The sequence below is a fragment of the Chlorocebus sabaeus genome, chromosome 6, assembly GCF_047675955.1.
Source record: "Chlorocebus sabaeus isolate Y175 chromosome 6, mChlSab1.0.hap1, whole genome shotgun sequence".
NCBI classification, from domain to species: Eukaryota; Metazoa; Chordata; class Mammalia; order Primates; family Cercopithecidae; genus Chlorocebus; species Chlorocebus sabaeus.
In genome coordinates, this window is record NC_132909.1 from 29,064,323 (window position 1) to 29,134,601 (window position 70,279).

A 70,279-nucleotide genomic window follows, 5' to 3' on the forward strand; every position below is an offset into this window, starting at 1 on the left:
GGCTGCATAGCATAGGAAAAGCAAGAGGTGGCCAGACAGGAGGTGCAGAGGAGGGCAACCCCAGAGCCAGGCGTGGGCTCGGTGCAGACTGGAGTTGCTTCAATCATTGCATCCAGGACTATTTCCAGTTCCAAGGAGGGCCTCCAGGAAGCCGCTAAGCGTGCAGTTAATCCTCAGGTCTCTTTGCCCATCGGGCGAGAAGAAAGTTTTGGCTGCTCGGGAAGGTCTGTATCCAGGAGAAAGGGCGCTGACCACACAGGCAAGAGGGCCCCGTTCTGGGAGATGGTACCTTTTTCACTGCCCGTGGGTAGCTTGGGCCTGGGCAGCAAACCTGGGGCTTGTGGCCAGGGGCTGAGCTTGGGACCGCTCAGGCTGGTGGGAGTGCTGAGGTCTCCCCACGCTGTCGGGGGAGCCTGAGGGAGATGCTTTCCCTGGCCTCCCAAACTCCAGTACAGAGAGCCACATGCAGAGACTGGGGGTGCCGTTGGGAAGCGGTGCTCCACACCTCGTTCCAGCCTGGGTGCCTGCTGTGCTCAGGACCTGCAGACCCTTACAGGAGGGTGGCTGGGGACCTTGTCAGAGGGCCTGGCGTGTGATCCTGGGAGCCGGGGCCTTAGAGGCTGACATGGATACAGTGACAGGGGCACAGTCTTTGGTATAAAGGTGGAGGACACTGGAATGTCCCAAGCCAGGAGGCTGGAAGAGAGAGTGAGGTGGATTAGCCTGGGGAGGAAAGACAGGGGCACACCCACCCCAGTTCCCTGCAGCCCTCTGAGGGGGTGTAGAGAAGCATCAGCAGCTCTCGAGGTCCCAGGGACGGGAAGTGGAGGCTGGGGAGGCACAGGAGCCCTGGAATGGGGGGCGTTGATGAGAGGACATGAAGACTTTGAAACTTGGTAGGGCCAAAGGGGTCCCAGCTTGCCCCTCAGCGAGGGCATTAAGGTATAGAAGGGGCCAAGGTGATGCTGACACATTGGCCCCATAGAGACTCCCTAAGGGATGGGAACAGGGAAATTCAACATCCAATGACTGAAGGCAGTACTTGGCAAAAGGAAGTAATTTTACTTTTTACATCAATGAGATGAGACACAGTCACAGACATAAAATTCACAACCCAGGGTTGACAAACTCACCATAAGATGGCAGCTATAATTATTGTCTCAAATTTCAAGTGCTGAAACTTTTTAAAAGGCCCCAAGCTTCACTTCACACTTGTTGTTTTGAACCCTAAAATTCAAGAATTGAAGGTCGCCCAGGAACCAAATAGGAGGAGTCTGACTACAAAATTAGAAGAAACAGATCAGGGAAACTGCCGGCCCTTTACAAATTCTCCATCCTTCTCACCCATCACCCTTCAATCCCAAGACAGGTCAGCAACCTCCATGTGGAGCTCTGAGTCCAGTAAGCACAACTAAGCCAGGCAACTTCTTTTATTTTTATTTTTGTTTGAGATGCAGTCTCACTCTGTTGTCCAGGCTGGAGTGCAGTGGCACAATCTTGGCTCACTGCAACCTCCACCTCCCAGGTTCAAGTGATTCTCCCGCCTCAGCCTCCTGAGTAGATGGAATTACAAGCATATGCCACCATGACCTGCTAATTTTTATATTATTAGAGAGATGGGGTTTTGCCTGTCTCAGCCCCCGAGTAGCAGGGACTACCATGCCTGGCCACGGGCGTTCTCTTATACAACCATAGTTCAATTATGAAAATTGGGAAATACCGATTGATGCGGTATTAACAATTAAGTTTATTTATTTTGAGACAGAGTCTCTCTGTGTCATCCAGGCTGGAGTGCAGTAATGCAGTCACAGTTCACTGCAGCCTCAACCTCCAGGGCTCAATGAATCCTTTAACCTCAGCCTCCCAGTAACTGGGACCACAGGCGCATATCACCACACCTAGCTAACTTCTTTTCCTTTTTCTTTTCCTTTTTTTTTTTTTTTTATTAGTTGAGATAGGGTCTCACTATTTTGCTCAGGCTGGTCTCAAACTCCTAGGCTCAAGTGATCCACCAGTCTCAGCCTCCCAAAGTGCTGGAATTAAAGGCATGAGCTACCGCGCCTTGCCCTTGGGCGCTTTTGAGCATACTTTGCATGCACACATGCTGTCTCAGGACAGTTTACATGGCACACTGGTGCACTGTTGATGACATTATGCTACCAGCATATGACATAAGCACCCTGGATGTCCTAGGAAGAAGACACGTGCAAGCCAAGGGCAGGGGCTAAATCCCAGAAACATTCAGGGGACTGGCACATTGGCAAGGTTGTTAGGAGACCCAGTGGTCCGACACATGCCAGGATAACCCTTGTAAAGGAAGGCACAGGCAGTGGCAGCTTTCCCTCAGCTGCACTAGGGAAGAGGCACAGTGCTGGGTGCACCCCCGGGACATTAGAAGTAGCATACTTGCTGATACTTCTCCTATCTGCCTATCAGACAACTTGGGAGACTGCCCCTCAGAACGGAGTCTAGGGCAAGAGACGGCTGGCCAGGAGGTCAGCTCTTCCACTCAAGCTGCACGACCCAGAGGAGCCAAAGGTAACAGTCTTAGAGTCTCCTATGATGAAGAAGGCTGCCATGCCAACTCTCTGCAAGCTTCAGTAGGAGAGGTACAGTGTAAACCTTTAGCCCTTGGGAGCACGGTGGTGCCTTCTGCTGCCGAGAACTCTTCTCAGTCTGAGACTAGCTCCTGCTGTGCAATGGGTCCTGGCAGAGACTTGGAGACTACCCACAGGACAGTGAGTGACTTTGTTCCTGGAACTGACTACAGCGAGACCCATCAAGTCGTAGATTGGCAACCCATCAGCAGTGAAAATGATGCATTTGAGCTGGGCGTGGTGGCTCAGATTGTAACCCCAGAACTTTGGGAGGCTGAAGAGGGCAGCTCACCTGAGGTCAGGAGTTTGAGAGCAGACTGGCTAGTATGGCGAAACCCTGTCTCTACTAAAAATATGAAAATTATCCAGGCATGATGGCAGGTGCCTGTAATCCCAGCTACTTGGGAGGCGGAGGCAGGAGAACTGCTTGAACCTGGGAGGCGGAGGTTGCAGTGAGCCTAGACTGTGCCATTGCACTCCAGCCTGGGCAACAAGAGTGAAACTCTGTCTCAAAATAATAATAATAATAATAAATAAATAAAATGATGCATTTGGGATCAGGCCCAGGAAGTTCAGTGGGAACATGTAGGTTACATGAACAGGTGGCCTCGACCCCCACATCACCTCCTTCTGATCCAGTGACCCTTCTCTCTCGGCGCACACCTATGGCCTTATGGACATATGGTGGGGAGGGGGCCCTAGGATGAGCTGTTAGACAAGAAAACTTGGATCTGGTTCATAGGTGTATGGACTGTGTTTCACATGTTCAATATGATGGCGTGAACTAAAAATAAACTGCTGCCCTCAGTACAGGGACAAGGGTGGCACTCCCCTTAGGTGAAAATTTTTCAGTAGTCAAGATGCATAATATGCTAATGCAGTATTTTAAAGAGTTAAAATTAATACAAAAATCCATGATGAGCAAAATGTTAAAATTTCAGATGGGGGCTGAAATTCAAAGGTGGGGCACGCCCACCCCAGTTCCCTGCAGTCCTCTGAAGGGGGTGTAGAGGAGCATCAGCAGCTCCAAAGGCCCTGGGGACGGGACATGGAGCCTGTGGAGGGACAGGAGCCCTGGGATGGGGTGTGTTGATGAGCAGACATGAAGGCTTTGACACTTGGTGGGGCCAAAGGGGTACCAGCTTGTAACTGTTATGCCAAGTCATATTGGAATCTGAGACAAAAGAAAAACCAGCACTACTGACCTATGGAAATGGCACTAGTGTGCCAATCGTTGGACTTCCGTTAAAGTCTGCCAGAAAGCCTTTCCTGCAGAGGAGGCACCCAGCAAGTGGGTGGACAGGATGGTTCATCCTCTGGGCATCAGCCAGCATCAGCCATCCTACGGCAGGGGCAATAGATAGTTCCATGAATGGTGTGGCCATGGCGGCAAAAGTCAAGGGAGGCATGAGCCCAACACCACAAGTTCCCTCTTGCTAGGGATGACCTGGCTGCTGCCTCTACTGAACGCCCTACCTGCCAACCACAGGGACTAATAATGAGCCCTCAAGATGGCGCCATATCACAAGAGATCAGGCAGCTGCGGTGCCAAGTTTGTTATATCAGACCCCTTCTGTCATTGATGAGACAGTGATGAGTCCTACCAGAGTCAACACCTACTATGGGTATGAATTTTCCTTCCTTGAAACATTGTCTTCACTGGCATCACCAACAGAGCCCTTATAGACATCTCTGATTTATTGGCAAGGGATTTGAACAACATTGCCTCAAGCCAAGGGGTCTGTTTTACAGCAAAGAGGCTACAGCTCCAAGATTCCTCTGGAAGCAGCAGGCCTACAAGAACATCAGGATGACCTGTGCCAAGGCTATGCCAGGGTGAAAGTGTGGGCCCACACCCTGTATAGTTAGGATGCTATCCTTGAAACTGCAGTGTGTATGCCTTACGAAGAGCAGACACATGGTGCTATGTTCCCAACAGCAGAAAGACATGGGGCTGGAAACCCAGGGGGTTGCAGGGGGAGTAGTGAAATCGGATGTTCTCACCATCACTCTCAGAGACCACCTTGAGAAATGTGTGCTCCCTGTGTCCACAGCTTTGGGTGGGGCTCTAGCAAATTCGACGCCTTAGTTGTTGATGGGGGAGAAGTGGCGGAGAGTGGACTCCTCCACCAGGGAACATCACCAATTCCACGGAACTTGAAAATATAAATACTGCCTGGTCCTCTTAGGCTTCTCAAGTCAGTGGGCCAGTTTCTACATGCAAAAGAATGAAGAGGTAGCCTCTACATTATACAATATAAATGTTAACTCAACATGGATCAATGGCAAACATCAGCGCTAAAACCACAGAACTCTTAGAAGAAAACCTATAGGTAAATCTTCATGACCTTGGATTTGGTAATGGATTCTCAGATACAACACTAAAAACATGAGCAAAGAAAGAAAAATAGATAAATTGGAATTCGTCAAAACTAGACACTTTTGTGCATGAAAGGACATTATCAGGGAAGTGAAAAAACAACCTACGGAATGGGAGAAAATATTTGTAAATCATATATCTGATAAAGTTTTAAAATCAAGACTATATAAGGAGCTCCTACAACTCAATAACAAAAAGACAACTCAATTAAAAACGAGTAAAGGACTTGAACAGGTATACATCCAAAGAAAATATACAAATGACCACAGGAAAGTGTACTCTACATCGCTAAACATTAGGAAAATGCAGATCAAAACCAAAATGAGATACCACTCCACACCCATTAGAATGCCTGCTATAGATAATAAAAGAAAAATGAAAACATGATAAACTAAAACAAAATAACAAGTATTGATGAGAATGTGTTGGTGAGAAATTGGAATCTTTGTGCACGGTTAGTGGGAATGTGAAATTGTGCAGCCTGGAGAACAATATGGCAGTTTCTCAAAAAGTTAAACATAGAATTAACACGGAATCAGCAACTCCACTGCTAGGCATATACCCTGAAGAACCGAAAGCAGGACTCAGACAGAGATGTCCATGCCTATGTTCACTGCAGCATTATCCACGAGGGCCCAAAGGTGGAAACAAGCCAAATTGCCATCAACAGGTGAATGAATAACAGAATGTAGCATGCCTTGTACATACAATGGAACATTATTCAGCCATAAAAATGCATGAAGCTTTAATACATGCTACCACATGGATGGACCTTGAAAACACTATACTATGTAAAGCAAGTCAGTTTCAAAAGGACAAATATCATATCATTCTACTTGTTTGAAACATCTACAAGAGACAAAATCACAGAGAAAGTAGGCTAGTGGTTACTAGGGGCTGAGGGGAGAGGAGATGGGGAGGCGTTGCTTAATGGTTACAAGGTTTCTGTTCAAGGCAATTACAAAGTTTTGGAAATACATAGTAGCGATGGTTGTCCAGCGATGTTCATATAATTCAGATCACTGAATGAACATTTAAAAATGGTTAAAATGGGCTGGGTGTGGTGGTTCACACCTGTAATCCCAGCACTTTGGGAGGCCAAGTGGAGGTGGATCACCTGAGGCCAGGAGCTTGAGAGCAGCCTGACCAATATGGTGAAACCCCGTCTCTACTAAAAATACAAAAATTAGCCGGGCATAGCTCTGTGCGCCAGTAACCTCAGCTACTCTGGAGGCTGAGGCAAGAGAATCGCTTGAACCCAGAAGGTGGAAGTTGCAGTGAGCCAAGATTGCGCCACTGCACTCCAGCCTGGGCAACAAGAGTGAAACTCCGTCTCAATAATGCTAATGATAATAATAATAATAATAATAAATAAAAATGGTTAAAGTGGCACATTTTATGTTGTGTGTATTTTACTGCAATAAAAAAGGTACTGATTAAACTGGCAGGAGAAACTAGTTCTGATTATTGCAAAGAGATAGAGTTGTTTCTCCATGAGAGATGGATGAGTATGTTTGGGACTCAGGAGAGTCACTGGGATGTCTCTTAGTATCTTATTTATTTATTTATTATTTTTTGAGATAGGGTCTTGCTCTGTTGCCCAGCTAGAGTGCAATGGCACAATCACGGCTCACTGCAGCCTCGACCTTCTGGACTCAAGCGATCCTCCCACCTCCGCCTCCTGACTAGCTGGGACTACAGGCATGTGCCACCACATCTGAATAATTTTTTTCCTTTAGAGATGGGGTCTTGCTGTGTTGCCCAGGCTGGTCTCAAACTCCTCGGCTCAAGTGATCTGCCTGCCTCGGCCTCCCAAAGTGCTGCGATTACAGATGTGAGCCACTGTGCCCTGCCTTCTTGGTGAATCTTGAACCTGCAACTAGACACAATAGGCAGTCACAGCAGCCAAAGGCCAACCGAGACAAAGCTCGGGAAAGACTCAGAAACTGCAGGGGGGAAGGTGTGGTCACCTCACCCGGCACACAACTTAAACAAGTCAAAGTACTGGCCATGAGTAAGGGACATCTGGAGTGGTTGGTGCAGGAGGGAGACGATGGATAGCAACTGTAGCTTCATTCACAGCGGGACTTCCGCAGGCCTCCCCTTGAAGACCTGGTGACAGGTTGGACTTGATGCAGGGCGTGCCTGAGTCTGAGTGGTCCAAGAGGGAGATGATGAGACAGTCGCGGGCACCACCTCGCATCATCTTGGCCTCCGCGGATTCAGCTATGGCAGTGGTGAGCAGTTTTGTGCAAGCTTCAGCTCATTTGGGCCTCACAGCACCTTGCCTCAAGCATGCTGTTTGCTTTGGCCCTAGGGCTTCCTGAGTGCTGTGGCATGGGATGGCAGAAACAGCCCTTTCAGCATGCAAACATATGTTCCGCCCGAAGGTAGGGGGTGACCCTTCCCAGGGAGCTCTCAGCCAATGGGGGAGAGGCAGAAGATTCTGAAAGGTCTTCTGTCTACTCAGCAGTCCGCGTGGGACAGAGTCCGGGGTGCCTGTACAGGGGAACAGCCTTGATAATGCACCCTTGTGTTGGCTTGTCCTTCACTGTGTCACCTTCCCTGGTTCCTCATCCCTGCTTCCTAAAATTGACCCCAAACTCCACCTTCCCTCGGAGAGGGACTGAAGTAGGTGAGTGGGATTTAGTATCAGGTTTGTAAGGGTGAGATCGGAAAGTACTTAAGATACAAACACGAAGTGTCTGTCCTACAGATCTGTGCTCTGAAACCCATAGCCAGGCCCTTTTTTTTTTTTTTTTTTTTTTTTTGAGACAGGCTGAAGTGCAGTGGCGCGATCTAGGCTCACTGCAACCTCTGCCTCCTAAGGGTTCAAGCGATTCTCCTGCCTCAGCCTCCCGAGTAGCTGGGATTACAGGCACCTGGCTAATTTTCGTATTTTTAGGAGAGACAGGGTTTCACCATGTTGGCCAGGCTGGTCTTGAACTCCTGACCGCAAGTCATCCACAGGCCTGGGCCTCCCAAAGCACTGGGATTACAGGCGTGAGCCACTGCACCCGACCACAGCCAGTCTTGAAATTCCATATAATCACAGGCTAAGTCAAAATTTCAAATTAAGCATATCTGGATAATTTCATCAGAGCAGAAATGGTGAAGGGGTAAATTCTGGCAAAGTGACACGCTTAGTTTGTTAGGTTACAATCGAGAGGGCAGCGTCTTGAACGCGCTCCAGTGCCCGTGGTCCCTGGATTTCCTAATCTATAGCACCCTCTAGTGTTAGCTTTGCTTCATGTCCAGAACTCAGTAGTAAAAGCCTGAAATTCTGCCTCTGCACAAACCATGGTTAGTGGAAATCTGTGACAGGAGAGGCCCCTTTTATTGCTTTTTCTCTAAGGAGAAGTCATCAGGTGCCTAAATCTTTGGAAATAAATTTGTGCCACCCGTATGTTTAAAATAAAGTATCATGCTTTATGTTTCATTTGTTCTTCCAACAAGTAATTGTTAGGGATCCCCGCGGTCTGCAGAAGGCCCCAAGTTGGAGCAGGAAGTTTTAAATGAAAACGCTGCACATTTTCACAGATGAACAGGGAAGGAGGGTGTCATGCCAATGTCCAAACGGGGAAGTAGTTGCCCGGTGCGTGCAGGGGAGACAGCTGCCACCGTTCCCCCTCAGTCCCACCTCAGAATTCATCATCCTACCTGGCTTGGAAACAGATTTGGGGAGCATCTGCTCTCTTTATAGTTTGCCCCACGATCAATTTCAGTGCATCTGTGCAGGATGACATGAACTGTCCTAAATGTCTTCTAACATAAAAATACAACTTTGCCTTCCTCAGGGCTTCACAGCATTAAATGTACTTGGGTTAAAGGCTTTAGCGCACTCCATTGGGGGCTCATCTTCCTACATTTTGGGTAATTCATATGCATGAGAAGACATTGTCGTTTGCGGTGCAGTTCTGAAAGGAAGTATTAAGGGCGAGAATTTGATTTTAAGTGAGGGAAGGAAAAAAAAAAAGGTGTGAATTTAGATCCAGACTCTGCAGAGGATGAAAGAAGATGTTATATTTCTGTATGAGACGTTGCAAATCACTCTAGGGTGCCCTCTGAACTTCTCCCTCAGCCCACCTGTCCACAGAATGGCTGGGATTCACTCTCCGGGATTCACTGCCACTTCTCTGATCCACAGTCTTTCGGGAACAGACCATCTCAGACAGCCCCTAAAGTTACCGCATGGACCACAAATTGTTCTGCAAAGTGATAGCATAGAATGCACCAAAACATCTTGAAAGAAACTTACTCAAGATGTGCTTGCTTCCTCAAGATGATTTTTTCTTTGTTTTAACCGGCATTCTTGTGGGTACATATGTCTATGTTTAGCCAAAATGAAAAACGGTCCTAAAATAAAAAACTCAGAAACTTTGACTAGAGTGCTTGTATGTTCTAAGAGGGAAGGGGTGTTGCATAATTCATTATGGGAGCGGACTAAACCTTCCCTCCACTTAGAAGAGTGGGGCTGGGGGTGGTGGTTCGTGCCTGTAGTCCAGCAATTTGGGACGCCAAGGCAGGAGGCCAGGAGTTCAAGACTAGCCTGGGCAATATAGGGAGGACTCTGTCTCTAAAAATAATTTAAAAATTAGCCGGGTATGGTGGCACGCACCTGTAGTCCCAGCTACTCAGGAGGCTGAGGTAGGAGAATCACTTGAACCCAGGAAGTGGAGGTTGCAGTAAGACAAGATCGTGCTATTAAACTACAGCCTGGGTGACAGAGTGAGACCCTATCTCTAAAAAATAATTTGAAATAAAACTAAACAGAAGAAAGATGGGCACTAAGCCTAAAAATTTGACCACACTCAACATAAGGTGTTAGTTCAGAGCTCTGGACCCCAAACACTGCTGCCTGGAGTGGGTGAGTGTTTTATTGGCCCTGATATGGGAAAAGGAGTCCAGGAAGAACAGAAGAGTGAGTTGGAGGCTGGTCCACAGATAAGAGAGTAGCAGGAGACCCTGTAAGATGGTGAGAGCCTGGCTGGGTCCAAGTAACTCTCAAGAACCAGGCGGTCTCAATATTCCCTCCCCACGCTGCTACACTGAACCCACACTGGCCACTGCAGACCCAACAGTCAAAGTCTGTGGCACCAACACCTTGTGTTAGAGAGGCTCCGGGGAAGTTCCCGAGAAGATCTGGAGCTTCCAGTTCATCTGGGCCAGGCACACTGAACAGAGGGAGGGCTGGAGGAGCTAAGAAGGGAGGCAAGGAGGCGAATCCCAGAGAATCAGGGTTTAGAGGCTCCTGATCAGGAGAAACGCACAGGTGGCTCTTACCACCTCTCTCAGCAACCTTTAGAGATTCTGGGCTGGTGTTTGCTAGCTTAAAAATCACCCAATATACACATTTAGAAAAGTAGGGCTTTATTTCTCATACAGGGTTACAACCTGGAAGGCAGCCACCCTGACCGGCTAAGAAGTGTAGTCTCCGGTAGAAGCCAACAGGCAAGCACTTTAAGAAAGGGTGGGAGGGGATAAGACAGGAATTCAAGCTGAATGGGTTGGCCAGGTGTACATATTCAACATGATATAGGAATAGCTATGAATATTCATGGAATGAGGCCATGCACATGTGTGATAAAGCAAACATGCATGTTACATGCATCCCATGTTCACCTTGGGGTGGAGACTACACATTTAAGTGTATTATAATCTGGCTGTAGACGTCAAAAGGTGAAGAAGGGATGTGAAGGCATGCAATTGCACAGTCTCTGTAAATGGGCAGAACCAGGCCATGGTTGGTGGTCTCTTATCAGGAGAAAGTTACTGAATCAGTCTCTTGTCCAATCAAAGCTGCAGTTCTGGCTGGCAGAAGGAGGGTCAGTTAGTGTCCAGCAGTGAGCGAGCTGCAATTATTTTAATATCACCTATCTCCAAGCCATTGGTTTGTGTAGCCACCAGAGAAAAAGAAACCCCTTGTGGCAGCTAGAAACTATTCTTTAAGTGTAAGAGTGTGTGACTTAACCTTCCCTGATATGACCCTTAGGTCCTGGTTATGATTTGGTATCTTACTGTCACAGAGTCCATTCTGCCAGTCTGATGACCTCTATTTTATTTTTATTTTTTAGAGACAGGTTCTCAGTCCATCAACCAGGCTGGAGTGCAGTGGTGTGATCTTGGCTCACTGCAACCTCCACCTCCCAGGTTCAAGGAATTCTCCTGCCTTAGCCCCCTGAGTAGCTGGGATTACAGGCACCCATGCACCCGGCTAATTTTTGTATTTTTAGTAGAGAAGTGGTTTCACCATGTTGGCCAGGCTGGTCTCGCACTCCTGACCTCAGTCTCGCCTCAGCCTCCCAAAGTGCAGGGACTACAGGTGTGAGCCACTGTGCCTGCCATGACCTCTATTTTAACATGAATGCTGCTCATTTGTGTTTAAGCCACAAAAGGGAGAGGGTAGAGCGGGGTGTGTCTGACTTCCCTTCCCGTCATGGCTGGGAACTCTGTTGTTAAGGTTCCTCTGGGGTTCCCTTGGCCAAGAGGGGGTCTGTCCAGTTGGTTGAGTGGGTGGGCTGAGGATTTCATTTTTTGTTCTCATGTTTCACTGTAAGTAGACTGAGGGTTTAAATTACTTTTATTTATTAATGTTAAGGGGGACGTCCATTAAACCTGAAAGACTTGGGGACACCAACGAGGCTGATAGCCATTAGATAATTATTATTAATGACAGTCATTAGTGATACCAATTATGTACCAATTATGTACCAATAGTTCTAGGCATGAGAGCTATAGGGATAAATAAGACATATTAGCCTCCTCCCTTGTGGAGCCTGCCTTCTGGGAAGGGGGAGTGTTGGTGTTCCATGAAGGTGTGACAATATCAAAAATCCGTCTTAGGCCCGGCACGGTGGCTCACGCCTGTAATCCCTACACTTTGGGAGGCCGAGGAGAGTGGATCACTTGAGGTCAGGAGATCGAGACCATCCTGGCTAATACGGTGAAACCCGGTCTCTATTAGGAATACAAAAAATTAGCCGGGTGTGGTGGCCGGCGCGTGTAGTCCCAGCTACTCGGGAAGCTGAGGCAGGAGAATGGCGTGAACCTGGGAGGCGGAGATTGCAGTAAGCCGAGATCACGCCACTGCACTCCAGGCTAGGTGACAGAGCGAGACTCCATCTCAAAAAAAAAAAAAAAAAAAAAAAAAAAAAAAAAAAAAAAAAAATCATCTTATCTAGTCTGTCGTTCTACTAAAAGGTTTGGTTTGCAGGAAATCTGCAATGCCTGGGACATTTCAGATCTGTGATTTAGGGAGGAACAGGGTGTACAGACTTCCAACCTTGGCACTCAGAGCTCAGTCTCCTCCCTGAATTTCCCTCATTTTTTTGAAATTGCTTTGTCATCCAGGCTGGAATGCAGTGGCATGATCATACCTCATCACAGCCTTGAGTTCCTGGATTTAAGCGATCCGCCTGCCCCAGACTCCTGAGTAGCTGGGACTACAGACATGCACCACCACACCCAGCTAACTTTTTATTTTTGTAGTGACGAGGGCTCTCTATGTTGCCCAGGCTGGTCTTGAACTCCTGGCCTCAAGCGATCCTCCCACCCCAGCCTCCCAAAGTGGTGGGATTACAGGCATAAGCCACCACACCTGGCCTGTACTTCCCATTTGGCAGCACTGTCTTGATAGTTTTGTAGCCCTCGTTGCTATGTTCATGCGGACACTTAAGTTTTCTTTCTCTGGAAAGTCAGGGATGCCAGAGGGGTACCTTATCTCTCTTGGCTACTGTTCTATTCCCCAGTCTGAAAGGGGAGCTGGCATTGGGAAGTCCCTGAGTCCATGTTTGTTTCTGGGAGTACCATTAAAGGTAACTGACCACTTTCGCTTACGTTAACTAGAAAGATAATCAAGAAATGATGGCTTTAGCTGTATAATACTCTCCTCCGGGCACTTGAAACAGCCCTACCAGGCCATAATAGTGATAATCACTTGTGGTAACCAGTCTCTGAGTTGGCCCCCAGTAACCCATGCCTACCAGCCTTCATGCCTCTGAGCAGTCCCAGCCACATGGACAAATGTGTAGGGGTGTTGCAGTGACGGTGTGCAACCTTTAAGTTAGATCATGAAGATGCTGTGCCTTCTGCTTCATTGCTTGGATCCTTCCCTCTGGAGGACACCAGCTTCCTCATCAAGAGGACATTGGAACAGCCTGTGGAGAGCCCCATCTGCTGAGGCACGCAGGCCTCATGGTCAAGAGCCCAGCCACATCAGAAACTGGTCCTCTCGGAAGCACATCACCAGGCCCAAGCACCCCTTCAGATGACTACAGCCTCGAGAGAGGGCCCAATCTAGAACCGCCCCGCTACGGCACTCCCAAATTCCTGGCCCTTAGGAGCTGTGAGAGAGGACATTGGTCTTAAGCCACTAAGTTTTACATTTGATATGCAGCAATAAATAACAACTACAGTGATGCTGATGTGCTGATGTTGTTCCTTAATAATACCAACTAGTGATGGTTTCTTTTTTTTTTTTTAAGAAATGGGGTCTTGCTATGTCTCCCAGGCTGGAGGGCAGTGATGCAATCATAGCTCACTGCAGCCTCAAGCTCCTGGGCTCAAGTGATCCTCCTGCCTCAGCCTCCCAAGTAGCTGGGACTACAGGCACAGGCTACCACACCCGGCTAATTTTTAAAATTTTTTGTAGAGACGAGGTCTCACTCTGTTACCTAGGTTGGTCTTGAACTTCTAGGCCTTCCAAAGTGCTGGGATTATAGGTGTGAGCCACCATGCCAGGCCCCACATTACCTTTTTTAAAAGGTGCAATATAAAACCTTAGCAAACAGTGTGCTCACTTTGCAAATGCAGCTTTAGGAGAAGCCCCTTACCTTCCAGCGCCTTCCAATTGCATCATTGCCCCTGAGTCCCTCCTACGCGGAAATTTTGGTGCTTTCACTGTCACAAAAGGAGGCGTAAGAAAGTGAGAGGGTTGAAGTTCTAGTTATTATCACAGTCAAAGCGGGCAGCCAGAACAAACGCAGGGTTTCCAGGGAGTTAGTTACGGAGCGCAGCAGAAGGCCGCTGGCGTCTGGCTGGGAGGACGGATTTCCTTGGCGCGCTGTGCAGCCTGCCCGGGGAGGAGGGGGGGTGGTGCGGGGAGAGAATTATTTCAATAATAAAGGAAAGGAAGATTTTAATTTTATGTCAATAAAACAGAAAATTCGACCATAATTCGTTAATTTTATTGAAATGGCATGCAAATTACTTGAGGAAACTTAGCAGAAAAGCGAATCGGTGCAAACAACGGGCATTGTTTGGGAGCGCGTTTCCCGTTGGTCTCAAATCCACATGCAATATTTCCTTAGTGCTTCATTATCTCCCCACTGCTCGCGTCTGCAGGGCTGAGCCCTTTGTCTGGCTCTCTTTGCACGCGGCGGGCAGCAAGTGCGGCGCCCTCCCCCGCGCCCGGCGCAGATGGGGCCCCGGGGCCTTTGTTTTGCGGGTGGAGTGACACGATCTGTAAAGCGGGCGCCGCAGGCACGGTGCACGTGCTGCGGGCGCGGGGGTCCCCAGGCCGCCGTCCCCTTCCTTCTTGCGCCCCATTGTCTGCCGGGGTATGGGAAGCCGCTGCGCTCCCGCCGCGCGAGCTCTGTAATCTTTGAGGTTTCTGCAGATTTGTGGAGGAGCTTACTTGACAGCAATCTCTTGGCGCGCTCAGATCACTCTGCAAGCCTCTGGCACCCGCAGGGCCGCCGCTAAAGCAAGGGACTCTGGTCCCCCGGGCCTGCCCCGCGCAGCTCCCCCTGGCAGCTCCTCCAGAGAAGCAACGCAGCACCGAAAAATGAAATCCTACGGCGAGGATTTAGACCAGAGAAGAGCGAGGGTTTGGGGCCTGGCGCCAGCTTAAGCCTCAGGTAGGGGAGGGGCTTCCCTGGCTACTGGGTATGCTGTGGGCCCACGCTGCACCCCTAAATTCCTGACCCACAGGAACTGCCAAAGGTAATCCATCCCCCCAAAGTCACCCTATTCGGGTGGGATCTCTGCTTTCATAACAGAGAAGGGTCCCAGCAAGGGAACTGAGGAACGAATGTGTGCAAAACACTGGTTTCATTCTGAAGTCAGAAGTGTGGTTCCCCAGTGCGGCTGGAATTTTGCAGGGACTGCCCGGCTATAGGATGGGTAATGCATGTAGAGTAGGAGGGAGGGCAGACGTCAGAGACCTCACCCCACTGCAGGTGAAACGCAAAAGAACGCCTTCCAGATTCCAAGTTGCCTACTCTTCCGGGCGCTCCAAACTATCAGGATGTTTTCCGTGCTGGAGAGTCCCTGACATTTCCTCGTCTCTGATTTTCTCCACATTTACAACGTTGTGTGTGTGTTTACCTTCCTGGGCTTCCCTGCCTTCCAAAGGCACTCTACACTCAGTGCAAATACCCCCACCTTCAGGGCCCTCTGCAGTCTCCCCATCTCTGCCAGCCTTGGGTTAAGGGAAGAACAGAGGCTGAAAGACCAAGAGCCCTGGATTTCTGTTCTGATTCTGTTACTGACAGTGTGACCAAGGGCAAGTCCCTTCCTCTCTCTATTTTCAGGGTAGCCTAAGAAATCCTCTGAGAACTGGAGGAGCTCTGTCTAATCGAAGACTGTGACTGGGGAACCTCGATTCTTCGCAGGGTCCAGGACCTGCCCCTCCATCAGCAGTTCCAGACTCTGAGCCTGGGAGCGTGCATTACCAGGAACATGGAGACACGGTGGCTACACATGAAGGTGGGTTCTGATGATGCTAGACTGCTGTGGGCAGATATTCTGGGACTTCTCAGAGACCTGAATCCTTCCATTGTGGAAAAGTCAACTGGGCCGAAAGCTGGGCCTGATGTTCAAGATTTGAGGGTCACCCTTCCCCACGGGTGGGGTTTTCTGGGAAGGGAAGACCTTCACTGTTGGAGTCAGCAAGCCCACTCCTGAATTCCAGCTCTGCCTCTAGCAGCTGGGGTTTCTGCAGCGTCTGATTTAACTAAGAAAATCTCCAGCCCCCTGCTCTTCGAGGTGGAGCTACCAACTGAAATAGGATATGACCTAGCCTGAATGCACCTAGAAGTTTCAGCTCCCCTGTTTTCATGATCACTAGTATTAGTGTTTCATGATCACTAGTATTTACTCAAAATATAGTTTATCGGCCAGGTGCAGTGGCTCATGCCTGTAATCCCAGCACTTTGGGAGGCCAAGGCGGGTGTATCACTTGAGGGCAAATCGCTTGAGGTCAGGAGTTCAAGACCAGCCTGGCCAACATGGCGAAACCCCGTCTCTACTAAAAATACAAAAATTAGCCAGAAATTGCTTGTACTTGGGAGGCAGAGGTTGCAGTGAGCCAAGACTGCGCCACTGCATTCCAGCCTGGGTGACAGAGTGAGACTTCGTCTAAAAAAATAAAAAATAAAAAGTTAGCCAGGCATGGTGGTACACACTTGTAGTCCCAGCTACTAGGGAGGCTGAGGCAAGAGAATTGCTTGAACCTGGGAGGCAGAGGTTGCAGTCAGCCGAGACTGCACCACTGCACTCCAGCCTGGGAGACAAAGTGAGACTCCGTCTCAAAAAATATTAATCCCAGGGTTATGGAGATAGTTTCAGCAATAATGAAATAAATTTTGCAGATATATAGAGACAATCTAGGTGACATTATTTTAAAAATTGTGTGCACCACAGGCTAACAAACAAACAAATACCAAGGGTGGCTTCATTTATGTACACTGGAGTGAAAGAGAACATTCTGCTATAGAACAAAATCTCAAACAGACCAAAGCTCCAATAGAAGAAAAGACTAACCACCCCCACCCCAAATTCAAAGCTGCCTTAAAGTAAAACTAGTGGGAGAAAGAATTTCCATCCTCTGAGCAATTTGAAATAAAAACTTCAGAATCATAATAGTGACTCTACCATAATTTTCTGTAATAAAACATCTATTATAACAGATATGGCAATACAATAAAAGTCCTATTGTTCCAGAAACTGTATTATAACTGAAACAGGATAATTATAGAAATACTTGCGTGAGAATTGCATGTTCAACAGAACCATTGAAAAATCATTCTTCTCAGACTGAAAATAAGTCTTCCAGGCACAGAAGAACTCTTCAGTGAGATCTGAAATGCAAGACAAGGTGGAATTTTTTTTTTTTTTAAAGTCTTTTATAGCAGCGTGACCTTCTAAAGTCTCGTCAGGGCCATCTGTAAACTTGTCCAAGGCCTCACCAGCCTCCAACTCTGAGTTCCACACTTTATTTGGAATACTAACATCTATGAGTAGATTTTTAAGTAGGGCATCTCTTTATATTCTTTCAATAGACAGATTTTAGGGTGAATCTTGGCTCTATCGAGTTCATTTGTAAATTCTAACTTAGAATTTTTAGCTTTTTAGAACAGTTGACCTCTGGAACATTTTGTAGAACTCCCATCCTGTGTGGAAGGCATTGCTGGTACTACCACCCTCCCTGTTTTTTAGTTTACAAAGCACCTTTCAGTTTTTTTTCCTCTCTGAGTTCTCACAATAATCCCAGGTTGTTGAGAGCAGGGATTCTCATCCTGCTTTTGTATTTGAGGAAATTAAGGATTATCTGTTTGGGAGCAGGGACTGGGAGATTTGTCTGGAAGCTGTGTTTGCAATGTAAGCACGCAGTTTTCACTTAGTTTGTCTATTTTTTTTCCCCCTATGGCTTTGGAGAAACTGATGAGAATTAGTGAGGAGCCAGAGGGCCTGCAAGCCCTCTGTGACAAGTAGGGCTTGTCACCACTACTGACTTTTAGTGTCCCATCTTGGGTAACCTGGTACTTGAAAGGTTGGGAACCTGTAAGAAATTCACTGAGTGATGATGGTGGCTGAGGGACTGAGGGAGGGAGCTGGGAGGAAATAATAATAATAATGACAATGATGATAACACACATTCAACATGACAGCAAATATGCAGAGTGGTGCTAAGTGGTGACTAAAGGGACATGATAACCATCTACAAATATTTGAAGGATGTAAACACCAAGGAAGAAGATGAATTAATTATTTAAAAGAACAGTGATGAAGCCTGGGAGGAGATCATTACCAGTCCCCAAGCCACCTTGTCCTTCCACAGCCCTTTCAGGATGAAGCTCTCCCAAGACCAAAGGGAGGTGGCAGGATGTTTCCCCTGCACACAACAGTCTTGACATAGGCATGGCCCAAGGCTGTTATTAATTTTTTGAGACAGGATCTCACTCTGTCGCCCAACCAAAGTGCAGCATTACTATCACAGCTCACTACAGCCTCAGTCTCCTGGGCTCAAGCGATCCTTCCACCTCAGCCTCCCAAGTAGCTGGGACTACAGACGCATGCCACCATGCCCGACTAATTTTAATGTTTTGTAAAGATGAGGTATTGCTATGTTGCCCAGGCTGGTCTTGAACTCCTAGTCTGAAGTAATTCTACCACCTTGACTTCCCAAAGTGCTGGAATTACACTCGTGAGCCACCGCGCCTAACCCGAGCTGTTATTTTTATTTTTTTGAGACGACGTCTCGCTCTGTCGCCCAGGCTGGTGTGCGGAGTACAGTGGCGCCATCTCAGCTTACTGCAACCTCCGCCTCCCAGATTCAAGCGATTCTCCTGCCTCAGCTTCCTGAGTAGCTGAGACTACAGGCGTGCGACAGCACACCCAGCTAATTTTTGTATTTTTAGAAGAGACGGGATTTCATCATGTTGGCCAGAATGGTCTCAATCTCTTGAACTCGTGATCCGCCTGCCTCAGCCTTCTGAAGTGCTGGGATTACAGGCATGAGCCACCACGCTCAGCCCAAGGCTGTTATTTTTATTGTGCCATGGGTGGACATGTATGTACTATACACATGCTCAGATTATAATAATCACAGCTGGCATCTGGTGAATACTTCGTGCCAGGGTTTGCATGCTTCCTTTAAAACTCATATTGAAAGACAATGGCCATTGTGGTTATATATATTTATTTATTTATTTATTTATTTATTATATATTATATTTGTTATATTATATATTTATTTTATTATATATTATATATAATTATATATAATAAATAATTTATAATAACATATCATATGTAATGATATGTAATAAGATATAGAAAACCCTTAATTAAAAGCCCTCCCTAATAACTTCATTTTAACTTGATTACATCTGCAAAGACCCTATTTCCAAATAAGGTCACATTCCCAGTGATGGGGTTAGGACTTCAACACATCTTTATACAATTCAAACCTTAATACCAGCTGTCTTAATCTGTTTTCTACTGCTATAAGAATTATATATAATTCTTAAGATAAGAATTATATATAATATATTATATTGCCCAAACTTAAATATAATATATAATATATAATATGTTATATATCACATATAATATATATGTCATATATCACATATATTATACATCACATATAGTATATAATATCATATATCACATATAATATATAACATGTTATATATTATATTATATTATGTTATATTATATATAACATGTTATATATAATTATATATAATATAATATGTTATATAAAATATATAATATATAATGTTATATAATATATACATTATATATAATATGTTATATATTATATAACATATAAGATATTATATGCTCTCTCTCTATATATATTTTGAGATGGAATCTCACTTTGTTACCCAGGCTGTGGTGCAATGGCGCTTTCTTGGTTCACTGCAACCTCTGCCTCCAGAGTTCAAAACATTCTCTTGCCTCAGCCTCCTGAGTAGGCAGGATTACGGGCATGTGCCTCCATGCCCAGCTAATTTTTTTATTTTTAATAGAGATGGGGTTTTTCCATGTTGGCCTGGCTGGTCTCAAAGTCCTGACCTCAGGTGATCTGCTGGCCTTGGCCTCCCAAATTGCTAGGAGAACCTTTCAGCAGTCATGAGGTCATGAGGGCTTTGCCCTCATGCGTGGATTAATGCTGTGATCACAGGAGTGGGCTCTTGATAAAGGGATAAGGGCGGCCCTCTTCCCTCTCTCATGCTCCCTCTTTATGTGATACCTTCTGCCATCTTATCATGTAACAAGAAGGCCCACACCAGATGTGGCCACTGGATCTTGGAATTTCCAGCCTCCAGAACTATGAGCCAAATAAATATATTCTTTTTATAAATTACTCAGTCAGTGGCATTCTGTTATAGCAGCAGAAAGCAGATTAAGACAGCTGGTATTAAGGTTTGAATTGTATAAAGATGTGTTGAAGTCCTAACCCCATCACTGGGAATGTGACCTTATTTGGAAATAGGGTCTTTGCAGATGTAATCAAGTTAAAATGAAGTTATTAGGGAGGGCTCTTAATCCAATATGACTATTAGAAGAGAGAAGTTTGGGCTGGGTGCAGTAGCTCACGCCTATAATCCCAACACTTTGGGAGGCTAAGGTGGGCGGATCACCTGAGGTCAGGAGTTCGAGACCAGCCTTACCAACATGGTGAAACCCTGTCTCTACTGAAAACACAAAAATTAGCCAGGCATGGTGGTGCACACCTGTAATCCCAGCTACTCGGGTGACTAAGGCATGAGAATCACTTGAACCCGGGAGGTGGGGGTTGCAGTGAGCTGAGATTACACCACTGTACTCCAGCCTAGGCAACAGAGGAAACTCCTGTCTCAGAACAACCACCAAAAGAAACAACAAAAGAAGCTACAGGGTTTTTGGGTGTGGCCCACATGGCGGATCATCCAGCCCTGGTCTAGGTAGGTGGCTTTAGCCTGAAGGAGCCGTGGAATTTTTAGGAGCTGGTGTACTCAGCCTTGGGAGAAAGTGAGGGCATAGAACGCTGGCCTCAGGGGCCCCGTCTGAGTTTTGACTCTGGCTGGCTGTGTGAACACCACCTAGCACCCTAGGTCATCGTTGGGCCCATCGGCAAGACAGTGTTTTGTCAAGGTGGGGATAGAACTGGATTTCCCACTACTTTGGGCCCATGAGGTTCATATTTGGGACTTTGGAGAAGCTGCTCATTTTCACATTCTGTAATGTAAACAAGAATAATCTAGATTCATACATATTACCTCCTTTTATGTTCAGAACAATCCTATAGGATAAGCACTACTCTTGTTGCCATTTCCCAGATGAGGAAACTGAGGCACGGAGACGTGGAAGAACTTTCCCTCGGTCACTGTAAGTAGCCTAAAGCATCGCTGTGTGCTGGGCCAGTGCCATTTCCGCGCCATCATGGACACCCCACTGCACGCCTTGCTCATTGTGCAGGAGGCCCCAGCTGCCTTTAGGAGCATGAGGCACCCTGTGCTCCATCTCTGGAGTTCAGAGTGTGCGGTCATGTTATGCCTGTATTCGTATCAGAATGAGGCCCAGGAGGCTGATGGGTTGCAGGTTTGCATGCAATGGCGCGATCTCGGCGCACTGCAACCTCCATCTCCCGGGTCCAAGCGATTCTCCTGCCTCAACCTCCCAAGTAGCTGGGACTACAGGCGTGCACCACCATGTCTGGCTCATTTTTCCATGTTTAGTGCAGATGGGGTTTCACCATGTTGCCCAGGCTGGTCTCAAAGTCCTGGCCTCAGGTGATCTGCGCGACTCGGCCTCCCAAAGTGCTGTGATTACAGGTGTGAGCCACCGCGCTCGGCTGCGTGAACTTCTTACATGCGTGCCTTCTCTGGAGGGCCTGGACTTTGAAGCTTCTTTCACTCCCAGCATCTTTCTTTTTTTTTTTTTTTTTTTTTTTTTTTTTTTTTTTTTTTTTTTTTGAGACGGAGTCTGGCTCTGTCGCCCGGGCTGGAGTGCAGTGGCCGGATCTCAGCTCACTGCAAGCTCCGCCTCCCGGATTTACGCCATTCTCCTGCCTCAGCCTCCCGAGTAGCTGGGACTACAGGCGCCCGCCACCTCGCCCGGCCAGTTTTTTGTATTTTTTAGTAGAGACGGGGTTTCACCGTGTTAGCCAGGATGGTCTCGATTTCCTGACCTCGTGATCCGCCCGTCTCGGCCTCCCAAAGTGCTGGGATTACAGGCTTGAGCCACCGCGCCCGGCCCAGCATCTTTCCCTGCACGGGCCCTCTCCCCACTATCTCTGGCGGAGTCTGCAGGCCAGTTCTGCAATGTGCCGCCAGAGGGAGCTGCCCGCAGAGAAACGGGAGCGTCGCACTCAGGCCCCAGGAAGGCAGCAGGCTGAGTTCCCCTGGCCTCAGTTCACTTTCCCTCTTGAAAGTCACCCAAACTCAAGCAAAAGCTCTGATTCAGGAATAAATGGCGTTGTTTTACCCCAGCCAAGGCCTGGGGAAGCTAGTTATTAACAGCCTTTGTTCCATTCTTTTAAGAATGGAAAAGGGTCCGTCCTCTGGGTGCCCACAGCACCCTGGAAAGCAGGCAGAGTGCTGGTCACAGACAGAGGCTTTGAGCTACCGAGACCCCGGCTGGAGTCTGGGCCCTGAAATTTTCTAACCAGGGTGGCCTTGGGCAGAGCAGTCTGTGTTTAGAGCTTCCCGTCTGTAATACAGCAATGACAACCATGCCTGCTTTGCAGGGTTCCTGTTAGGATTAATTCTCTATAGAGAGCCCCCCAGAAGCCGCTTTTGGATTTGAGATGGTTCAAGACCAGACCTTGCATGACAAGAGTGGGGACAGCTTTCCATAGGTCTCAATACAGTAGTATTCCTGGGCAGTTCTGCAACCCCAGCCTCATGCCCTTTGCACCTTCCTAAGAGGCTGCCTAGCCTCAGCTTTGGCCCCCATCCAAGAATCCTAGGAGCAAAGGCAGTTCTTTTCCTTTTTTCTGTTTTTAAGAGACGGTCTCTCTCTTGTCTCCCAGGCTGGAGTGCAGGGGTGCAATCATGGTTCACTGCAGCCTCGAACTCCTGGGCTCAAGCAATCCTCCTGCTTCAGCTTCCCAAAATGCTGAGGTCACAGGTATGAGTCACCCACCCGGCCTAATTTTTATTATTATTTGTAGAGATGGGATGTCACTGTGTTGCCCACGCTCGGACTGCTGGGCTCAAGCAATCCTCCCTCCTCAGCCTCACTGGCAGCTGGGATTACGGGTCCCGCCTAGCCTGCTTCTCCTTGTGCAACCCCCAGACCCAGAGGCTCCAGAGCAGCTCTGGAACGGCGGAAATCTGGCTTCGGCCCACACATTCACCAAATATTGACACAGCACCCTTGACCTCCAGATGCCCCTGAGCTCTCTTCCGCGCCCAGACTGCGTGGAGGAAGGGGTCCTCCAGGCCAAAGGGAGGGAGGTCTCCGGGAGGAGGTCCCCGCGGTCCTGGAGGCAGTTGCGCGGGGCCCGGATCTGATCGTGCGTGCGCAAGGGAGAAGGGCAGGGCTGGGCCTGCGGGAGCGCGGCCTTGCGGTCCCCGAGACTCCTCTCCGGGCGCCTCGTCTCGGTGCTTCACCCGTAACCCAAGCCAGGGCCCCGGTGTCAGCGGCGGGGTGGGCCAGGACCGGGGAGGGGGTGCCCAGCAGCGACCCCTGGGTCCCCCTAAGGCCGTGCGCAGCTCTAGCCAGAAGCCGGCCCGGCGCGTGGCTTCCCGGAAGGCCCGGCGCAGCCGGAAGGCGGGAGGGAGGGCGGGGCCAGCGCCGGGGCCGCCACCAAGGCCTGCGCGACCCTCTGCGGGGCTGAGGCCGGGGCCGGGGAGCCGGGCGGGGAGCCGGGCGGGGAGCCGGGGGCCAACCAGGGCCGGTCCGCAGCCGCCTCTGATCGCCGAGCGCGCCCCGCAGGCCTCGGCTCCCCCAGGTAAAGGTGCGCCCGGAGCCGGGGCGGGGCGCCTCCCAGGCCGCGCCCCGCGAGGGGAGGGGGCACCCCAAGAACAGGCCTGGAGGCCCGGGAGCGTCTAGGGGTGGGGGGGGGTCCCGGCCGCCCTGCCGGGAGCCCGGCCCTCCCAGTGCCGGGATGGACACTGTTAGTGTAGTCATTGTCCCTATGGAGAAACTGAGGCACGGAGAGGCTGAAGTGACACAAGTAAGCAGCAGAGCTGGGACTAGAGTCCCAGGCCCTGGCTTGGTGTCACTCAGTAGTGGCGTAGGCGTGGGTGTGGTGGGTGGGGTGGGGTGCGGGTGGTGGAGGTGGTGGGAGTGGGTGAGGTTGGGTGGGGTGGTGGGTGGAGTGGGGGATGTGGGTTTGGCGGGGATGGGGTGGAGGATGTGATGGGTGGGGGGCGGAGAAGGCGGGGATGGGGTGCAGAATGTGATGGGTAGCGGTGGGGTAGAGTAAGGGTGGCTGGTGGGGCAGGGGCGGGGCTGGGGGTGGGGTGCTAGGTATTATAAATATGAAGCGGATCCTGACAGGACACCTGTGGGGCAGCAGAGCTGGCTGAGCCATATGGGAAGAAGATCTGGGCGCTAGTTTAGATTTGGTCAGGAAGGGCCGTTAATGATTTAGGAGGTGAGATTAGTTTTGGGGGTGACAGGTAGTTTGTTGAGTTTGTTTGTTTGTTTGTGACAGTCTTGCTCTGTTGTCCAGGCTGGAGTGCAATGGCCCGATCTCGGCTCACTGCAACCTCCACCTCCCGGGTTTAAACGATTCTCCTGCCTCAGCCTCTCGAGTAACTGGGATTACAGACGCCCACCACCACGCCGGGCTAATTTTTTTTTTTTTTGAGACGGAGTCTTGCTCTGTTACCCAGGCTGGAGTGCAGTGGCACGATCTCGGCTCACTGCAACCTCCACCTCTCTCGTTCAAGCAATTCCCCTGCCTCTGAGCCTCCCGAGTAGCTGGGATTACAGGCGACACCACCATGCCTGGCTATTTGTTGTTGTTGTTGTTGTATTTTTAGTAGAGACGGGGTTTCACCATCTTGGCCAGGCTAGTCTCAAACTCCTGACCTTGTGATCCACCTGCCTCAGCCTTCTACAGTGCTGTGATTACAGACGTGAGCCACCGCGCCTGACCAATTTTTGTATTTTTTAGTAGAGATGGGGTTTCACCATCTTGAAATAGCACCTGTAGTTCCAGCTACTCGGGAGGCCCAGGTGGAAGAATTGCTTGAGGCCAGTTCCCAACCAGCCTAGGCAACACAGGGAGACTGCGTTTCTAGGGGGGAAAAAAATGCAGGAAGGAAGGGGAGAGGGAAAGATGGAAAGAAAGAGAGAGAGAGAGAACGAAAGAGAGAGAAAGAGAAAGGAAAAGAAGGAAAGAAAAGAAAAGGAAAGAAAGAAAGGAAAGGAAAGAAAAAGAAAGAAATAGGGATACTTGGAGAAGCTTTGAAGTGACCTGTTTATGGATCAAGTAGGTAGGTAAGGTGCATGCTGCCAAGAGGGGCTGGGGTAGAGAGGGCAGGGCCCTGCTGTATGGGGGTGGGCAGCAGACGGCCCCTGCTCAGCCCTGGCCTCCATTGCTACACAGAATAGCAGGTCCAATGTGATCTGGTCTTCTGGATTTTCAGGAGAAATCAGGAATCAGAGGTTCACGCAAAATCTCCTGATTTTAAAATATTGGCAACTAATTTGTTTTTAAAAAACAACTGTGAGCTAATCTAAAAATGTTTGCTAGTGGGATCCACCTACTGCCTTTGCGCTGGGGTATGGAGAGGTGGGAGGTCAATGTTGACAGGAGCCAGATCTAATTTTTTGTTAAAGAACAGGGTACTTGGAGTAGAGAGAGGCTTCCTCTCCCTTATCTCTTACAATCTAGTCCAAACTCAGAAAGCTAGGCTGCTGTCGGTGGGATGGGCTTGTCTCTTTCGGTACCTCTTAGAGCAGTCTGGGCACCTGCAAGAAAGCGGGGCTTCAAGTTGTCATTTGCCTTCCCTGTGGCTGGCAGATGGGCTTCCTGTGATCAGGGCCTGGTATGTGGGCAAATCTGAGTGTGAAATAGGTGTGATACAGTGGAGAGGGGGGAGCCACACTCCCACCCCCTGAGGTCTGTCCCCATCCTTCCTCCTCACCCACTTCCCTGTCATTTACAGACAAAGGCAGTCTTGCGGTGGGAGAAGGAGCAGGGTGGGCTTCCCTCTCAATCTGGCGAGCCTGGAGAATTCAGGAAGCTGAGCTTTTTAGCAAGGGCTCAGGAGGTGGAGTTACTAACCTTTCTTCCTCAACAAGAGCCTGTTAATGCTTTAACTTCTGAAATGATGATTGCAAATAAATTAAACCTTGGATGGAGTCAGCCACAACGTCTCTACCCATGGTGCAGAGCTATTAAAACGCAGTGACTTCCTCCACCTGCCCTCACACACGCAGTGATAGCTGCTGGCCCTCCCATTCTGCAGAGCCCTGGGCTTGTGTCTCAGTGAAACCTGCCTCATTGTCTGAGATGTCACGGAAGTTCTTGATCTCACGGCCAAGGAAATCAAGGACGCAGACACTCCAGAGGGTAGGTTAGAGGAGAAGTTTAATAAACAAAAGAAAGAAAGCTCTCTGGATCAGAGAGGGGTCCCAGAAAGACGGGCTGCCATTTTACAGTGAAATGCAAGGGTTTTTATAGACAAGCTGGTGGGAGGGGTGCTTCATTTACATAAGGTGTGAATTTCTGAGTCCTTCACCCCACCCTTTCTAGTGCACAGGCGGGCTTCTTAGCCTGAGTTACTACTGCTCCATGTTGCTTATTTCTTCCTACTGTGCATGTATGAAAAAAGGTTGGGGGATGGGGGGTAGAACACTCCAAGATGGACATGCCTGGTCCAGGGTAGCTCTTCTTATCCGTGCCATGCAAGCCTCTGTGTCTGAGTATTTCTTTGTTTTTTTGAGACGGAGTCTCGCTCTGCTGCCAGGCTGGAGTGCAGTGGCGTGATCTCAGCTCACTGCAACCTCTGCCTTCCAGGTTCAAGCGATTCTCCTGCCTCAGCCTCCCGAGTAGCTGGGATTACAGGTGAGCACCACCACACCTGGTTAATTTTTGTATTTTTTTCAGTAGAGACGGGATTTCACCATGTTGGCCAGGATGGTCTCAATCTCTTGACCTCGTGATCTGCCCACCTTGGCCTCCCAAAATGCTGGGATTAGAGGCATGAGCCACCGTGCCCAGCCATGTCTGAGTATTTATAAGTAGGGAGAGGACTGTGCTTACTGGGGCCCACCGTATGTCTGTATGTCACACAGGGGACCCGATTCTGTGTTAGAGCTTGCCTTCCTTATCTGCGTTTTCTGAAAGGGAACCGACCTCTTAGGCTGCTTTTTGTTAGAAGGGAATTCTGCCAAGGACCCTTGCCCTAACTATTTGCCTAATTGATTGCTCTCCTCTCACATTGATGCCGGCCTGGCTGGGCCAGGTAGAGTTGGAAGTAGCATTTTTGTAAGGACATCTCTTGAGCCTCTGTAGATTTTCACTTAAAGTCATTCGGAGCAGGTCGGAAGCTAGGTTTTTTTTTTTGGGTAGCCAGTAGAGCTAAAGTGTTTATGTATCTGTTTCCTGCCTTCCTTCTTTCCACTTCTACATGCATTTTCTTGCTGTGCAGAAACTGTTTTGAGAGTGCAGACCCAAAACACCACTCCCAAAACTGCAGAAAACCTGTTGTGGGAGTGGTGTCCAGGCACTGACCTGGAAGCCAGTCTTGCAGACCAAGCATGGCAGGGCTCAGGGTCTTCACACCCAGGGAAAGGGAGGTTCCTTGCAGCCTCCAAAGGGGCCTTCCCTTTTTCCAATATAATTGACAGATGAAAGCTGGATATAAACCAGAACTAAGCTCAAAGGTGATTAGATGTTTTACACCAGGATTTTGAGCTTTTTGTAAGATTTTACTGTAAAATTATTTCCTTTGGTTACCTTAATATGTACTTGAAATATATCTCATTTTGTGCTGGACGTGGTGGCTCACGCCTGTAATCCTAGCACTTTGAGAGGCCATGGCAGGCAGATCACCTGAGGTCAGGAGTTCTAGACCAGCCTGGCCAACATGGTGAAACCCCATCTCTACTAAAAATACAAAAATTAGCTAGGTGTGGTGGTGCATGTCTGTAATCCCAGCTATTCGGGAGGCTGAGGCAGGAGAATCGCTTGAACCTGGGAGGTGGAGGCTGCAGTGAGCCAAGATCGTGCCACTACACTGCAGTCTAGGTGACCTAGGTGACGGAGCAGGCTCTGTCTCCAAAAAAAAAAAAAAAAAAAAAAAAAAAAAAAATCTCTCTGTCAATATCTCTATCTTTCTATGTCATTTTGTTTCAGGACCATGGTGACTGGATAAGTCAGGCTCTGCCTTCTGTCGCCGCATTTCCGAGTGGCTTCTGCCTGTTCAGTCGGGACGCTGTTATAATGCCATTTTATCGTTTAGACATTTGTATGTAAACAAATCTTGACCCTGGAATAGTGGAAGGGGGTTCTCTTCTGGGGAGAAGGAGGAGGCATTCAACCTGTCAGCAAGCAAAGGAGCTGGGCAGGGCTTGGAAACCAGGAGACCAGGTTTTGGGAGACCCAGGGCACAGGGTAGTCAGAGCAGGGACCCACAGGCCTGAGTGCTCCTCCAGTCCCTTATATGAGCAGGGCTTACAAGGCCTGCCCTCCCACTGCCTCTTACACTTCATGGGGCCAAAAAGACATATCTGGGGGTGCTTGTTTGCAGTTTCTGAATTTGAAGACTGAGGAACGAATGTCAGAGTCCTGGGTTTTGCCCTCTTGGGGTCTTGCTGCCCACAGTGAGATCAGAGGAGCACTTTGGGGGCTTGTTGGACATGCAGAATCTTACCCTCCCATACTGGCTGCATCTAACAAGGTTTTCAGTGATTCATGTGCACTTGTGGAGAACAGGTCTAATGTGTACCAAAGGGGAAAAAGAAGGGAAATTGACAGGGGCAGGAGCGCAGGATGCTCTCCTGGGACTGCAGAGAAGTTCTGAGAACCTGACTTTGTGGTCTTCTCATGGATTCATGGGTTTGTTCTCTGGGCTCAAAATTATATCCTAGGATTGGGAGAGCAATTGTACAGTAGGGACTTCTGCTTCTGGATCTTCCTTGGGTCAGAAAAGCACACATGTCTGGGTGTGGTGGCCCATGCCTGTAATCCCAGCACTCTGGGAGGCTGAGGCAGGAAGATTGCTTGAGCTCAGGAAGTCAAGACCAGGCTGGGCAACATTGCGAGACCCTGTCTGTATGAAAACAAAAAATTAACTGAGCGTGGTGTTGCATGCCTTTAGCCCCTGCTACTCAGGAGACTGAGGTGGGAGGATCACTGTAGCCCAGGAGTTCAAGGCTGCAGTGAGCCATGATCGCACCACTGCACACCAGCTTGGGCAACAAGAGATACTGTCTCTGAAAAAAACAAAAACAAAAACAAAAACAAAAAACCCTCATATAACATATAACCCAAAGATACGGCCAAATGTAGTGGCTCACGCCTGTAATCCTAACACTTTGAGAGGCTAAGGCAGGATCCCTTGAGCCCAGGAGTTCAAGACCAGCCTGGGCAACATAGTAGGCATCTCTACTAAGAATAAAAATAAAATTAGCTGGGCGTGGTGATTGCACACCTGTAGTCCCATCTACTCGGGAGGCTGAGGTGGGAGGATCGCTTGAGCCCAAGAGGTCAAGGCTGCAGTGAGTTCTGATTGTGCCACTGCACTCCAGCCTGGGCAACAAAGCAAGACCCCGTCTCAAAAAACAAAAAAAGATAATAAACAATAGAATCTATTCATAACTTCCTCAGTCGAGTTGCTGTAGCACCTGTTTCAATATTTCCACCTAGAATGAAATGGGAAGTGCCGGTGAGAATGGGAAGTACTGCTGGAGCCTTGGGCTCAGCCAGAGCTCTGAGGAGACCCCCCACCTCGTGGCCACTTTGATTTTCTCAGCCCTTGGGCCCTCTAGAGCCCATCCCTCCCTGCTCTGGCTCCAGCTTGGCACACATTTTCCCTACCCTGGAGGATTGTGCTAAAGGTCATTGTGCTGAAGGTCCACTTGCCCGTCTATCTTTCTGTCCATATATATTGCGAAGCCTGGCAATGCTTTCATGTATTTTATTCTCCAGTTGCTTTGTCTCCCTGCTTTATCTTGTCCCTGCTTTTAGTGTCCCATGGGTACAACTGTGTTGACTTTTAAGAGCAGTTGCTTAAGGCAGCCCAGTGTGTGTGTTAGTAACAGTGTTCGTTCAGAGCCATCCTGGGTCGGGAGCCTGCAGGCTTCCAGACTTATGCCAGGCGCTTCCTGCCCATCCTGCTGGCACCATCTGAGAGTCCAGCCTGCAGGGACTGTCTCCATCTTAGAAGGGAGGTATCTGACCCTCTGCTCAGGGCCCACCGGAGGTGAGTGCCCGTGTAGTCACAGAGTCCCATCCCTTCCCTGGCTCTGGCTTGGCCTCAGCTCAGATGCCTCATGCCAGGATTTCCCAGTCTCTGCTGGACTTTGTGTGCAGGGTATTCCCCGGGCCAGTGCAAAGGCCACTGATGCCAGAAGGGTCAGACCACCTCCCTCGTGACGAACCAGCAGAACACGTGGCCGGGTTGCTCCTTAATCTGTCCTAAGTCAGAAGTTAATCAGAGGGCAAAGAAGACCTTTCACCCACTCAACCGCTGCTGTTTGCTTATTCACTAACCGCCGCCTGCCCTGTCTGTGGGAACTTTCCACCGTCTGGATGCTGTCTCTTACAGGCGCTTGGAGCTGCTGTGCTCTCCTGAAAAGGGGGACCCTTCCTTACGACTCTGGGAACTAGAGTGGCATTAATAAACGCTCATTAAAACTGTCCCTCTGAACTTCTCCCTTGAAGGCCCGCTACGATGACCATCATGGTGGAGGACATCATGAAGCTGCTGTGCTCCCTTTCTGGGGAGAGGAAGATGAAGGCGGCTGTCAAACACTCTGGGAAGGGTGCCCTGGTCACAGGGGCCGTGGCCTTCGTCGGGGGTTTGGTGGGCGGCCCGCCGGGACTCGCCGTTGGTAAGTGCAGGTGTCTCACAGAGACAGCCAGCCTCGGGGATGTCATAAAAGGGCCGTTGAAACACAGGGAGAAGGCCAGGCGCGGTGGCTCACACCTGTAATCCCAGGACTTTGGGAGGCCGAGGCGGGTGGATCACCTGAGGTCAGGAGTTCGAGACCAGCCTGGCCAACATGGTGAAACGCTGTCTCTACTAAAAATACAAAAAATAGCTGGGCGTGGTGGCGCATGCCTATAATCCCAGCTACTCGGGAGGCTGAGGCAGGAGAATCGCTTAAACCCGGGAGGCAAAAGTTGTGGTGAACCAAGATCGTGCCATTGTACTCCAGCCTGGGCGACAGAACGAGATTCCATCTCAAAAAAAAAAAAAAAAAAAAAAAGGGAAAGGGAAAAAGAAAATAAACACAGGGAGAAATGAACTCATACAAGTGGTGGCATGCATCTCGTGGGAGGAGTTGCTGGAGTTAAGGTTGCCTCTGGGAAATGTTCTTTGCAGATATAATTTGTCCGTTGGAAATGCAAGCTTCTGTGTGTATGTCTCAGAAGTGTGGGGCACTCTTGAAAATGGCATCTGTGTCATTTGGGCCTAGAGCCACCTTTTCCCCAGTGCTAGGATCCCAGAATAAGTATCAGAGCAGCAGGCCTCTGAAGATCCCAGGGTGTCCTGGGTCCCATGGTGGCCTCCCTCACCCTGATCATAACTGCAAGGTCCCTGCAGAAAGGAAACCGGGGAGGAGGCTGGGAGGGGCCTTCTCAGCACATGCGGTGTGGCCATTTCATGTGAGCGGGCTCATTCTGAGAGAGCTCCCCTGTTTGAAAGAGACCACCCAAAGAACGGCCTTTCACCCCTGGAGAGCCTGCCCACCTCTACCACCTGCTTTTTTTCTTTCTTTTTTGAGACGGAGTCTCACTGTGTCGCCCAGACTGGAGTGCAGTGGCATGATCTTGGCTCACTGCAACCTCTGCCTCGCGGGTTCAAGTGATTCTCCTGCCTCAGCCTCCCAAGTGGCTGGGACTACAGGTGTGTGCCACCACACCGAGCTAATTTTTGTATTTTTAGTAGAGACAGGGTTTTGCCCTGTTAGCCAGGCTGGTCTCAAACTCCTGGCCACAAGTGATCCACCCGCCTTGGCCTCCCAAAGTGCTAGGATTACAGGCATGAGCCACTGTGCCTGGCCATTTACCTCCTGCTTTCATTTGAAAATCAATTTCTGGCAATGAATGAAAGTTTGGCTAATTTTTCCAGTGTTCCTTGCAGCTAGGATGAAGTGACTTTCTTTGGCTTGGGGAAGGAAGAATTCCTGTGTCCTGAGCCTCAGAAGGTCTACCTGGCCTGGGGCTATGGCTCAAACCATAGATGGAGTCAGAGAGCTGACCATCCTTCAGACCTGAGCTGGGCAGGGGCCAAGCGAGGCCTCCTGGTGGCTTCTAGGTGGCTGCAGGGACCTGCTTCTGTTTAACAGGGATTCTTATGATGACTGCGTTTGTCACATCGGGCATGGCAGATATTTGCCACATGCCTGCTCTGTGCTGGCCAAACTGAGCTGGGGACATGGGGCCTGGAGAGCTTACCATCTGGTGGAGATCCCTTCTGTGTGGCACGTAGTCTCCATGCTCACAGGCGGGAGAGAGAAGCGCTTTTCTGCTGAGGTTGCCTTCCGTTCCCCAGCTCGCTGGTGGGGTTCCTGCTCTGTTCTTCCCTTCTGTAGTGGGATTGACATTGAAGGACATTTCGTTAAGCTGAGGCTCACACTGGGGAGAAAAATAAATATGTGGGTGGCCCCAGACCTTCCCTCTCCATATTTTCCTTTCCAAACTCCATGAATTAGTGAGGCCTGACTTCAGCATCTTGCCATCTGAGAAGGAACCGGAGATGGGGGAGACAGGACCGTTTCCTTCTTCCTCTATGACACTCTGCATCTGTGCCCCCACCTCCATCAGTGCTCAGGGGAAGGCTTTGGGGATCATTTTATCATGTAGCTGTGCCCAAATGCTATTTTGGGAGCACATATTTTATTCAGATTGAGTAAAAGCTGGTGGAGAACAGGATGTCCACTAAGAGAGCCCGGGGGATTCACTACTTCCAGCCCCTGTTCACGGGCGGGAGCATCATTTTACCCTGAAAACAAAGGAATTTTCTCCTCTCCAAAGAGCCAGTAATTTGCTGGTCGATATTCCTGGCGACTTTTTGCATTAAGTGCTGCTCTAAATCAAATATTGATGTTCTCATAAAGGTTTAGTGCACATGAGTGCAACTCTTGTCGACTCTGAGCATTTCACTGGTGTCATGGGGAAAAGTTCAGTAAAACTTGTAAATTAGCTGGCTCTCCCTCCCCAGAATGTACCTTTCTTTTGCAGAGGAGATGAACGCTGTCTGCGTGTTGCATTCAGCCTCTGGGATATGGGGCTGGCCCCAGCTGCATACCCAGGGTGGTGTCTGCTCCAGAGGCCTCGGTGCTTGGCTTCCAGAAGCAGCAAACACTGGTTTTGCTGCCTGTCGTCTGAGTCCAGCCAGCCAGTGGGTTCTCTCTGGCCTGGGTTGCATTTTTGAAAGAAACTTTTCATTTCGCAATAATGTTAGGTTTACAGAGAAGTCGCGAAGATAGTACAAAGGATTCCCGTATGTCCTCCACCCAGTTTTGGTTCTCTTAGCGTTCACGTATATTACTGTATGCTTGTCAAAACTAAAACCAGCTGGGTGCAGTGGCTCATGCCTTTGTAGTCTCAGCACTTTGGGAGGCTTGAGGCTGAAAGATCGTTTGAGCCCAGCAGTTTGAGACCAGACTGGGCAACATAATGAGACCCTGTCTTTACAAAAAATTTAAAAAAAAAAATTAGCCAGGAATGGTGGTGCAAGCCTGTAATCCCAGCTACTTGGGAGGCCAAGGTGGGAGGATTGCTTGAGCCTAGGAATTTGAGGCTGCAGTGAGGTATGATCACACCACTGCACTCCAGCCTGGGTGACAGAGTGAGATTCTGTCTAAGGGGAAAAAAAAAACAAAAACAAACCTAAGACACCAACGAATATGTTACTATTAACCATTCTCCAGACTTGATTTGGGTTTCACCAGTTTCTGCATTAATGGCCTTTTTTTTTTTGGCTTCAGGATCCAGTCTAAGACACCACATTGCATTGAATTGCCTGCTTTCTTAGTCTCCTCTGGCCTTTAACACTTTCTCAGACTTTCGTTGTTCACAACCTTGATAGTTTTGAGGAATACTGGGCAGGTATTTCGTTGAACATCTCTCAGTTTGAATTTGCCAGATGTGTTTAGGATGGGACTGGAGTTAGGAGTCTTTGGGAGGCATGCCTGGGAGGTGATGTGCCCCTCTCCCTTCTCTTGCATTAATTCTGGGTGTATATGACATTCACATGGTGTCGTCAGTGATGTTGACCTTGAACACTTGGTTAAGGGCATGTTTGCTGGGTTTTTCCATTGCAAAGTTTCTCTGTCCCTTTCCATACTCTGTCTGTTGAAAGTGAGTCACTAAGTCTAGTGGGCTTCATCTTTAAATATCTGATTCGTGATAGTTAAAAATCACGAGGTGTTTTAAAGCTACAAATCTGGTATTTTGTGTGGTAGCAATGAACTGGTGTGAAGTGCCACTGCCACCTAATAGGAACCAGGTCGTCCAGGTCTTCTGTGTCCTGGGCCTCAGAAGGTCTATGCGGTTCAAGGCTTGGTTGGCCCAGACTATAGGCTGGGATGAAATCAGAGCCTGCCACCCATCCGATCTCGGCAGAGGAGGGGCCAGGTAAGGCCCACCTGCCCCCTCACTGTTCTTAGTTCCTCCCTGGCTCTTGGAGGCACTTGACTTTGGACCCCTTCCCTGGGGCACCTTCCCTTCCTCTGCACCATGTCCTGCACGTGGCCTCTTCAGGTAGAACTTTCCATGGATACAAGGTCTTTAAGTCCCAGAATAGCATGACCTAACCTTGGCAATGAGTTTACATTTAAAAATAATGTTTCTGCCCTTTTAGGGTGGCAGAAGGAGAAATAGTAAACTACCTTAGATTTGTTGTTTATTTTTATTTTTTATTTTTTTGAGATGAAGTCTCACTCTATTGCTCGGGCTGGAGTGCAATGGTGCAATATCGGCTCACTGCAACCTCTGCCTCCCAGGTTCAAGTGATTTTCGTGCCTCAGCCTCCTGAGTAGCTGGGATTACAGGCGCCCACCACTATGCCTGGCTAATTTTTTGTATTTTTAGTAGAGATGGGGTTTCACCAAGTTGGCCAGGCTAGTCTCGAACTCCTGACCTCTTGATTTGCCCACCTCAGCCTCTCAAAGTGCTGAGATTACAGGCATGAGCCACTGCACCCGGCCAGATTTGTTATTTATCATTGTACAACTTGGAGGGGTTCTATGAAAAGCACTGCTTCAAGAGGAAAGAGCCTCCTTATCTGTCCCCAGGTCCTTTAACCACGTGGGCTCACAGTATATTTCGTAAGTTCAGGGGCAAGGAGCTTATCAGCTGCCTAGTGGAGGAAATTCAGTCTCACCACTGAGATGGTTTCTTTTTTGAAGACAGAGTCTCGTTCTGTTGCTCAGGCTGGAGTGCAGTGGTATGATCTCGGCTCACTGCAACCTCCACCTCCCGGGTTCAAGTGATTCTCCTGCCTCAGCTTCTGAGTAGCTGGAATTACAGGTGTGTGCCACCATGCCCAGCTAATTTTTGTGTTTTTAGTAGAGATGGTGTTTCACCATATCGACCATGCTGGTCTCAAACTCCTGACCTCAGGTGATCCACCTGCCTTGGCCTCCCAAAGCGCTGGGATTACAGGCGTGAGCCACTGCACCCAGCCCGAGATGGTTTCTCTTGAAAATGCATTTGTGGCTGGTCACAGTGGCTCACGCCTGTAATCCCAGCACTGTGGGGCCCTGAAGTAGGCAGATCATCTGAGGTCAGGAGTTCGAGACCAGCCTGGCCAACATGGTGAAACCCCGTCTCTACTAAAAATACAAAAATTAGCCAGGTGTGGTGGTGTGCACCTGTAATCCCAGCTACTCAGGAGGCTGAGGTGGGAGAATCGCTTGAACCCGGGAGTCAGTGGTTGCGGTGAGCCGAGATCGTGTCATTGCACTCCACCCTGGGCAACAGAGCGAGGCTCCATCTAAAAAAAAAAAAGATAATGCATTTGTTTCTCAGCCTTCTCCTTTGTGATGAGAGAGGGATTTTTGCAGTAAGCCCAGGAACCTCCGTCAGGTCATGAAGAAGATCTTGGGCCCAGCACTGAGGTGGGAGATGGGGCAGGCAGGCATCATTTTGCATCCCTGAAAATGTGGAGCTTAGGGAATGCGTGTTGGGTGTCAGTTATCTGAGCCAAATGGACAGAAGACTGCATAAACCTTTGCCCTCCACACTGGCTGGTGGAGCAGGCATGGCACCAAGCCCACTCTGGCTCGCTCATGAATGCGCCTACTCGTGGTGATGGTGATGTGCACTCAGTGGGAACTTAAGAAAGGCCATCGCTTATGAATAAGACCCCACTAATTGAACGATTCCTTGTTTTCTAGGGGGGGCTGTCGGGGGGCTGTTAGGTGCCTGGATGACAAGTGGACAGTTTAAGCCAATTCCTCAAATCCTAATGGAGCTGCCCCCTGCCGAGCAACAGAAGCTCTTTAAGGAAGCCATGGCCATCATCAGGCACCTAGAGTGGACGGATGCCGTGCAGCTGACCGCGCTGGTCATGGGCAGCGAGGCTTTGCAGCAGCAGCTGCTGGCCATGCTGGTGAACTACATCACCAAGGAGCTGCGGGCCGAGATCCAGTACGATGACTAGGCTGCGCCTCCAGGGAGGTGGGGGGCCCCTTTAGATGACTCTGTGACTCTGAAGAGGTGGCTTGGGAGTTGGGAGAAGCCCAGTGGATGCCCCTGGGGAATCTCCACGTCGTCAGTGTATTACTAGCAATGTCCTGCTGGAGAGGCCACCGCTGTGCAGTGTCACGTTCCAGAAATGACTTATGAAACAGCGTGTGTTGGTGGCATGTGCACTGGTGTGCCATGACAGCCCTCTGACTGCCCGCCGGTGAAGAGTAAAGGCCTGCCTGCCGCAGGCTTCGGAGGCATCTGCTGAGTCCTCTCACCCGCGCGGGTCTGGGAAAGTGATCATGCTCAGCGACGATCTGACTGCACCTCATCCTCCCCTGGGGGCCTTTTCATCTTGGGAGATGACTCCTCTTCCAAGTACCTGCTGCAGGACTGGATCCTACCCCACTGCAGGCCCTGGGGTCTCAGGGCCTTGGAGCGGCCCATGCTGGAATCACGTTTACCTCCTAGTGCAGCCCTCCCCTACCCAGGGACTGCTGAATGGCCCCATGGAGGGGACGGGCGGCCTGCTGAGTGAAGCCTCAAATACCAAGTGGACTTGACCTCGGCCCCCACTAGGCTGCACACCTAGACTCGCCCTGCCAGGGCCTCACTCTTCCCATCTGAAAAGTCATGGTAGTTCTTGAGGTTTATTTCTCAAATGAAATATTTTTAGTAAAAAGTACAGGCATATCTCGGAAATATTGTGGGTTCAGTTCCAGACCACCTCAGTAAAGCCAACATCACAGTAAAGCAAGGAAACACATTTTTTTTGGTTTCCCAGTGCATATAAAAGTCATGTTTACTCTATATTGCAGTCCATTAAACGTGCAATAGCATTATGTTTAAAAAATGTACAAACCTTAATTTAAAAATATTTATTGTTCAAAATACTGACACAGAGACACAAAGTGAGCACATGACTGTAGGAAAATGGTGCCAAATAGACTTGTCTGATGCCGGGCTGCTACAAACCTTCAATTAAAAAAAAAAACACAGGCGAGGCATGGTGGCTCACTCCTGTAATCCCAGTACTTTGGGAGGCTGAGGCAGATGGATCATGAGGTCAGGAGATCGAGACTATCGTGGCTAACATGGTGAAACCCCGTCTCTACTGAAAAAAAACCAGCTGGGCATGGTGGTGCTCACCTGTAGTCTCAGCTACTTGGGAGACTGAGGCAGGAGAATTGCTTGAACCTGGGAGCCAGAGGTTACAGTGAGCCAAGATGGAGCCACTGCACTCCAGCCTGGGTGACAGAGTGAGACTCTGTCTCCAAAATAAAAACAAAAACAAACAGTATCCATGAGGCATCGTAGAATGAGGTATGCTTGTATTGCTCTTTCTGAAGTGGTGTGATATAAACCATCTCTAAGAAATGTTTCTCCCCTGAAGATTTCCCCAAAACAGTCAGCTCTCTGTAACTGTGGGCTCCACATCTGGATCCAACCAGCCTCGGATAGAAAATATTTGAAAAAAAAATTGCATCTGTACTGAACACATACAGACCTTTTTTTTTCTTGCCATTATTCCCTAAACAATATGGTTTAGCATACATAGCATTTATAGTGTATTGGTGGTATAAGAAATCTAGAGATGATTTAAATTATACAGGAAGGTGTGCATAGGTTATAAGCAAACACTATGCCATTGCCCATCAGGGACTTGAGCATCCTCAGATGTTAGTGCCTGAGGGTTGGGGTTGCTGTCCTGGAACCCATCCCCCATGGATACTGAGGCATAGCTGTACTGTGTGTTTTCACTTTGCTTTCAGAACTACAACTTGAGTGTGATCGATTACAATAAATGTTTTTCTAAAAAGTCATTTTCCCACATATTATGTCTAAAGTTTCTCTAACATTCAAAGTCTTACAAATAGAACAGGAGGGAAGGTACCACATTTGTGGTTTTAAAGAATGCAAGAGTAGGTCAGGAGAGGTAGTTCATGCTTGTAATCCCAGCGCTTTTGGGGGCCACAGTGGGAGGATCACTTGAGGCCAAGAGTTTGAAACTACTCTGGGCGATATAGTGAGACCTCCATCTCTACAAAAAATGTTATTTCTTGGTCCCCAGGTCCTGGGGCAGGGCAGGGACTTGGGGCTCTCCTCTCAGCCCCTGGAGGCTCAGAGGGAGGCACTTCTGCTGAGGCCCCGCTTAGAGGAAAGCTCGGTATCCCGGCACCTCCATGTGTGGAAGGACTTCGGGGTGAATTATAACCCGTGGTGATTAAGGAAGGGCCAAGCCTTTCTCTTGCAGAGCGATTGCTCTTCCGCTGGCCTCGTCTAGCACAAATCAGGTGCCCTAGCACAGGCCACACTCCTGGAGTTAATGAAGCCACTTTAATCATTTTTGTACCACTTAAGTTGATGGGGGACAGGGTAGGGGTGGGAAGAAGGGGTTGTCTGTGAAAACTGAGTATGGCCTTTCTTGTTGAACTGATCATTCCTGCTCTCCCCGCAAATAAGTCCTTCATATGGTCCCTGGAACTAAAAGTGGGAAATCAGAGCATGCCCCCTCCCAATTTTGTGTAGCTTTAGTGGGCTCTAAAGTTGCCCTGTTTTTAGTGCAAAGGAAAAGACATTGATTTGCAGATAGCATGAGAATGAAACCTCAACAAAGATGTTTGGTTCAGTGCTTCAAAGTCGGGGGACACTTTTTCCACGTTGAACAAATGCCAACTTCTCCAGTTACTTACAGCAAATCCTCCTGGAACAATCAGGGCTGAAATCAAGTTCCCTTTGTTAGGCGATTGGGCCCCACTTATTCGTACTCGTGCATGACGTCCTGATCTGTGTCAGGCCTCGGGGACACAGATGGTCCCAGCTCAGAGGCCCAGTGTCCACTGCAGCCCCTCCCACAGCCTGCCCACCCCTCCCGCAGGGGAAAATGCCCAGGGAGGAGATGGTTCAACTCCTGACCAGTTTTGTGTCTGATGGAGCAGGCCTTGCTGAGTGAAGACGCTGGGACTAGCTGGGTCCTGGGGTGACTTGGAGGCTTTGGGCCTAAAAGGGCAGCTTGAACCTGGAGTCTCATCTCCCCGAGGAGCCGAAAACACTTTTCTTGATTTCCCCCAGGAAATCAAGCTGCTGCTTCTCAGCTCCTGTGGTTTTAGTATTTATATATCTGTATCTTCTTTGTAGAAATGTATTTATTTTTGAATAAGTAATACATGCCTGGTACAAAATTTAAAAGGTAGGGGAGGGTGCAAGCTGTAAAGGAAGGCCTTCTCCCACACCAACCCCAGAGGCAGCCACTATTACCAATTTCATGTGTATTCCTTTAATTCTGTTTTGAATTAAGTCTCTGAAAAGTGTTCATTTCCTTTTGTCAGTATTTCTTGCTGAAAACCTAGAAAAACCCAGAAAAGCATAATGAAATAAAAACCACAGATTCACCACCCAGAAAACTGCTGGTAACAGATTTGGTGTCGTTCCTGCAATTGTTTTAATGCTATGTATGTATATTTCTTTTTTTTTTTTTTTTGAGACGGAGTCTCGCCCTGTCGCCCAGGCTGGAGTGCCGGGCGCAATCTCGGTTTACTGCAAGCTCTGCCTCCTGGGTTCAAGTCATTCTCCTGCCTCAGCCTCCTGAGTAGCTGGGACTACAGGTGCCCACCACCACACTCGGCTAATTTTTTTTTTTTTTTTTTTTTTTTTTGGTATTTTTAGTAGAGATGGGTTTCACTGTGTTAGCCAGGATGGTCTCAATCTCCTGACCTCGTGATCTGCCCATGTCAGCCTCCCAAAGTGCTGGGATTACAGGCGTAAGCCACCGCACCCAGCCTATGTGTGTATGTTTCTAATGTACTTGCCTTCTTATCCTGTATACCTCTTTGAACACCTTTATCAATGAATGTGAAATAATATTTTTGATGTAATTTTAAATTCCTTGTAAATATTTGTAATAGCTGTGTAATATTCCATTGTGCCTAACCATGTGCCTGGTGCGATTTCCATTTGTGGGTTTTTACTACTGTAATGCTGAAGTATTACAGTACTACTGTGTTAATATTTTCTTTATTGTGTTCTAGTCTTTAGGATTCATTCCTCAAAGTGAAATTGCTGGATTTAAAAGTATGCAGCTTTATTTATTTATTTTTTTGAGACAGATTCGTGCTCTGTCACCCAGTCCGGAGTGCAGTGGTGTTATCTCAGCTCACTGCAACCTCTGCCTCCTGGGTTCCAATGATTCTCTTGCCTCAGCCTTCCAAGTACCTGAGATTACAGGTGCTTGCCACCACGCCTGGCTAATTTGTGTATTTTTTAGTAGAGACCGGGTTTTGCCATGTTGGCCAGACTAGTCTCGAACTCCTGACCTCAAGTGATCCTCCCACCTTGGCCTCCCAAAGTGTTGGGATTACAGGCATGAGCCACTGTGCCCCGCCAAGTATGCAACATTTTTTAAGGTGAGTTGTTTTATTAGGTCAGAATCCTTTTTGGAGAGGTGTTATTATTAACTTACTCTCCCAACAAACGGGCACACATCTCATTGCATCCCTACCAAGGAGCAGAGTGCTACTATCTTACGCCTTGATTAATTTCATGGGTGACTACTGACATCTGGTTTGATTCATTTTCGTTTGATTATGAATGGGGTTGATTGATCTGTAGCTTGGCTGTCTCTCTGTGAAAGACAGCTGGCGGTAATCCCCTATGGAACTGCCTGCCTAGGGGTGCTGGGACCCCACCCCAGTTCCCTGTGGCTGACGCAGTTGGGAGGGTGAGCAGGGAGTCAGCCACATGTGGCTGGCGGGGCAGCTGGGTGGCTTGGTGTCCGGGTGGCTGGGTGGCATGGTGTCCAGGTGGCTGGGTGGCATGGTGTCCAGGTGGCTGAGTCGCAGGATGTCTGTGTGTCCAGGTGGTGGCGTGTCCAGGTGGTGGCTTGTCCAGGTGGCAGGGTGTCTGGGTTGTGGGACAGCAGGGTGTCTGCGTGTCCAGGTGACAGAGTGTCTAGGTGGTGGGGTGGCAGGGCGTTTGGGTGTCTGTGTGTCTGGGTGATAGGATATCCTCGTGGTGGGGTCTGTGGGTGGAGGGGTCTCCAGGTGTCCAGGTGGCAGGGTGTCTGGGTGGAGCATTTTCCAGGTGGTGGGGTATCTGGGTGTCTTGGTGTCTGGGGGACAGGGTATCTGGGTATCTGAGTGGCAGGGTATCTAGGTGGTGGGGTGGCTGAGTGGCAGGGTGCCCAGGTGTCTGGGTGGTGGGGTGTCCAGGTATCTTGGTGTCAAGTGTCTGGGTGTCTCGGTGTCAGGTGTCTGGGTGTCTGGGTGTCCAGGTTTCTGGGTGTCAGGTTTCTGGGTATCTGTGTGGTGAGGTATCTGAGGGTCTGGGTGTCTGGGTGTCCAGGTGTCCAGGTGGTGGGATGTCTTTGTGTCTGAGTGGCAGGGCGTCTATGTGGCAGAGGGTCTGGGTGTTTGGGTGTCCAGGTGTCCAGGTGGCGGGTTGTCCAGGTGTCCAGGTAGTGGAGTGTCTGGGGGTTGAAGTGTCTGGGTATTGGAGTGGCAGGGTGTCTGGATGGTGGCGTGGTTGAGTATCCAGGTGTCCAAGTGACTGAGTGGCAGTGTATTCAGGTGGCAGGATGTCTGGGTGTCCAGGTGGTGGGGTGTCAGGTGTCTGGATGTCTGGGTGTCCGAGTGTCTGGGCGTCCGGGTGTCTGGGTGTCAGGTGTCTGGCTGTCAGGTGTCTGGGTGTGCGAGTTTCTGGATGTCTGGGTGTCAGGTTTCTGGGTGTCTGGGTGTCTGGGTGTCAGGTTTCTGGGTGTCCGGGTGTCTGAGTGTTGGGTGTCCGGGTGTCTGGTGTCTGGATGTCTGACTGTACAGGTGTTGGATGTCCAGGTGTCAGATGTCTGGGTGTTTGGGTGTCAGGGTGTCGGGTGTCTGGGTGTCCGAGTGTCACTTGGACACCTAGATACTCAGTCACCCCACCATCCAGACACCCTGCCACTTGAATATCCAGACACCCCAACCCCAGACACCCAGACACTCCACTACCTGGACACCCCACCACCTGGACACCTGAACACCCAAATACCCAGGCCCTCCACCACCCAGACACGCTGCCACCACCTGGACACCCAGACACCCAGCCACTCAGACACCTCATCACCCAGACACTCAGAAACCTGACACCCAGACACCCGGACACCTAGACACCCAGACACCCACACACCTGGTGGGGTGTCCGGGTGTCTTGGTATCAAGTGTCCGGGTGTCTGGGTGTCGGGTGTCTGGATCTCAGGTGGCTGGGTGTCTGGGTATCTAGTGTTTGGGTGTCTGGGTGTCCAAGTGTCCAGGTGTCAGGTGTCTGGGTGTCTGGGTGTCGGGTGTCTGAGTGTCTGGGTGTTAGGTGTCAGGTGTCTGCATGTCTGAGTATCTGGGTGTCCAGGTATCAAGTGTCTGGGTGTCTGGGTGTCCAGGTGCCTGAGTGTTAGGTGTCTGGGTGTCAGGCATCTTGGTGTCCAGGTATCCAAGTGTCTGGGTGTTGGGTATCTGGGTATCTGGGTGTTGAGTGTTTGAGTGTCAGGTGTCAGGTGTCTGGGTGTCCAGGTGTCAGGGTGTCAGTTGTCTGGGTGTCAGGTGTCTGGGTGTCTGGGCATCTGGGTGTCTGGGTGTCTGGTGTTTGGGCTTCCAGGTGTCTGGGTGTATGGGTATCTCACTGTCAGGTGTCTGAGCGTCCAGGAGTCTGGGTGTCTGGCTGTCCAGGTGTCCATGTGTCTGAGTGTCAGGTGTCTGTGTGTCAGGTGTCCTGGTGTCAGGTGTTTGGGTGTCAGGTTTCTGGGTGTTGGGTGTCCAGGTGTCTGGGTGTCAGGTGTCTCGGTGTCCAGGTGTCAGGTGTTTGGGTGTCAGGTTTCCGGGTGTTGGGTGTCCAGGTGTCTGGGTGTCAGGTGTCTCGGTGTCTGGGTGTCAGGTGTCTGGGTGTTTGGGTGTCTGGGTATCAGGTGTCTCAGTGTCTGAGTGTCAGATGTCTGGGTGTCTGGGTATCTGGGTATCAGGTGTCTGGGTGACCGGGTGTCCAGGTGTCCGGGTGTCTGGGTGTCAGGTGTCTGCGTATTAGATGTCTGGGTGTCTGGGTGTTTGGTGCCTGGGTGGCGGGGTGGCAGGATTTCTGGGCAGCAGGGCTGCCCTTCCAGTGGGGCCTGGCCCAAGGAGAGCTGCAGGCTGCCGACGGGTGAGGCAGCGCTAAGGAGGAGGCCTGGGTGCAGGGACCCAGTCATCATTGGAATAAACCATCTGCTCAGGGCCAGCTATTAACCTGCTTCAGTGTTGCCATTCCCAGGCAGATGGTACATTTTAGCTGGATGACTGCTTTGTGTCTCTGGGCTGAGATGTCTGGCTGGAGGGATGCAGGCCTGGCTGTGGTGTGCAGAGCTAGGAGGCCGCAGGGCTGGGGACACGGCCCAGCATCTGCGGTGGGAGGCGCCCTCTGGCGGGTCAGCCAGTCAAGGCCTTCCTCCTCCTCTCCCCAGGTCTGGGCCACGCCAGGCCCAGACGGTGGTAATCAGAAGATAGTGTTTTGTAACTTCCCGGGGCGGTGGGGGGAGGGTGCGGAGACTGCCCTGAGGTTTTCATAAGCTGTGGACAGGACATCAGCCGCATCTCCGGCAACCTTTTTTGCATGTAAAACAGAATGTCTCTCAATCCCAACAACAAACATATGGGAATTAAGAAATGCAGGGCTCGCCGGCGCGGTGGCTCACGCCTGTAATCCCAGCACTTTGGGAGGCTGAGGCAGGTGGATCACAAGGTCAGGAGATCGAGACCATCCTGGCTAATACGGTGAAACCCCGTCTCTACTAAAAATACAAAAAATTAGCCAGGCGCGGAGGCGGGCGCCTGTGGTCCCAGCTACTCAGGAGGCTGAGGCAGGAGAATGGCGTCGGCCCGGGAGGCGGAGCTTGCAGTGAGCCGAGATGGCGCCACTGCACTCCAGCCTGGGCGACAGAGCGGGACTCTGTCTCAAAAAAAAAAAAAAAAAAAAAAAAAAAGAAACGCAGGACTCATCTAAACCGTGCAGAATAGGGCATTGCCTGATGTGCCTTCAGTTGGCTGGAGGAGAGAAATGGCTTTATTAGCTGGAGAAGACCTCTAGGACCACGATGACAGCCACAGGTCAGCAGGCCGAGATCGAGCCTGGCCAGCCGCGTCACAGCCTCGGCGTCAGCTGTGGGTGCCCCCAAGTCCTGGCAAAGGAGGGAGCTGAGAGGTGTTTCTCTAAGCCATGCATGTGGTGGCTGTTTATTTTATTCTTCTGGGTTTTAAGAGAAGGATTTTACTCATTCTTGTTAGCAAGTAAGCAAATGCAAGTATAATATGCAGGAGATATCTGTTATGTACCAGTTAATTAGTAAAAATAAATACAAGGGATCAAACCCACAGCTGGCAGGGCTGAGGGAAAACGGTGTACACGTATGTCCACACACGCACATACATACACACACACACATACACGCAGAAGGTGATACATAGCAATGCACTCTTTTGGGACAATGATTTGATGAAAAATCACAGGAACTATAAAATTATATATACCTTCCAGCCTACCAATTTCACTTCAGGGAAAACATTCCAGTAGAATAATTCAAGTGGAAAAAAATAAAGATATTCATAGCACTGCTGTTTGTAATAGCAGGAAAAAAAAAAGGAAAGAATTCCAATTCTGAACAAAAGGGAAATAGTTAGACTATGTGTGTGAGCAAGAGGCTGGAATCCTAATAGCCAAGTGTAACAAATAGAGAACAGGGCTGGGCACGTGACATTCCGTGGATATACCCCCCCCAACACACACATGTTTATTTACCTTACCACAAATTCATGCTTCAGTGCTTGGAGGGAATAAGAAAGAAAGAGGGATTGCAGGCTGGATGCCGTGGTTCACATCTGTGATGCCACCACTTTGGTAGGCCAAGGCGGGTGGATCCCCTGAGGTCAGGAGTTCTAGACCAGCCTGGCCAACATGGTGAAACCCCATCTCTACTAAAAATACAAAACTTAGCCAGGCGTGGTGGTGGGTGCCTATAATCCCAGCTACTTGGGAGGCTGAGGCAGGAGAATTGCTTGAACCCAGGAGGCGGAGGTTGCAGTGAGCCAAGGTCATACCACTTCACTTCACCCTGGGCAACACAGCAAGACTCTATCTCAAAAAAAAAGGGGGGACTGCAGACCGTGCTGTGATCCTAGTGGTCTTCCACCTAATGAAGGCATGACTCAGAGGGAATAGACGGGCAGGCATGAATCTCAGGGCATGTGCATCTCGTGCCTGAGGGGTTCTAGTGTTTAAAATGTGAGTGATTTATGTATGCCTAAACCAAACATGAGCCAGCCTGCTCAGATTTTTGGAGAGCCAGCCAGGTCCTCATCTCCCTGGGGCTGCCTCTGGGGACCACTGAAGGCTGTCACTTAGGAAGAGGGCTCACAGCCCACCTTGGATCCTGCCCTCCTTAGAGGAGTGGTCCCACCACAACATTCAGTTCCAAAGCACCATCCCAGATCCTGAGACCCACGAGAGCTTGATCTGATGTGCTTGTGCCCACTGACCAGGGCAGGAGGGCCAGCTGTGCTGCGGGCTGTTTCAGGTTCTTCTATGTCAGCGCTATCCAACACGAATAGAATACAAGCCAAACGTGAGTGTCTTACCATGGGCAGATGTATACAAACCTGCTCCAACATCTGAGGAAGCTAAGAGGCCAAAGAAAGAGGCTGGCATATCTAGTTCCTTAGAAAGAAACATTCAATAGGGACTTACGGACCGAAGCCCTGTCAGTGGCAAGACAAGAGGGTGGACCCCGCACCATCACTCCCAAGACCCAGGACTTGTATACCAGAGGGGAGGGTGGTTCAGAATGGATGTGTAGACAGTTGAAGTAGGATAACATCAAGGTTGTTTGACGTAAGGATTTATGGTAAGTACCTGCAATTACACAAGAAGCGATAGAGAAATGAGGATCTTAGAGGCCTTCCTGGAATGGGGGTTCATCAGAAGCCAACTTGGCAGATTAGTATCCAAGACGGAGCTGCTTTGGCCTCCACAGTGAGTCACACGTGTAATTTGAGATTTTCTAGTAACCTACACTTTTAAAAAGTAGGAACAAACAGAAGAAATTAATTTAATAATATGATTTATTTAACCTGATATCTAACATATTATCATTTCAACATGTAATTAATATAAAAGATGATTGAGATGATTTCCATTTTTTTTTCATATTAAGCCTTCGAAACCTGGTGTCTATTTTACACTTGCTAGCACATCTCAATTCTGACTAGTCCCATGTGGCCAGTGGCTAGCATATTGGGAATCACAACTCTATAAGATACACAGCAGAAAGTATAAAAATGAAAGATTTCTTTTTTCTTTTCCACTCAGGTTGCCAGTGATACAGACACTCTAAGAACCAGGAAACACTTTTTTTTTTTTTTTTTTTTCTGTCTCTCCTCTGTTCTGAAATTTGGGATCTGGGCTTGTTTGAGATCCTTGTTAGAGGTCAAGAGCAGGTTGGGAAGTGCTATAGACTGAATCGTGTCCCCCTTAGAATTCCTGTGTTGAAGCCCCAGCCCTCAGAGTGACTGTGTTTGGAGATGGGATCTTAGGAGGTGATATGGTTTGGCTCTGTGTCCCCACCCAAATTTCATCTTGTAGCTCCCATAATTCCCATGTGTTACGGGAGGGACCTGGTGGGAAATAATTGAATCATGGGTGGGGTGATCTTCTCTGTGCTGTTTTCGTGATAGTGAATAAGTCTCACGAGATCAGAATTTTTTTTTTTTTTTAATGGAGTTTCACTGTTGTTGCCCAGGCTAGAGTGCAATGGTCTGATCTTGGCTCACTGCTACCTCTGCCTCCTGGGTTCAAATGATTCTCCTCCCTCAGCCTCCTAAGTAGCTGCAATGACAGGTGCCCACCACCATGCCCGGCTAATTTTTCTTTTTTGTATTTTTAGGAGAGATGGGGTTTCACCATGTTGGCGAGGCTGGTCTCGAACTCCTGGCCTCGGGTGATCCGCCCGTCTCGGCCTCCAAAATTGGTGGGATTACAGGCATGAGCCACCGTGCCTGGCCTATCTGATGGTTTTAAAAATGGGAATTTCCCTGCACAGGGTCTCTTTATTTACCTGCTGCCATCCAGTAAGATGTGACTTGCTCTTCTTTGTTTTGCTCCATGATTGTTTTGCCCCATGATTGTCCCTAGCCATGTGAAACTGTAAGTGCATTAAACCTCTTTCTTTTGTAAATTGCCCAGTCTCAGGTGTGTCTTTATTAACAGAGTGAAAGTGGACTTGATACAGGAGGTAAGGGGGTTCAGATACAGCCATGAGGGTGGGGCCTTCACCCTGGGATTAGTGTCCTAGACAGCTCTGTTGCTCTCTCCTCCATGTGATGACTCAGCAAGAAGGTGGTCATCTGTAAGCCAGGAAGAGAGCCCTCCCCAGAACCCAACCATGCTGGCTCCCAGATCTTGGACTTCCAGCCTCCTGAACTGTAAGAAAATAAATTTAAGCTGCCCAGTCTATGACATTTTGTCATGGCAGCCCAAGCTGACAGGTTGGGAGTTGGGAGAGTTGAGTGCTTACTGGTGGCTTCCCTAATCTGTGCTCTCTAACCAGACCTAAGGCAGGAGCATTTTCCCCTCCCTTGAGATGTCAAATAGACCTGGTGTGTGGGTGAAGACCACCTACCTGAGTGACCCCAAGTATCGCCAGCGAGAGGGTCACTTACTGCAGCCACTGGGCACCAGCCTTGTCCTGCCCCAGGAACAGGCAGCCCTGCTGTGGAGGCCTTGGATGATGGCATCCCCAAGTCCCTATCCCCTCTCCCTCCAACTGCCTGGCCAGATATGGCTGAAGAAAAACACCTGACCACATTGACTGCTCTCACTTTTTTTTTTTTTTTTGAGACAGAGTCTCGCTCTGTCACCCAGGCTGGATTTCAGTGGAGTGATCTCAGCTCACTGTAACCTCTACCTCCCAGGTTCAAGCAATTCTCCTGCCTTAGCCTCCCAAGTATCTGGGATTACAGGCATCTGCCACCACGCCCAGCTAATTTTTTATTTTTTATTTTTGTATTTTTAGTAGAGATGGGGTTTCACCATGTTGGCCAGGCTGGTCTTGAACTGCTGACCTCATGTGATTCCCCTGCCTCAGCCTCCAAAAGTCCTGAGATTACAGGCATGAGCCACTGCATCTGGCCATTTTTTTTTCTTTTCTTTTCTTTTCTTTTCTTTTTTGAGGCAGAGTCTCACTCTGTTGCCCAGGCTGGAGTGTAGTGGCAAGATCTCGGCTCACTGCAACCTCTGCCTCCCGGGTTCAAGCCATTCTCCTGCCTCAGCTTCCCTACTAGCTGGGATTACAGGTGCCCACCACTGCGCCCAACTAATTTTTGTATTTTTAGTAGAGACAGGGTTTCACCATGTTTGCCAGGCTGGTCTTGAACTCCTGATCTCAGGTGATCCGCCTGCCTCGGCCTCCGAAAGAGCTGAGATTACATGTGTGAGCCACCGCGCCCGGCCTTCTCTCACTTTCAGTTCTTCATCACTAAGCTCAGAGCGGGCTGCCGTGTTGCTGGCAATTATCCCGTATTTTCCCAGGATAATTGCCAGCAACATGGCAGCCCCCTCTGAGTTCATTTCCTCTCCCTCTAACCTCTTCTCTCTTGGGCTCCCAACCCTTCCTCTTCTGTCTTTTCTCTCCGGTGGTGACCTTGCTTCCCGTTTCACTAAGAAAAATGAAGCCTCCAGAAGAGAATGCCCACCACCTCCATCTGCTCGCAGGCAACCATCTTTCTTCTGTTACTGTGAACTGACCTTGGTCTAAGGCCACCTCCTCCACTGGACACAGGGTCCACCCCTCTCCCACCAGGGGACGCCACTCCAGCAGCCATTCCGCTCTTTCTGTCTGTGTCACCGATTCCCCCTCTCCACAGGCTCCACAGGTTCATCAGCATGAACATGCACATTCGTTCTCCAATATTAAAAACAACCAAAATGTCAACGAGTGTTAGGACAATTTTGTTGGGGAATAATTGTTTTTTCAACCAGTACTGCTAGGACTACGGCACGACTGCATGCAAAATAATGAAGTCTACCGCCTACCTTATACTATGTAAAAAAACTATGTCAAAGCCAGTTGCAGTGGCTGACACCTGTAATCCCAGCATTTTGGGACCCCAAGTTGGGAGGATCACTTGAGGGCAAGAGTTCAAGACCAGCCTGGGCAACATAGTGAGACCCTGATTCTACAAAAAAATAGAAAAATTAGCCAGGTGTGGTGGCATGCTTCTGTAGTCCCAGCAACCTGAGTGGCTGAGGCGAGAGGATTGTTTGAATCCAGCAATCCTCCTTTTTTTTTTTTCTGTTAGAAAAACAAAACAAAACAAAACAACAACATTAAGTCTAAACAGACCTAAATGTAAGAACTATAAGACTCTCAGATGAAAACTTAGGAATAACTCTTTATGACCTTGGATTAGGCAATGGCTTCTTAGATATGACATAAAAACACAAGTGGCAAACTAAAAAATAGGTTAATGGGATTTCATCAAAAATTGAAAACTTATGTGCATCAGGCACTATCCAGAAAGTGAAAAAAACAAACCATGGAATGGGAGAAAATAACTGCAAATCATGTATCTGATGAGGAACTAGTATCTAGAATATGTAAAGAATGCTCACAACTCAGCAATAAAAAGACAAATGTGGCTGGGCTTGGTGGCTCATGTCTATAATCCCAGTATTTTGGGTGGCAGAGAGAGGAAGATTGCTTGAGCCCAGGAGTTCAAGACGAGACTGGGCAACATAATGAGACACCATCGCTACAAAAAAGAGGCAAATGTCCTAATTTAAAAGTGGACACTAAGCACATGAGAAGAGGCTCAACGCCATCAGCCATCAAAACCACAACAATATACCACTTCTTCCCTAGTAGGATGGTTAAAATAAAGAGAATAACAAGTATTGATGAAGTTGGGAAGAAATCAGAACCTTTGTATGTTGCTGGTGGGAACGTAAAATGATGTAGCTGCTCTGGAAAACAGTTTGGCAGCTCCTCAAAACGTTAAACAGAGTGACCACATGACCAAGCAATTCCACTCCTAGGCATATACCCAAGACAGTGAAAAACATATGTCCAGACAAACACACACACACACCAGTGTTCACCAGCAACATTACTCACAACAGCCAAAAAGCGTTACAACCTAAATGTCCATCATCTGATGAATAATAACAAAATGTGTATAACATACGATGGGTTATTACTCAGCCATAAAAAGGAATTACGTACTGATCCACACTGAACATGGATCAATCCTGAATATTATACTGAGGCAAGGCACGGTGGTTCATGCCTGTTACCCCAGCACTTTGGGAGGCCAAGGCGGATGAATCATTTGAGGTCAGGAGTTCGAGACCAGCCTGGACAACACGGTGAAACTCTGTCTCTACTAAAAATACAAAAATTAGCTGGACATGGTGACACACGCCTCTAATCCCAGCTCCTCGGGAGGCTGAGGCAGAAGAATCACTTGAACCCAGGAGGTGGAGGTTGCAGTGAGCCGAGATCATGCCACTGTACTCCAGCCTGGATGACAGAGTGAGACTCCGTTAAAAAAAAAACTATACACACACACACACACACACACACACACACACACACACACACACAGAGTGAAAGAGACTAGTCACAAAAGACCATGTATTATATAATTCCATTTACGTGAAATGTGTGGAAAAGGCAAATCCACAGAGGTGGAGAGTAGGTTCGCGGTTGCCAGGGGCTGGGAGGTGGGAGGAACAGGGAGTGACTCGTCATAGGTGTAGGGTTTCTCTATGGGGTGATGAAAATGTTCTGAAATTGGATAGTGGTGATGGCTGCACAATCTTGTGACTACTAAAAACCACTGAGTTGGACATTCCAAAGAGGGGGCGGATTTTATGGGATGTGAACAATATCTCAAAAAGGCTATTTTTTAAAAACCCCAAACTCGCTTTGGCACCACTTCCCTCTCCCTTTGCATCGGAATTCCTCCAGTGAGTTTCTGTGCTCGCTGCTGCTAATCTGTTTCTTCCGTCCTCTTGTTCCTTTCCCACAGGCATCTGCTCCAACCACCCGACCAAGATCCTTCAAGGGCACCACTGACCTCCATGTTCCTAAGCCCGAGGTCAGTTTCCAGTCCTCCCCTTCCTTGGCCCCTCCCTCCTGGCTGCGCCTCTGGCCCCAGGCTTTCCCGGCCTTCCCCTTGCAGCAGGACTGGCTGCTCCTTCTCCATCTCCTCTGCTGCTCCCACCTCCGATGCCTGACCTTCAGACCCTGGGGTGTCCCAGGGCTCATATCTTGGAGCCTTCTCTTCCTATCCACACTCACCCAGCCCCTGATTTGCCTACTCACTGGTGACTCCCAAATGTGTTTGGCAGCCTGGACTTTTCTCTGGCCCACTCAGCCTCTCCATATCTAGTAGGAATCTCCACCTTGTCATTAAAAAACAAAATTCCTGACCGGCGTGGTGGCTCACAGACATGCACCACCACACCCAACTAATTTTTGTATTTTTAGTAGAGACAGTTTCACCATGTTGGTCAGGCTGGTCTCAAACTCCTGACCTTGTGACCCACCCACTTCAGCCTCCCAGAGTGCTGGGATTACAGGCGTGAGCCACCGCGCCCGGCCACTCTAACACACTTTCAGTTGTAGTTACTGTCTGTCTCCCTTCACTGGAGTGGACTCCCAGAGGGGAGAGATTTTTGTCTTATTCACAGTTGTAGCCCCAGTGCTTGTAGGTACTCAAATATTTGTTGAATGAATACATAAAATATTTAAAAGCTGGCAGGCAGTTTTCTCCTCTCTCATTTTTTGCATCAATGCTAACCCGTGCCTGCCGTAAATATGCTGACTGCCTCTTTGGTTTGGACCTGGGCCTAACACCCACACGATGTCAGTTTCAGGCACCCACTCTGCCTGAGTGCTGGAAGAACATCTGCCTCCCCCGTCCCCAGACCGACCTCACGAAACTGGTGAGGCGAGCTCTGATTCCAGGACAGTGTCTGAGACCTGTATTCCAAGTAAGCCACCAGAATGACCACAGTGGAAGGACGGATAGCACCAAGTGCTGTTGAGGGTATGGAGCAACTGGAACCCTCATACACACCGGTGGAGTGTGGATTCCTGTAACTACCGCAGAAAACTGGCAGCGTCTACTCAATCAAATATGCATATACCCCGTTGGCCAGTTCCACTTCTAGTTATGTACCTAGTGTTTCTGCCCACCAAAAGACATCTACAGAAATGCCTGTAGCAGCTTTATTCTTGACAACCCCAAACTGGAAACCACCTGGATGTCCATCAACAGTGCGTGGGTAAGAAACTGTGGAAGGTTCATAAAATGGGATACTTTACCACGATAAAAAAGAACGGATGACAGACGCCCAAAACAATATGGAGGAATCTCACAGGCATAAGTTTGAGTAAAAGAAGTCAGCATAGCTGGGCACAGTGGCTCACGCCTGTAATCCCAGCACTTTGGGAGGCCAAGGCGGGTGGATCACATGAGGTCAGGAGTTCGAGACCAGCCTGGCCAACATGGGGAAACCCCGTCTCTACTGAAAATACAAAAATTAGCCAGGTGTGGTGGCACACGCCTGTAGTCCCAGCTACTTGGGAGGCTAAGGCAGGAGAATTGCTTGAACCTGGGAGGCAGAGGTTGCAGTGAGCCGAGATTGCACTCCAACCTGGGCGACAAAAGCAGAACCCTACCTCAAAAAAAAAAAAAAAAAAGAAGAAGAAGAAGAAGAAGAAGACAGCACAATGCACACAGTGTGATTCTATTTATATGATGTTTTTAAAACACAGGGCCAGGTTGCTTGTCGTGGTGGCTCATGCCTGTAATCCCAGCACTTTGGGAAACCAAAGCAGGTGGATCACCTAAGGTTGGAAGTTCGAGACCAGCCTGATCAACAGAAACCCGGTCTCTACTGAAAATACAAAATTAGCCGGGCATGAACTCAGGAGGCTGAGGCAGGAGAATTGCTTGAACCTGGGAGGCGGAGGTTGTGATGAGCCAAGATAGCGCCATTGCACTCCAGCCTCGGCAACAAGAGTGAAACTTCATCTCAAAAACAAAACAACAAAACAAAACAAACAACAACAACCAACCAGACAAGTAAACAAAAAAACAGGGCCAGGCATGGTGGTTCACACCTGTAATCCCAGCACTTTGGGAGGCCAAGGCAGGAGGATCACTTGAGGCCAGAAATTTGAGACTAGCCTGAACAACAAATTGAAATCTCATCTTTAGAAAAAAAGTTAGCCAGGCATAGTAGCACATGCCTGTAGTCCCAGCTACTCAGGGGGAGTAGGGAGGATCCCTTGAGCCTGGGAGGCTACAGTGAGCCAAGACTGCACCACCGCACTCCAGCCTGGGTGATAAGACCTTGTCTCTAAACAAAACAAAACAAAACAAAACAAAACCCCAGGAAAAACTCCTGATACAAATCAGAACACCAAGTAACCCTTGGAGGTACCATGGGGAGGGGCTAGAGGGAGCCTTCTGGGGCTGCTGGAGATCTGGATGGTGCCTTACACACTTATGTGTTTGTACAAAATCTCACTGAGGTGCACACTTAAGATCTGTGCACTTTACTGGATATAGGTAAATATCCTCAATTTAAAAAAGAAAGAAAAGGCTGTAATGCCAACATGTTGGGAGGCTGAGGTGGGAGGATGGTTTGAAGCCAGTCTGGGCAAGAGCAAGACCCCAGCTTTCCAAAAATTAAAAAGTTAGCCAGGCACAGTGGCGCACACCTGTAGTCCCAGCTACTTGGGAGGATCACCTGAGCCCAGGAGGTCGAGGCTGCAGTGAGCTGTGATCATACCACTGCACTCCAGCCTGGGTGACAGAGCGAGACTCTGTCTCAAAACAAAACAAAACAAAAAGAAAAGAAAACAAAAGTCCCAAGGCAGCGATGACCCATTGCCACATGGCTGGCTGTCCCCCCCGCAACTGGCTCTGAACTGTTTGTCCGGCCCCCATGCTAATTTCTCCCAGTACCTCTTTGAGGACTTACTGATTTCCCTAACTGCTTGCTCCTTGACCTTTGGAGAGGACACCAATATGCAGAAATACCTTGGACCTAGTAGTAGGGACACAGGCGCTTTAACAGAGTAAGCCCTGGAAGCTGCTGGGTCCTTCCGCGTCAGTGTCCCCTGAGTTGAGGTTTGCCTCTGAATTCTGTTGCCTCCTCCAGCTTTGACTCATGTGATCATCAGCCTCAGCTGTGCGGGGGAGACCTGCTGAGTGAGAGTCCATTGTTTTGGGTTTGCACAAAGGCGCCAGTCACTGTGTCCATTGTGCTACTGAATGCCTTCACATCTTGGAGTTGCTCATTGTTGGGTGGATTTCTCTGTAACTGATTTAAAACCCCACAGTGCTCCCCAACTACACCTGCCTGTGGACAGGCTCCTTCTGGGAGTGAATCTAGACCCCAAGATCCTCACCGCCATCCCTTTCCCTGGACTTTCCTGAGCGCCCCGCACCGTGACTCACCTGCTGGTGTGGCCCCAGGGAACACTCCTCCCTCTGCACAGTGGGCGTAGAGGCTTTTGACCCTCAAAGACCATAGTCGGTGTGCTGGCTGCCTAGACCACTGTCCTGTGCCCATCTCTAGAGCCAGGATGTGGGTGGGGGGGGGGTGGTCAGCTGTATCAGGCTGTGCAGCGGAAGGTGAGGAAGAGGAGGCTCCGGGTGGAGAAGTGCTGTGCCACTGGCAGCCACCACCCTGGGACCTCGCTCCCAGCCACACGTGGGCATGGAGCTATGCGTGCGCCAGGTTTCAAGGTGCAGAAACAGCATAAACACAGAATAGAGGGGGCTTGGGGAGCCTGTGGCCTGCCCCAGGGTGTATGACCAGCACCCCCCGGCCCCCACAAAATGGTCTTGTCAGAAGCCCAACCCTTTCCCCACCCCAACAACTTGCTGAGCAGTTCTGCTTTGACTCTTGCTCTCTCTGAACCAACTCCAGCTCTGGCGTGGGGGTAAGAAACCCTCAGGGGTTGGGTTGTGCCAGCAAGTGGTTATGGCCAGGGCAGGCAAGGTTCAAAGACCTCTGCTTCCTGGAGGGGGCCCCCAGGAGGTCTGGTGGCTGCTGAAATCCAAAGGTATTTTGGTATTTTAAGGGTGTTGGTAATTTGCAAACTGCACGAAGTATCCCAGTGTGCTGCTCCAGCATCCTGGACTCCAGGTCCCCATAGCGTGTATGCTGCCGTGGGCAGCTAGAGGAAGCATGATGGCCATAGCTGTGCTGCTGTGGGAGACGGGGACCGCCTCGGGGCGCTTCTGGGCAGCCCAGATGACCAGCCCCAGGCCCCAGGCTCTCTCCCTCCCAGCCCAGGACCACGGTAGGCAGGCCCTCTTCTCCAGAAAGCCCGTGTTTCAGGGTCAGAATGTCTGGCAGGAACCCTCAGCTGATGTTCCAAGGACTGAAATTTCCCCTTGTTGTTGCCCAGAAATGTCTGGCTCTGCCTGCCCACACCCCCATTCCTTCCCTGCCTGCTGCTCTGCTCTGAGCGCTGGAACATTCCAGTCGGAGCTGGACTTGGTGGCGGTGATGGAAGCCAGCAGAAGACGGGGCTAGGGAGGCCAGAGGCCACACAGCTGGCCACAGCTCTGCTCCTGCCCCGATCCTAATACACAAGTGCAGGGCGCACCCTCCCTCTGGGCCCAGTTTCCAGCCCTGATGCCAAAGGGGATGATGGGGAGGAGGCTGGAGTCTCCCTGGGGTCACTCCCTGTTCCTCCCTTCTACACCGGCCCACACCTGCCTCTGTGGCCTCACCTGAGCTACTCCTGCAGGGCTACTCCTTCAGGTGCCTGAATGTACCACAGATGCCTCCATTCTGGGCCTGGGGCCCTGGAAGGCGTGCGGGAGGAGGTGGAAGAGGCAAGTAATGGTCTAGAGACACCTTAGGGTCTGGCTGGGATGCCCGGGTGTAGGTGTTGGCAGAGGCAAGACAAGCAGGTTGGGCAAAGCCAATGGTGTCAGTTTGGGACACATGGGCTCTGAGACCCCTGTGACATCTTCCCAGTGTCCTCCAGGAGCTAGGGGAGGTGATAATTTCTCCTTGCAAGGGAAGCATCTGTGCGATGTCCAGGGGTGCAGGAGCATGGGCTGGGGGCCACGGAGGCCAAAAACAAATGAGAAACACCTGTGCTTTCAAGGAGCTCAGATGCCAAGACTAGGTTTGAGAGGCATGAGCTGCCTGAGGCTCCTTGTGAAAAGTGGAAGTGGGAGAGCTGGAGCAGGGGCCACCGGGCCTCTGGGGGCACAGATGGGCGATCCACACTACCTGGGACAAGCCAGGAAGGCTTCAGAGAGGAGGTGGCATCTGTGCCAGGTTCACAGGGAGGGTCGGGCCAAAGTTCACAGGCAGAGCTGGGAAAATGGGTGTGGGGTCAGCAAGCAGCCCAGGACAGGCCAGAGCTCAGATCTGCTGGGCCAGCGAGGCAGACCCCTCCCCTGCCCACTCTGGGCCCCTGCATTTTCCGAGGTTCTGCTCCTGGGCACCGGTTCCATCAAGTCTGCTGAGGGCAGGGGCACAGCATGGGCATGGATGGCGTGGGCGCCTCCCAGGTGAAGAGCCTAGATGCAGACAGAGGCAGAGGACCCCCCTTCTCCCAGCCAGCAAGGGCTGAGGGGCAGCCCTGGGCCTGCGGGTGTGAGGTGTTAGAAGGCGGCCTCTCCCCTGCCCTCAGCCCCAGGAGGCTCACTTCCTGCACGTCTCCTCAGAGACGGCCCCAGAGGAAGTGGTTGCCTTGGTTTGCGCATGTGGCCCGGGTGGCAGCGGATCCTGGCTGGGAACTGGGTCAGCCTTCGAGGTACCTCCAGGCCCCATCCCAGGGGCTGAGCCCAGGAGTGGCTCTGCCTTCCCCTAGGCCTCTTTCTGGCCTTGTTCAAAGAACAGGCTGGGCAGGGAAGTGGCCAGGCCGGCGGAAACCGTCTGGCACCAGTCCGGACGAGAGCCCCTCGGAAGCCTGGAGCCCGGCCTGTGATCAAGTCAGACCTGGCTCCAGAAAGTGCCACTTGGGTGGGGTGGGGTGGGCGTTCCTGTCCCCACCTGAGAAGGCCACTCACATTTAGCATTTGGGAGGGGGACTGTTCCCCAAACCCTGGGCCAGGCTGAGTCCTCCTGCTGGCCCTGCTCCTATAGAAATACACCAGGAACACCGGTTCCTCTCCACTGCTCCTGTAGAAATACACCAGGAACACCGGTTCCTCTCCACTGCTCCTGTAGAAATACACCAGGAACACCGGTTCCTATCCACGGCCTGGCCTGGAGGCTCCAGGGTGAAGCTCAGTTCCTTTCATTATCATCCTCTCTATCCCGAGGCCCCCAGCCCCATTTTCTACCTGACTCATTCATTCAACAAATGTTTCGTGCCAAGGACAGGAAAAGACAGTTACCAAAAAGGCCCAGAGTCCCAGTCCTCGTGGAGACTACAATCCTCTGATAAAGTCCTACCATCCTCTGAGGCTCAACGAAACACAGCCTCCTCCAGGAAGCCCACCTAGCTGTCCTGGGAGTTCCTTTCTCTGGCTTTGTCTATCCCTCTCTCAGGGCTCATGACACATCTCCTTTAGCCTTAGGATGGCCTCATGTGACCTGTCTCTGTCTCCTTGGAACCAGCACACAGATGGGCCTCAGTAAGTGGTAGTTGCTATCACCATCAGCACCTGCACCCCACCATCATCAAGGAGGGACAAAATTCTGGGGGTCCTGTGAACCCCTCGCCTGGCTCCCTGGCCTCTGGCAGACAACACTCCAATGTTACCAGCATACATGCTGGTGGGCCCGTCTTTAAGAAAACTGGGCATCGAAAAATCCCGACCACCAAAGCTCACAGGTAGGGTCTACTTGACCTTTGTGAAAGTCTCCTTAGTGTCTGCAGCCAAAGGGAGAGCTGGCTGGGTGCAGTGGTTCACACCTGTCATCCCAGCACTTTGGGAGGCTGAGGTGGGTGGATCACCTGAGGTCAGGAGTTCGAAACCAGCCTGGCCAACATGGTGAAACCCCGTCTCTACTAAAAATACAAAAATTAGCCGGGCGTGGTGGCGCGCGCCTGTAATCCCAGCTACTTGGGAGCCTGAGGCAGAAGAATTGCTTAGAACCCGGGAGGCAGAGGTTGCAGTGAGCCAAGATCACACCACTGTACTCCAGCCTGGGTGACAAGAGCAAGACTCTGTCTCAAAAAATAAATAAATAAATAAATAAAATTTAAAAAGTAAATAAATAAAGGAGATGTCATCAGTGCCAAAGAGCCCTGGGGTCACAGCTGTGACTGTATTTGCCATCTCGAGCTGCTCTGCTCTGGGCTGATTCCTGTGAGAGCAGTTCTGGTCCTGCCCCTGTGGGTGGGGTGGTGGGGTTCTGATGCCCCTCAAATGCATGGGCCTGTTCTGGAACCCTCTCCTCACCCCTCTGCATCTCCTAGGAAGAGGCAGTGGACGAGGCAGGCGCCTCCCAGGAATCCCATGCTGCCTGTGGAAGGACCAGCTTCTGGCAGGGACACGGAGTCCAGGCACAGCTGGGAGGAAGATTTGAGAGGTGGACAGCAACACTCGGCTGGCAGGACAGTTGGTTCCCATGTCCTTGCCAGGCCTTGCAAGCAAAGCCCCAGGCAGGAGTGTAAGGCTGGACCCTGGCCCAGCAGCCCCATATTCCTGCCAGACCTCAGGCTCAGCTCTGGGGAAAGGGAGCATCTGCAAACAGCAGAGGCCCTGGCCAGAGGCCTCCTGACCTTCCCAGGCATGGGGGCGGAGTGCAGGCCATGAGCAAAGCTCAGCTCCATGGCTGGGACGGAGGACAACTCCCAGAGCCTCCAAGGAGCTTCCCCACCCAAGAAGGGGGCTGGCAGCAGCACCGTGGCAAAGCAGGGGAGAGGGTCATGAGCTCTACAGGCCGGCCTTCCGTGCCTGCTCCTTAAGGCAGGGCCCTCTCTGGGAACTGCCTGGGCAGCCAGCCTAGCTTCACCTGTCCACCTGAGCCATCTCTGGTGGAAAATAAACCTGTTAGGAGTTGGAGACAGGGCCTCCAGGGCAGCGCCTTCCCTTCCTGGGCCCACGGGCCAGGCCCACATCTTCCATTTTGGGTGACTCTGCTGTCTCCCAGCATACTTCCCTCTGTGCCTCAGCGGCCAGGGGCCCCGATTCATTCAAACTCACACCGGGCCCAAGCACCATGCAGTCTGGGGGGACGTTCTGCTTCCTGGCGCCCCCTCTTCTGTCAGCCTGGAAGCTGAGACTCAGTGCCTGTAGAACGTCTCAGCATAGGCTGGGTGCGGTGATTGTCACCTATAATCCCAGCACTTTGGGAGGCTGAAGTGGGAGGATTGCTTGAGCCCAAAAGTTCGAGACTAGCCTGGCAACATAGGGAAATCCCGTCTCTTTAAATAATTAAATAAATAAATAAGAAATTAGCTGGGTGCCATAGTGTGTGCCTGTGGTCCCAGCTACTTGGGAGGCTGAGGTGGGAGGATGGCTTGAGCCTGGGAGGTCGAGGCTGCAGTGAGCCGTGATTGTGTCACTGTACTCCAAGCCTGGGCAACAGAGCAAGACTCTGTCTCAAAAAAAACAAACAAAACATCTCAGCAGAACAGGGGAGGGGCCTGCCCCTTGGAAGGAGCGAGGATGGGAAGGAGGGCAGCTAAGGCTTCCAGTCCACAGCCAGAGGCAGAATCGGAGGCAGATGTGACCTTAGTGAAGCCCAGGTCCACCCTTGGGGATCCCAGGGAAGCGGACAGCTGCCAGCCTCCATGGCTGCCCGACCCCCTCTCCCCACACCAGCCACCCACACACAGCAGTCAGGGCAAGCTCTCAAAAGCCGGGAGCAGCCTTGCTGCGTGCTGAAGGTTCCCGTAGCTCTGGGGCACCCGAGGTGGCTGCCCTGCGCCTCTGGGGGCTCAGCTCCAGCCACGCTGCTCAGGTCACAGGGGTTCCTTTCCTGCCTTTGTACTGCCTGTTACCTCTTCTGCAATGTCCTCTCCCCACCCGGCAGATGTCACTCACTCATTCTCAGTCTGCCTCCATCACAGCACCTTCCAACCCGGCTTCTGCGCCTGTGTCTCCCCCACCATGCTGTGCGGGCCTTGTTTGTCTCACTCCCAGCAGTGTCCCCAGCCTTGCAGGAGCAAGGCTGCATGTGTGAGAGCTCTGCGAAGGTCCTGGGCCACCCCAAGCCTTGGGTCCTTACAGGTCCTAACACCTTGGGACTCAGGGCAGCAGCAGCTCTGTCCCAGCCCTGCAGGGGAGAGGGACACAGACCTGAGTCCTGGGCTGAGGGCTGAGAATCAGCTACTCAGCCCCAGACCCCAGGGCGCTGCCCGCCATGCCCTGGAGAGGACGACACCGTGCTCAGTCAGCCTGGGGTCCTGTGCACGGACCCCTTTGGCAGGAAGCTGTAGAGGAGGCTGGTGGTGGCCAGGCTCAGCTGCACGTGGTCCCCTCTCCCATCCTAGTGAATGCTGCCTTTTAGGCTCAGAGGGTTTCCGGGCAGGGGAGTGGTCTGTGAAGGGAGGCCAGCGGCAGCAGCCTGCACACCCTGGTCTGGCTTCAGTGCCAGGGTGCAGGGACGTGGCTGCCCCACCTAGGTTTTGGAGAGGGCACTAGATCTGTCCAGGAAGTCATCCCCAGCCCCGTGACCTGTCTCCCTCTGTGCCCTCTGCCCAGGCAGAACCAGCCTGAACCAGTTTGCGTGGTTCAGACAGGCCAAGGGACAGAAAGGGACTGTAAACAAATAGGTCCTTCCTGGAAGGCCACTGGGCCTCCCACACTGGTTACTCTGCCAAATACTTTCGGTATTGAAGCAGGTCGAAGGTGCTTCAATACCGACCCCTCAGCCAGGCGTGGTGGCTCATGCCTGTCATCCCAGCACTTTGGGAGGCCAAGGTGGGTAAATCACCTGAGGTCAGGAGTTCAAGACCAGCCTGGCCAACATGGTGAAACCTCATCTCTACTAAAAATACAGAAATTGCCAGGTGTGGTGGCACACGCCTGTAATCCCAGCTACTTGGGAGGGTGAGGCAGGAGAATCACTTGAACTCGGGAGGCGAAGGTTGCAGTGAGCCGAGGTCGCGTTACTGCACTCCAGCCTGGGCAACAGAGCGAGACTCTGTCTCAAAAAAAAAAAAAAAAAAAAATACTGACCCCTCCTGCCTCCCTTGCAGGGTGCCCACAGGCCACCAGCAGGCCTTGTCACCTCAAGGGTGGTCCGTGGGCGGTGGTGGCAGCAGGCCCTGGGAGCTGGGCCTCAACCTGCTGAATCAGAATCTGCATTCAAACTGCACCCTCCAGGGTTCTGTCTGCATGTGACCCTCTGATAACTGGCCCCAGGAGGATGGTGCTAGGCCGGGGAGACGCCCTGTCAGTGGGGTTTCAGATGCTGTCCTGCATGGGCAGGAGACTCCCAGCCCCACGGTCATCACTTCTAGCTGACAGCAACACCAGTCCATGCCCCAGTCTGGCCAAGGCCGAGGCGCTGGGAAAGAGCAGTGCAGAAACACTCATGGGACACTGTGAAAGGATCCCCAGCTCCGTGGCCAAGTGTCGGGAGGCTGGCCTCGAGCCCCAGGCCCAATGCACACTCACTCTGAGCAGGGCTGGTGGACCTGGGGCCCAGTTTCCCTCTCCACACACGAGCCCCAGGGCCAGGCAGGACGGCACGGGGGAGCTCTCAGCCTTCGAGGCCTGGCAGAACCACACAAATGGCTATTTGTTTCCTCAGTTCCATCCACTGAGATCCCCCACACCAAAGTGAATAGGGCAGCAGGCAGCAGGCCACAGTCATGGCACCCAGACAGACCTGTGTCCTGGGGAGGCCTGGCCAAGGCACGGCATGAGCATCTGTCTCCGTCAGGCAGCTGATATACCCAAGAACGCCCAGTGTGGGGGACAGTGGTAGATTTTGGCCACCTAGCACATTTTCAACCATGGACAGAGCCATGTCTGAAGCAAGGACACTCCTGGGCTTTGCAACCACCCATCAATAAACTTGCTTTATTATTATTAAGTGTGGGCAGGGTTTCTGATCTTGCCACTGAGTCCTAACAGAAAACACTGGTTTCACTGACCGCAGGGAGAGCTGAGGACAGGACAAAAAGGCACGAGACAGCTGGACACCTGGAGATAGGTGACACAGGACAGAGTCCTCACCCGGCTGCCCTGGGTGTCGCGGCTGCAGTCCCTGGGCCTGGTGGCATCCACAGCATGGCAATCTCTGGCTGGGTTTCAGGGAGCCCGTATGTCTGATTGGCAGGGCTTTGCCGGCCAGGCAGTGGGCACCAGCGTGGTGGGTGGGCAGGTCTGAGCTTCCAGGAGGCCTCCTGGGACTCAGGCTCTTCAGTGGGGTGTGCTTGTTGGGGGGAGGGTGGGTTCTGTGGCTTGCGGCTACATTCCCGTGCTGTCTTCCGTCTATGTTCCCAAACTGCTCTGGTCCCTAGGTGTCTGGAGACCTGGGGTGGTCCAGCTCAGGAGGCCATCTGGAGCTGCTGCAGCAGCCTGCAGAGCGGGAGCTGGCGTTGGTTCCCAAGAGGTCTGGGTGTTCTGGGGCTTCCTGAAGGGAAAGGCATTACCTGCAGTGAAGTCAGAAGGACACAGTGTCCAGCAAAAAGGCACTGGGAGTCCAGAAAGAGCCACTCCCCACCGTTGCCCCTGCCGCCATGGGGTGGGCTCCCAGAAGCTGCCCTCTTGGGGGCGTGGGCAGTGGAGCTGGCTTGGGGACAGAAGTTCTGCAGACCGGGGGTCAGCTGTGGAAGGCAGACCAGGCCACGCCCGAGCCGTAGAACTCCACGCGGCTGGGCCAATCACCGTCCCTGCTGCCCTCCTTGTCCTCGTCGGAGTCATCATCATCTCCACTGGACGCTCCGCAGATGGGCCCGGTCAGGTGTGCCGGCTGCCCTGGGGACCCCGCGCCCTGCTCCTCCGCCTCCTCCTGCCGCTGCTGGGCAGCCAGCTCGCGGTAGCAGAGGCTGCAGACGCGCACAGGCTTGGGGGACAGACGCGGTAGCAGGAAGCGCTGGCGCGAGCACTCAGCGCAAACCACGAAGCCACACTTGCGGCAGTGGTGGCGCCTCGTGAGGGCAGAGAAGCGCGTCTGCGTGCAGCGCATGCAGATGTCCGTGGCCTTGTCGGGGATCCAGGGTGCCGCATGCTCCGTGCTGGGTGGGCGGCCCGTGGCCCGCAGTTGCCGCCGCACACACTCCTCGATGTGGCTGATCCACTCCTGGCGCTCCGTGGCGGAGGCGGCCGACACCACGAAGGACTTCTTGGCCGTCTTGATCATCCAGCGGTTCTTAGCCTGCAGCGTCTCCGGCAGCAGCTCCAGCGTGACCTCCTCCAGGGGAATGATGTGCTGGCTGCGGTACTTGCGCTTGTTGAGTACGATGCTGCCATACACCAGGATGTCGTTGAAGAGGAAGAAGATGCGCGGCTTGGCCTTCTTGCGGCACTCCTTGGTCAGCACGCCCTCGCCCAGCAGCACTCGGCCTGGCAGCGCCAGCGGCTGCCCCGAGGCCCCGAAGCAGCTCTCCACGGCCGCGATGCGCTGGCTGTTGATCTCCGTGTTGGCCAAGTGGTCCACCATCGTCTCCAGCCGCCGGCTGCAGGAGGAGACAGACGGGGAGTATGTCCAGGCTCAGGCATAGGGGTGTCCGAACCACGCTGCCCATCCCCGACTCACTAACCCACCACACCAGGCAGCCCACTGACTACCCACAGTACCCCGTAGGCCTGCCAGCACTGAGAGGCATCACCCCAGAAGCTGACCCTTCCACGGGAGTACAGGGAACTACGGGGAGGGAAGGGGGATTCCCCAGTAAAGGGGCTGTGAAGGCCAGACAGGGATGGGAAAGCAGTGATAAAGTGACCTACTTAGGCCAGGTGCAGCGATTCATGCCTGTGGTTCCAGCACTTTGGAAGGCTGAGGCAGGAGGAGGCTTGAACCCAGGAGTTTGAGGCTACAGTGAGCTATGATCATACCACTGCACTCCAGCTAGGTGACTGAGTGGATTCTATCTCCTAAAAAAAAAAAAAAAGTTCTACTAAGCGAGCTACCACTGTGGGCAGCAGAGGTCCAGCCGCGCTGGGGAGCCTTGAAAAACAGGGTGGAATAGGCCTCAACGGGACATCAGAACGGTCCTTGCCAGGAGACCTGGGTGTCTCCACCCCCAACCCATCCCTGACTCTGCCATTCACCAAACCAAGCCATCACAGGCCCTGCAACCCATGCACCCACCCAGTGAGTGCAGCAGTCACCACCACCATCACAGGCACTGAGTGCTTCCTCTCAGCCAAGCCTGACTATCTCATTTAGTTCCCACCTGACCCCAGGAGGCAGAATCCCCACTTTACAGGAGGGGAACTGAGGCGACGCTAGGAGGCAGGAGCCCTGGAGCTCGCACTATGCTGTCCTCCTGAGTGGAGTGTGAGGTCACACAGGTCCCTCTGCTGGTGCCCTAAGCACTAAGCACTAACTCAGAGCTCATGCTGGGCGCCCCTGCTCGGTCCACATATGCACCAGCCCACCAGACTCACGACCTTGAAGACCCCCTAAATGCCACAGATTCCCCAGTCCAAGCCTCTGGTCTTGGCCTCTCCAAGCTCTAAGAGGGCTCTCAGCATAGATATTCACCTGCTTGTCTAACAAGCTCCTCAAACTCAACACATCCAACACTAAACCCAGTCCCCACAGACCTGCGCCTCTTCCTATCCTTCAGGGACACCGCCATTCACCCAGGAGTTCAAACCCAGATCTAGGATGCATCCTTGAATCTCCCCCTTCCTGTACCTCCAGCATTCAAGCCATGAGCAAATCTCATCATCTTCTCCTCCTATCAAATCTAGCCCGCCTGCTTCTCAGCACACGACTCCGCCACCATATCGGCGGCAAGGTGCCATTGCGTCCCACCTGAGACAGGCTGTCCCAGGATCGGCTCCTTCCTGCAACGGGTTCTCAGTTCCCGTCTGTCTCCTTTTCAAAAGGGTTCTCCCTGACAACCCCAGCTCAGGCAGTCTCTCCCCATACCCAGGACAGGCATCGGTAATGCATGGTCTGAGAGTCAAATCCGGCCCTCAGCCTGCTTTTGTAAAGATTTATTGGGACACAGCCAGATACGTTCATTTATTATTGTCTCTGGTGGCTTCCACACTGCAATGGGAGAGTTGAGTGTTGGTGACAGGGACTACATGGTGACAAAGCCTAAAATATTTACCACCTGGGCCTTTGTAGAAAGGGTCTGCTGGCCCCTTCTCTGGGATTCAACCCTATTTTGTTTTTTCTTTGCGGGATTTAACAGGACCTGCTGTTTTCTCGTCTATTCATTGCTTGTGTGTTTTCTGCTTCCCCTACTCAATTCTTAGCTCCGTGAGAACAGGAGCCTCTTCCTGTTGGGTCCACAGTTCTTGGAGCCATGCCAAGCACATACTAGGTGCTTCATAAGTAGCTTGGCACGGTTCCAAGCAGGTCCCAAGGCCCACCGTGCATGACTCCGCTCTTACCTCTGCAGAGGAAGAGGTGAGAGCTGGCCCCACCACCACCACGTGCACACATGCGTTCAGGCACACACGGCACGCCTGGGGCTGAGCTGATCACACCCATAGTGTTTCTGGGTCACTGAGCTGCAGTTCTGAGCCTGGCCACCAGTAGAAAGCCACAGTGGGGCCCCAGTGTGACAGCTGGATGCATTGCACAAGAGAAGATGCTGGGCCCTCGAGTCCCATTCCACTTGCCCCTGTAGATCACAAGTGTCCTGAGAAGAGCTGCCCACACTGCCTTACGTAAGAACTGCTATTTTTAGGTTGCTGATCTTGGCTGTATACTGCAAACCTAGGGGATTACCAGTGACAGACCTGACCTGTCTCTCCATGACTGATCACCGAGTACCTGGCTGATGGACAATCTGACAAAACCAGAACTGCTTTCCACAAAGAGCGGTGACCGCACAGCAGAGACAACCAAAATGCCTACCAGCAGGGAAAAGCACAAAAACCCAGGGCTACTCACGCAATGAGAGATACAGATCAATGTGGTCTGATGGCAACCAACAAACATGGAGTGGAAAAACACAACCTGTAGAATGTTCTATGTAAAGTGACACCACTTATGCAGGATTTACATAATATTCTGAAAGTGTTCAATAACTATATCTATGAATAAAAATAGGTAGGAGGAAGGCCGGGCACAGTGTCTCATGCCTGTAATCCCAGCACTTTGGAAGGCTGAGGTGGGCAGATCACCTGAGGTCAGGAGTTCGAGACCAGCCTGGCCAACATGGTGAAACCTCATCTTTACTAAAAATACAAATATTAGCTGGGCGTGGTGGCACATGCCTGTAATCCCAGCTACTTGGGAGGCTGAGGCAGGAGAATCGCTTGAACCCGGGAGGTGGAGGTTGCAGTGAGCCAAGATTGTGCCACTGCACTCCAGCCTGTGTGACAGAGTGAGGTTCCATCTCAAAAAAAAAAAAAAAAAAAAAGGAGGGAAAACAAAAAATAAATAATAAGTGTTGGTGAGGGTGTGGAGAAACTGGAACCTGTGCACTGCTGATGAGAATATGAACTGGTGCAGGCCCTAAGGAAAACAGTATGGAAGTTCCTTAAAAAGTTAAAAATACTCACGCCTGTAATTCCAGCACTTTGGGAGGCCGAGGCGGGCGGATCATGAGGTCAGGAGATCGAGACCATCCTGGCCAACACGGTGAAACTCCATCTCTACTAAAAATACAAAAAATTAGCCGGATGTGGTGGCCAGCGCCTGTAGTCCCAGCTACTCGGGAGGCTGAGGCAGGAGAACAGTGTGAACCCAGGAGGCGGAGCTTACAGTAAGCTGAGATGGAGCCACTACACTCCAGCCTGGGCGACAGACAGAGACTCCATCTCAAAAAAAAAAAAAAAAAAAGGTTAAAAACAGAACTACCATATGATCCAGCAATGCCACTACTGGATATATATCCAGACTGAAAGCTGGGACTAAAATAAATATCTGCTTTCCCAGGTCATATCAACATCATTCACAATAGCCAGGAGGTGGAAGCAACTCAAACATCTATCAACGGGAGAATGGATGAAAAAATGTGGAACATACTTACCATGGAATACTATTCAGCCTCGAAAAGGAAGGAAATTCTGACGCATGCTACAACATGAATGCGCCCTGAGGACATCATGCTAAGTGACGCAGGCCCATCACAAAAGGATAAATACTGTAATAACTTATATGAGACAAACAAACTGATCAAATTCATAGAGGTAAAAAATAGAATGGAGGTTGTCAGGGGCTGCTGGAAGGGGAATGGGGAGGTTGTCTGGGTATGGAGTTTCAGTTTTAAACGGTTAAAAAGTTTTAGAGGCTGGGTGTGGTGGCTCATGCCTGTAATCCCAGCATTTTGGGAGGCCAAGGCGGGTGGATCACTTCAGGTTAGGAGTTCGAGACCAGCCTGGCCAACATGGTGAAACTCTGTCTCTACTAAAAATACAAAAATTAGCCAGGGATGGTGGCGCATACCTATAGTCCCAGCTACTTGGGAGGTTGAGGCAGGAGAATCACTTGACCTAGGAAGCAGAGGTTGCAGAGAACTGAGATCATGCCACCACACTCCAGCCTGGGCATCACAGTGAGACTCCATCTCGGAAAAAAAAAAAAAAAGGTTTTGGAGATCTGTTACACAACAATGGGAATATACTTAACACTACTGAACTATACACTTTAAAGTGATTAGAATGGTAAAAATACCATCCTGGCTAACACGGTGAAACCCTGTCTCTACTAAAAAATACAAAAAACTAGCCGGGCGAAGTGGCAGGTGCCTGTAGTCCCAGCTACTCAGGAGGCTGAGGCAGGAGAATGGCATGAACCCGAGAGGAGGAGCTTGCAGTGAGCTGAGATCCGGCCACTGCACTCCAGTCTGGGTGACAGAGCAAGACTCCGTCTCAAAAAAAAAAAAAAAAAAAAAAAAAAAAAAGAATGGTAAAAATAAAAGATAGGAGGGAGAAAGTCAGGAGTAAGTAGTCTGGGGAGAGGACCTAGATGTGACCAGGAATGGGGGGCTCAGATTGGATTCCATCTTCGTCTGTAAGGTTTCATTTTTTTTGTTTTTAATTAGAAAAAGGTAGCAGCAAACATGACGAAATCTGAATATCTGCCAATTTCAAGAAATGGGAACACGTGTTGCTTCTTCTAATTTAAGGTCTTCAAAAAAAGAAAAGAACTACAGGCCAGTGTATGGATTGAGTCCTGGGCTCCATGGGCTGGGGGCCGCTGAGCATGTCTCACGATGGGACGCCTGACTGGGCCTGATAGGGTGACTGCATGGCATCCGGGCCTGGGCACCTGCAGGGGATGTCAGGAGCCCCGAAGAAGCAAGGCCACGTGTGCCCCCAGCCCACCTGTGTGCTGAGAAGTCAGGCCGCTGGCGAAACGGGATGCAAACGCCGTCCTGAGACTGCAGACCAAAGCCTCCATATTCAGTAGCTGAGACAGGTGGGCTTTGTGCCCAGAGAGCAGGTAGCCCTCCCGCAACCCTGGGGGTTTGTTGAGCTCTGGATACTGGGCCAGCCAAGTGGACGGCACAGAGGAAGGGAAGGAACAGCACCAGGCGGAAGAGAGCCGCAGGCAGGGGTGCCCAATCCACCCGGCCCCGGCCAGCAGAGGGCAGAGCCCCTAACCCTATCTTTGCAGCCCTCTGAGGGGGCACAGAACACTCCACATGGGACCCCCTTGCTGCTCTGCCCCCGCCCGTGACTCGAAGACCCCCTCTAGGCCCTTACAACCAGTGTCCAGCTGCTGATGGTAAAATGTGGACCGGGAAGGGCAAGGAGGGGCATCTGCTGGCGATGAAGGGGGCTGGGCTGAGAGTTGACCCCACACACTGACTGGGGCAGCCAGGGGCTCACATGTGCCCCACTTTGTGAACCTGTGGAGGGTCCCAGGTTGGGCAAGGGGTAGGGCAGACAACATCCTCCTGGAGGCTGCCCCCATATGCACGCCCTCTCTACATGACCACAACTTCACACCCCAGTTTGACCTGGCCTGTAGGTTTTTCTTGGCAAATATAGCAGCCCTGAGTTAGATGGGGAATGCTTTTTTTTTTTTTTTTTTTCCTGAGACATTGTCTTGCTTTGTTGCCTAGGCTGAAGTACAGTGGTGCAATCAGGGCTAACTGCAGCCTCAAACTCCAGGGCTCAAGAAAACCTCCCGCCTCAGCCTCCTGAGTAGCTGGGACCACGGGCATGCACCAGTATGCCTGGCTAATTTTTAAATTTGTTGTAGAGGCGAGGGTTCGGTGTGTTGCTTAGATAGGTCTTCAACTCCTGGCCTCAAGCAATCCTCCCTCCTCAGCCTCCCAAAGTGCTGGGATCGCAGGTATGAGCCACTGAGCCCAACTGGGAATCCTCTTTTTTTTTTTTTTTAATTGTTCTCACCAGGGAAGTGAACCTCCCTTGCTTAGCACAGGGGAGGAAAAAGCTGAGTCCTGTCCTTATTCATTTGGGGCTGGCCTGCCTCGGGAAGATGTTGGTGACAGAGCTTCCGGGCAGCCTCTGGGACTCAGATAGTGCCTGTGTTGGCCCCAGGGCTGCTGGTAGAGGGGTGACCGTGGCGCAGTCTCAGTAAACCTGGGAGTCAGGCAACGAACAGACCTGCATCTTTCTTTGAGGGTTCAGAGGGGTGGGGACTCTCAGGCTCAGCAATCCTGCAGCCTGCACAGGGGCTGAAGGTGCTCACGTGAGCACTGCAGCTTGG

At 50.7% G+C, this 70,279-nt stretch overlaps 2 protein-coding genes across 14 annotated transcripts in view; one reads left to right on the plus strand and one right to left on the minus strand.

Moving 5' to 3' along the window:
• Positions 1-14,411: 14,411 nt before the first annotated feature.
• On the plus strand, positions 14,412-38,343 carry C6H19orf12 (chromosome 6 C19orf12 homolog). Of its 10 annotated transcripts, XM_073016684.1 has the most exons (6): positions 14,412-14,834; positions 15,510-15,684; positions 20,986-21,078; positions 22,724-22,821; positions 30,542-30,711; positions 36,229-38,343. In XM_073016684.1, the coding sequence occupies exons 5-6, from the start codon at positions 30,552-30,554 to the stop codon at positions 36,492-36,494; spliced, it is 426 nt and encodes a 141-aa protein (XP_072872785.1). In that variant the 5' UTR covers positions 14,412-14,834; positions 15,510-15,684; positions 20,986-21,078; positions 22,724-22,821; positions 30,542-30,551; the 3' UTR covers positions 36,495-38,343. The 10 variants fall into 10 exon arrangements, with proteins under 10 accessions (XP_072872785.1, XP_072872787.1, XP_072872786.1 ...); XM_073016686.1 differs by lacking the exon at positions 20,986-21,078; XM_073016685.1 differs by lacking the exon at positions 14,412-14,834 and having other exon boundaries at positions 15,331-15,684.
• Positions 38,344-62,513: 24,170 nt separating this feature from the next.
• Positions 62,514-70,279, minus strand: part of PLEKHF1 (pleckstrin homology and FYVE domain containing 1) — a 10,454-nt gene continuing 2,688 nt past the window's right edge. Inside the window, exons 2-3 of one of the 4 annotated variants that reach the window (XM_037991301.2) lie at positions 64,414-64,560; positions 62,514-64,142 (exon numbers count right to left, since the gene is read on the minus strand). In XM_037991301.2, coding sequence (XP_037847229.1) covers positions 63,287-64,142; positions 64,414-64,436 — 879 coding nt within the window. In that variant the 5' untranslated portion in view covers positions 64,437-64,560 and the 3' untranslated portion in view covers positions 62,514-63,286. Of the gene's footprint in view, positions 64,143-64,413; positions 64,561-67,158; positions 68,013-68,044; positions 68,166-70,279 lie in introns of those variants that run through there. The other 3 variants (XM_073016690.1, XM_073016689.1, XM_007996129.3) reach the window with 3 other exon arrangements.

What these genes read in the sequence shown, in the direction of transcription:
- C6H19orf12 (XM_073016684.1), top strand. Translation starts at nt 30,552, where the DNA reads ATGACCATCATGGTGGAGGACATCATGAAGCTGCTGTGCTCCCTTTCT. An exon ending in CCCGCCGGGACTCGCCGTTG is followed by an intron (nt 30,712 to 36,228) that starts GTAAGTGCAGGT and finishes CTTGTTTTCTAG; the next exon opens with GGGGGGCTGTCGGGGGGCTG.